Here is a 72,089-nt window from a genome sequence, read left to right as displayed (position 1 = left end):
AGAATCAGGACCTTAGACAGATGAGAAGTCCTATTTTGCAGGTGAATATTAAACAGATACTCTACATCGTGCTGGGCATTGCAAGTGACTATCTGTGATCTGACCCAAGGAATTCATATTCCAGATGAGAAAGTTGAATCCCAGAGCACATATGCCTTCCTGTCCTACGTACTTGTGGTGATTAGAAAACTCTGCTGACTGGTGTCTTGTTACTCAAGCCTGTTTTTTGATATGATGGCCCTCTTAATGTCACCATCACCCTTGCATATGAGACAGGTTTTCCTGAGGTTCCTTCCATGATCCTTCAAACCCAGAGTTCAGAGCTCAGTTTCAACACCCCATTGTTTCATATTATCATCTCAGTCTTTTTCATGTACCGAAGACATCTCCATCCATGATGATTCAGCTGTAATTAGTCTCTTCCCTGCAGAGCTTTTGTAGATTTTTGGGAAATGACATTAATTCCTATTTTTTCTATTAGTTGTTATCTAATCTGTTTGATTAAACTAATTGTAATATCACTTTCTAGTTACATTCTGTTTGTGCCAGTATTGGACAAGGACTTTAAGTCTCATCTAAATTATCCTTAGTCACAAGTGCTGACTACATAGAAAATCCAAACATATTCAGAAAATTGTATTTGGAAAAATTATGCTTTGTGTCAGGATGATAAAGGAGGTATGTGGTGCAGTAACCTTCATGCCTCAATGAGTCATACAGTTACTCTGGTCCAAGAACTCATAGCCACACCATTTGGAAGATAGATAACAATGTTTCTTCACTCAAGATTTATATTCACATAGGTGTGTGTTTATGCAAGCTTTGGGTTTGTATAATATATGTAAAATGTACATGTAATCTATTACACATGTATGTATATATGACAGCTATCCCCTGTGCCTTTATGACAGAGATTGAATTATGTTAGCTCTAGAGTAAAAGGTGACCTCATGTTTTACCACTTTGTGTTTAATCAATGGAAGAAGATAGGCTATTATGTTCTACATGTCAGAATTGCACTGCAGCACTGTGAAGAGATGCACAAGTCTTCACATAGATTGAAGCCCTCTCGCTTTGCCTTGTCTCTCCCTACACTTCTTTCTTTCTTGTTTTTGAGACAATATCTAAATGTAGCCAATGTCAGTCTTGAGCTTATGATTTTCACTCTCAATCACTGAAGGTTTACAGCCATATGTCATTATGTTTGGCTTTACTTCATTTCAACATAGAAAAGACCAGAAAAAAATTTAATATTTTGGTCTCTGATGTGGTTGTACATTTTTTTTTTTAAATCCAGAGTGAAATTCATGGAGTTACCAAGGAGGCACAGAAGGCTCAGAAAGCTCAATAAGTTGACAATACCTCTTACCAAAGATATTTATGTGGAAAACAATTGGTGTGAGTGTGTGTGTGTGTGTCTTCCATGGGTGTAGCTGTCTGAAATTCACACAGGGTCTCCAGAAATGCAGCTTTCATGTGCTGGCTCTATGCTGGGCAGCAGTATGATGATTCAATTGCTCAAGTCATCCAGCTTAGTGTAAATAACCCATTACCCATGATTCTGTAGGTCACTCTCAAGAAATTCACCCATTCACCAAATCAGACTCAAATGACGTAATTTCATTGGTCTATTGTTGTTTCTCTATGTAGGGTAAAAGAAATAGACTCTACCAGGAAAACATTATAGCAGGTCTAAACCCAAATTCCCAACATTACAAATTCTAACCTCCAACTGTAAAAGTGAGGTTAAGTATATAGTTAGTATATTATTAAAATAATTAAAGTTAATTAGTATTACATGAAGTATAGCCATAAAGATAGTCTGATTGAAATAACTTATTGATGACTTTTAAAATTATACTCTTTTATGTGTAGAGTATTTTTATGTGTAGAGTGTATGTGTGTGTGTGTGTGTGTATGAGAGGGGGGGAGGGAGGGAGGGAGGGAGGGACGGAGGGAGGGAGGGAGGGAGGGAGAGAGAGAGAGAGAGAGAGAGAGAGAGAGAGAGAGAGAGAGAGACAGCCATAGGTCAGACTGAGGTGTTGTTCCCTAGGAGAGGTTCATCTTTTAGAACAAGGTCTCCCATTGTGTCCTGGGTTTGCCAATGCTACTAGACCATCTGGCCAGTGAGTTCAGGGATGTGCCTACACTACCCAATCATTGAGATTACAAGTGTGTTCCCTCAAGCCTGGATTTTAACGTGTGAGTTTGGCACCGAACTCAGGTCCTCATATTTTTGTGGCAAGCATTTTACTGACAGCTGCCTTACCAGCCCTTTGATTTCTGTCTCCCTTTCTGTGTGTGTATGAGTATCCATTAGCATCCAATAAGGATGCTAATATAGCTTTATCTGACATGAATAATCTCTTGCATGAAGTACAGAGATAAATATAAACAAACAACTAAAAAAAACAAATTACACCCAAAGGACAGGGGACTGGGTGGAGATTAGTGGCAGAGAACTTGTGTATTGTGTTTGAGGCCCTAAGTTCCATCCCTGAAACAATAAAATAGAATATAATATGCAACTGTAGGTTTATGAAATCATTAAATACTCCTCGACTTGAACCAACCATCAAACCAGAACATGATAAAGGCAAAAGGAATACTCAGAGAAAAAATAATAAATTTCATTCTTAATTTTCATTGTGTTGCTTCTTTTAACTTTACTTTCATGTAAAATGAAATCTAAAGGGTTGTGATTCTTCCCTTTGTAAATTGTATCTGACATTTAGATCAAGTATGTTCTGTGTTTAATATCACATTGGATTTAAATGGACAACTTTAAACACCATTCCTCTGACACTCTTTTTACGAAGCCACAGCTAACAACACATATGTGCATAGGCATTCATTGCTATTATTGAACTATTACTGTTTGATATTGATATAAATGTGTATATATTTTGCTTCATATATTAAATTAGCTAAAACTTTACATATTATGGAAGCTTTTTACAAAAAAATATTAGTAAATAATTCCTATGGGTCATAATTCTTGATTTTTATTATTATTATATGTCCAACATCAATTCTTTTTTTTCTTTTTTACTTAAAATTTCCAACTGCTCCCCGTTTCCCATTTCCCTCCCCCCCACATATTGCCCCCTCCCCCCGCTCCCCTCCCCCTATCCCCACTCCACTTCTCCTCCCCCTAGTCCACTCCCCCTCCCTCTCGATATTGAAGAGCAGTCCAAATTCCCTGCTCTACAGGAAGACCAAGGTCCTCCCACTTCTATCTAGGTCCAGGAAGGTGAGCATCCAAACAGGCTACGTTCCCACAATTCTTTAACAGAAACTTTACGACTTTAAGAGAAAAAAGATCTTCTGTACACTTCTGTTTACTGTGTGATATCAGGTCCGTAATGAGTAACTGGATGCTTCAACTATAAAAATTCTCAGAAAATATTAGAAGCAATACTTGGGAGTCTGATTTTTACTTTATCTGATTATGGCATCTTTTTATTTAGCTTACAAAGCAAAAACACATGACTGATTGCTAAAACATCTATGCTTTTTTCAATAAGGAATCTAAATCTAATTGTCCTGTATTTAATATTTTCTGCCTGTTTGGTTTATCTGAGAAATTTTGTTTGTTTGTTTGTTTTAAAAACATTAAGAGATGCAAAACAAAGTATATAACCTTTAAAGAGAATCATCTCTGAACTTTAGCAATTATACATAAAACTGTCATTGTTGAAGCAGGGACGTGCATGTATGAGCTACAAACTGAGGCAAGAGACACCAAATCTTTACTGCTCAACAGCAAAAGCAGATACATTAACAAAACATGAAGAGAAATTAATATAATGTGCTTCAAGGCTTTATATCTTGACAGAAAAAAATATAATTAAGACATTTTAACAAAACTGGATTTTCTGAAGTCATGTGCAGGAATAACTGAACAAAGTAATGTAAACATATAAGAGGAGAAAATAGTCCAACGTCTTAGAGTTGAAGCGGGACTTTATGTTATAAATGTAAGAGTTTAAATGTAGATTTTTGACTTAATAAAGTTTATGGAGTTGCTTGAAAATATTCTTTTAGTCATAAATAGTCAGTTCATCTACTAAATCCACCAAAATACCAATATTTTCACATAAACTTCATGAACACTAAGCAAATAGCTTAAACTTTATTTTAAAAGAATGATTAGAAAGTGTGATTTTTTTCAGTTATTTATCTCTTCACATGCTTATTTTCCATGCTTATTTGAAAAATTTATTAATGTTCATTTAGTTTTTTTAAATTCCATTTTGCATTTTCTTTAAATCTTCCTTACCTTCAAGTAAACAGAATTTCAGATGACAGGAAGAATTTATGCATTCCTGTTTTCTGACCTGATGAGGACTCATGTTACTTTTCTGCCTGAATAGGGTCAACATACAATGATCTTTAATAGTCAGATATCCGAATCATTTAACTCAGTGGGTATTTACATCTAAAAGTTCCTTACAAAAGCAACAAGCTCATGAGTGACCTTGTGTTCTGTTTTAATCAGTAAAATATGGCAGAGTTTCCGTTTGAAATGATTTTATTTTCTTCCATCATTACTTTAAATTGCATTGTATTGAATTTCTGTTTTAGAACTGGCATTTTAGTCAGAACACAATTTCCCCACGTATGATTCATTCAGCTAATATTTAAACTCTCTGACCTTCCAGAAGTCTTAAGCAAACAGTATGATTAGCTTCAATGGTCAGAAGAGATCTTGACTATAAAATGCCTGCCTTGCCCTCTTTATTTTACCCCTCTTCTTTCTCTTTAAGTAAATAAGAAGAAAAGAGGGGTGGAATGGTAAAAAGACTTTATACATGGCTCTTCTGAAATTCCTCCTTTAGAAGAGATATGTCTTCCTTCTTCTAGGAAGGTCTTCTCTCTCCCTCTCCCTCTCCCTTTCTCTTTGTTTCAGTCTCCCTATTCCCTATCTCTCTTTGGCCAGTTGGGTTTAGCTTTACCCTAGATCTCTGGGTTATCCAGCCTCCAAGTTTTGGCCATTCAGTGGAGTCATAACCTCTCATTCATGACTTGGGCTTCAAGTTACACTAAACATTGGTTGCCCCCTCCTTCAAGTTCTGCTCCACCATTGCCCCAGCACATCTGAACAGCAAATTGTATGTGGGATATTTTCTGGTTGGGATGCTGTCTGTGTTTGTCTTGGCATAGGATGCAGAGTACCTTCATGCCCCAAAGATAATAGAGCATAGAGGGGAGGGTCCAAGCCCAAACCAGCTTGACCTCTCTATGATTCATGTGCTTTTAAAAGTTGTTCCCAGCTATGGGATCCAATTATTAGTTTTTAAAGAGTGAACTAAAGTCCAAGTATCAGTCTGGGTTGTTCAGGAATCTCAATAGGACCTCATTGGTCAACAACTCAACTGAACACAACCCAGTCCCACCACTGGAAGCTTTGCCTGGCTACAAATGGTCAGTTCAGACTTTGTATCCTTCATTGTTAGGAGTCTTTATTAGAGTCACCCTCGTTTATTCCAGGAAATTTCTACTGCACTTGCTTTCTACACTTCTCCCCAAGTTCTTCACAATTCCAGCTGTCTCACCCACACTATCTCCCTCTACCCCCAAACCTGATCTTTCCCACTCCTATTTATACCTATCCCCTGTGTGTAGTTGGAATGTGCAGCTTATCACTACATTGTCTATTCTCTAACATTGCTAATCACCAAAGCCCCTGCCTAACTGCTCAATTTTTGACTATACATAAACACAAACTCAGATTATGGCAGGCAGGTCATCACTGCTCCCCTACAATCTATAAAACCTTTCTTCTCTGCCTCGGGGTTGGAGGTCAGCATCTTTGGTTAGTTCTCTGAGATCAGTGACTCTCCTGGGAGTCACTTTTCTTTTAATAAGTCTGTTACTGCATTTGTAATTTAACGTAATTGGGCTTATTGAGTCAGTGGAAACATTATTTGGAACAAACAGTACACCCAAAGAATCTATTCTATTTCTCCTTCCCAGGGAGTTCTATGTTTCCTCCCTACAGAACTCCTCTTATCCTAACCTCTCTGAGTCTATGCATTATAGCTTGAATAGCATTTACTTAGCAATTATTATCCACTTATAAGTGAGTATATACCATATTTTTCTTTCTAGGACTGAGTACCTTCTTCAAGATTTTTTTTAGATGCTTCCATTTTACTATCTCACGATGTTATTCTTCTTAAGTCACTGACTATTTCTCCATTGTATAAAGAAACAAATTTTTATTTACCATTCTTTGAGGAATATGTAGGTTGCTCCCAGTTTCAGCTTATAATGAATAAAGCTGCTCTGAACTTAGTTGAACAAGTATTTTTGTGATCAAATGATGTTTCCTTTGGGCATATGCCCAAGAGTGATATAGCTGGGTCTTGAGTTATATTGATTCCAAATTTTCTGAGGAAGTGCCATATTGATTTCCATAGTGGCCATTTAGTTTTCACTCCCACAGGAAATGGAGGAGTATTACTGGCTCCACATCCTCACTCATGAGTCATCACTTGTGTTATTGATCTTAGCCATTCTGACAGGTGTAAGACAGAATTTAAAAGTTGTTTTGATTTGCATTTCCCTGATGGCTAAAATTATTGAACATTTCTTAGTGTTTCTCAACTACTTGAGATTACTGTATTGAAAATTACCTGTTTTCAGCTGTACCCCATTTTTAATTGGATTGTTAGATTTTTTGATATCTAGTTTCTTGTGTTGTGCATACACTTTGGATATTAGACCTCTGTCAGAAGTGAAGAAGGTAAAAAATCTTTTCCAATTCTTTAGACTGCCTCTTTATATGATTGATGGTGTCCTTTTGCAACAGAGCTTTTTAGTTTCATGGAGTCCCATTTATTAATTGTTGATCTTAGCGCCTATATTATCTGTCTTCTTTTCAAAAATGTACTCTGTGTCAATGTGTTCATGGCTGTTACAAACCTTCTCTTCTTCATTTACAGTGTCTTATGTTGAGGTCTTTGAAACACTTGGCTTTATTTTGAGGTCTTTGATTCACTTAGACTTGAGTTTTGTGCAGAGTGATAAATATGGTTTTATTTGTTTTATTCTACATGCAGACATCAAGTTTAGCAAGCATCATTTGTTGAAGATGCTTTTTTTTTTCAGTGTATGTTTCTGGCTTCATCAAAAATCAGATGTCCATGGGTGTCTGGATTTTTGCCTGTGACTTAAATTTGATTTCATTGATTTACATGACTGTTTTTATAGTAGTATCATGTGGTTCTATTACTATAGCTCTGTAGTACAACCGGAAATCAGAAATTCTTTTATCATACAGGATTTCTTTAGCTATCCTGAGTTTTTTCTTTTTCCACATGAAATTAAGAACTGTATTTTTAAGTTCAGTAAAGAATTGTGTTGGAAATATGATAGAAATTGTATTGAATCTATAGATTGCTTTTGGTAGGATGACCACTTTTTTTTTTTTTTTTTGGTTTTTCGAGACAGGGTTTCTCTGTGGTTTTGGAGCCTGTCCTGGAACTAGCTCTTGTAGACCAGGCTGGTCTCGAACTCACAGAGATCCGCCTGCCTCTGCCTCCCGAGTGCTGGGATTAAAGGCGTGAGCCACCACCGCCCGGCAGGATGACCACTTTTTCTATGTTAACACTACCCATCCATCAGCATGTGAGATCTTTCCATTTTCTGATATATCTTCTTCAATTTCTTTCTTTAAATACTTGAAGTTATTATGATACACATCTTTCACTTACTTAGTTAGAGTTACCCAAAAACATTTTATAATTCTTGAGGCTATTGTGAAGAGTGTTATTTCCCTGCTCTCTTTTTCATTCCATTTGTCATTTGTTTATATGAAGGATTCTAATTTTTCTTGAGTTAATCTTATATCCAGCTACTTTGTGGAAAGTGGTTTCTAGCCATAGGAGTTCCCTAGAGTAAATTTTATGGTCACTTATGTATGCTATTATATCATATTCAAATAACTCTACTTATTTTTTACTTCCAAATTTTCTTCCCTTGATTTTGTGGTGTCTTTTGCTCAGGATAAAACTCCCAGTAGTGATTGTTTGCAAGGTCTTTTGCTGAGGAACAGCTTCATGCTCCTACACTAAGGCTACCCACCCAGAGCGGTGAGTGCCTGCCTACTGGGCAGGCCTCAAGGTCCCCCACGAGGGAGCCCCTGCTGGGGCTGCAGGGTCTGCTGTGCTCTTCTGGACCTGCCCTGCTTGCCACATTCTTCCCTTTGTCCCTGGCTCATTGGGCTAACAGGCGTCCCTGTGTAGGTGCTGAGAAGTTCCATCTGGACTGGTGAGTGTGTGCTATCCAGGGGCGGACTGTCCCTGAAGAGAGCACAAACCCCCCTTCCCCAGCTCCTGCTGCAGGGCTTTCTTTCATACACACAATCACCCCTCCCAAGCCTGCCTTGTCTGCAAGGTCCTTTGCTGAGGAACAGCTTCCTGATCCTACACTAAGGCTACCCACTCAGAGTGGTGAGTGCCTGCCTACCAGGCAGGCCTCAAGGACCCCCAAAAGGGAGTGCAGGCACCTCCAGCTTGTGCTGCAGGGTTGCCTGTGTTCTACTCAACACTCGTCCTTTTGTCTGCGGGTCATTGGACTACCAGGCGTCAATGTTTTGGTGTTGAGGAGTCCATCTGGAAGGGAATGGTTCCTGCACCTACACTGAGGAGATACACCCAGGGATTTAGTCACAGCTAAGACTGGACCAAGACACCAGGCCTCTCCTGGCTCCATTTGAAGGAAGAGATGCGCAGGCGCCAATACAAGAATTCCTCCAACAACCTGACATGCAACGTGACATCACTAGAATCCAGGAATCCAGAAATAAGAATTGTACACCCTATTCCAGAAGAATTAGAAGAATTCGACTCAAAAGTGAATTATATGAAAATAATAGAGAACCTTAAACAGGAGGTGAGAAACTGCCATAATCAATTAGAGATTACAAACAAAAAGGCAGAGGAAATGAATAAATTTCCCAATGATACCTAAGAAAACCAAGAGAAACAAGAAAAAGTCATCAAACAGGTAAGGGAAACGGTTCAAGACTTGAAGAATGAAATGGAAGTAATGAAGAAAACACAAACCGAGGGAAGGATGGAGATGGAAAATTTGGATAAACGAACAGGAACTACAGAGACAAGTACTACCAACAGAGTACAAGAGATAGAAGAAAGAATCTCAGACACTGAATATACCATAGAGAAAATAAAGACACTTATCAAAGAAAACAGCAAAATTAACAAATTCTCATCACAAAACACTCAGGAAATCTGTGACACAATAAAAAGACCAAACCTAAGAATAATAGGGATAGAAGAAGGAGAAGTATAGCTCAATGGTCCAGAAAATATATTTAATAAAATTATAGAAGAAAACTTTCCCAACCTTAAGAAAGATATTCCTTTGAAGGTCCAAGAAGCATACAGAACACTGAATAGACTGGATCAAAAAAAAAAAAATCTCCTCGTCATATAATAATCAAAACACAAAACATACAGAATAAAGAAAGAGTATTAAGAGCTGCAAAGGAAAAAGGTCAAGTTACCTATAAAGGTAAACCTATCAGACTTATACCTGACTTCTCTATGGAAACCATGAAAGCCAGAAGGTCCTGGATAGATGTATTGCAGAAACTAAGAGACCATGGATGCAAGCCCAGACTACTATACCCAGCCAAGCTTTCGTTCACTATAAATGGAGAAAACAAAATTTTCCAGGATAAAAACAAATTTAAACAATATGTAGCCACAAATCCAGCCTTACAGAAAGTAATTGAAAAAAAATCACAACCCAAGGAGTCCATCAATGCCCACAATAACTCAGACATAATGACCCTTCACCAGCACAACTTGAAGAAGGGAAACACACAAACTCTACTACCTAAAAAAGAAAGAAAGAAAGAAAAAAATGACCGGAGTTAACAACCACTGGTCATTAATATCACTTAATATCAATGGACTCAACTCACCTATAAAGAGGCACAGGCTAAGAGATTGAATACGAAAACAGGATCTAACATTCTGCTGTTTACAAGAAACACACCTCAACCACAAAGACAGACATCTACTCAGAGTAAAGGGCTGGGAAAAGGTTTATCAAGCAAATGGACCTAAGAAACAAGCAGGTGTGGCCATACTAATTTCTAAAAAAGTTGACTTCAAACTAAAATCAATCAGAAGAGATAGAGAGGGACATTTTTTACTCATAACAGGAACAATTCATTAGGACAAATTTTCAATCCTGAATATCTATGCCCCTAATATAAAAGCACCCACTTATGTAAAAGAAACATAACTAAAATTCAAGGCAGTCATCAAACCACACACACTAATAGTAGGAGATTTCAGCACTCCTCTCTCACCAATGGACAAGTCAATCAGACAGAAACCTAACAGAGGAATAAGAGGATTAAGGGAGGTAATGAATCAAATGGACTTAACAGACATCTATAGAACATTCCACCAAAATAGGAAAGAATATACCTTCTTCTCTGCAGCTCATGGAACCTTCTTGAAAATAGACCACATACTCTGTAACAAAGCAAACTTACACAGTTACAAAAAAATATTAGTAACCACCTGTGTCTTATCAGATCACCATGGATTAAAGTTAGAATTCAACAACAGTGCTACGCCCAGAAAGCCTACGAACTCATGGAAACTGGACAGTCAATTACTGAACCACACCTGGATCAAGGAAGAAATAAAGAAATTAAAGTCTTTTTTGAATTCAATGAAAACGAAGACTCAACATACTCAAACCTATGGGACACTATGAAAGCAATGCTAAGAGGAAAGTTCATAGCACTAAGTGCCCACTTAAAGAAAACGGAGAAAGCACACATTGGAGACTTAACAGCCCACCTGAAAGCTCTAGAAAAAAAAGAAGCAGACTCAGCTAGAAGGAGTAGAAGACTGGAAGTAACCAAACTGAGGGCTGAAATCAACAAAATAGAAACACAGAAAACAATCCAAAGAATCAATGAAAGAAAAAGCTGGGTCTTGGTTAAAATCAAGAAGATTGATAAACCCCTATCCAAACTAATCAAATGGTGGAGAGAGAATATGCAAAATAACAAGATTAGAAACGAAAACGGAGACATAACCACAGACACAGAGGAAATTCAGAGAATCATTAGATCTTACTACAAAAGCCTGTATGCCACAAAATTGGAAAATGTAAAAGAAATAGACACATTTTTAGATAAGTACCATATACCAAAGTTAAACCAGGACCAGGTGAACAATCTAAATAGACCTGTTAGTCACGAAGAATTAGAAGTTGTTATAAAAATCCTCCCTACCAAAAAAAAGCCCAGGTCCAGACGGCTTCAATGCAGAATTCTACCAGAACTTCCAAGAAGACCTATTACCTATACTCCTTAATGTATTTCACAATATAGAAACAGAGAAGTCATTGCCAATTCCTTTTATGAAGCTGTAGTTACTCTGATACCAAAACCACACAAAGACCCAAACAAGAAAGAGAACTACAGGCCAATCTCACTCTTGAACATCGATGCGAAAATCCTCAATAAAATACTGGCAAACCGAATCCAAGAACACATTAGAAAAATTATCCATTATGATCAAGTAGGCTTCATCCCAGGGATGCAGGGTTGGTTCAACATATGAAAATCTACCAATATAATCCATCATATAAATAAACTGAAAGATAAAAACTATATGATCATTTCATTAGATGCTGAAAAAGCATTTGACAAATTTCAACATCCCTTTATGATAAAGGTCTTAGAGAGATTAGGGATACAAGGGTCATACCTATCTATAATAAAAGCTATTTAGAGCAAGCCGACAGCTAACATCAAATTAAATGGAAAGAAACTCAAAGCTATTCCACTAAAATCAGGAACACGACAAGGCTGTCCACTCTCTCCATACCTCTTCAATATAGTGCTTGAAATTCTAGTGATAGCAATAAGACAACATAAGGGGATCAATGGGATTCAAATTGGAAAGGAAGAAGTTAAACTTTCATTATTTGCAGATGATATGATAGTGTACATAAACGACCCCAAAAACTCCAGCAAAGAACTCCTCAGCTGATAAACACCTTTAATAGCGCGGCAGGATACAAGATCAATTTCAAAAAATCAGTTGCCCTCCTATACACAAAGGATAAGGAAGCAGAGAGGGAAATCAGAGAAGCATCACCCTTCACGATAGCCACAAATAGCATAAAATATCTTGGGGTAACTCTAAAGAAGGAAGTGAAGGATCTATTTGACAAGAACTTTAAGTCTTTGAAGAAAGAAATTGAGGAGGATACCAGAAAATGGAAGGATCTCCCTTGCTCTTGGCTTGGGAGGATCAACATAGTAAAAATGGCAATTCTACCAAGGGTAATTTATAGATTCAATGCAATCCCCATTAAAATCCCATCAAAATTCTTCACAGATCTTGAGAGGACATTAATCAACTTTATATGGAAAAACAAAAAACCCAGGATAGCCAAAACAATCTTATATAATAAAGGATCATCTGGAGGCATTACCATCCCTGACTTCAAACTCTATTACAGAGCTTCAGTATTGAAAACAGCTTGGTACTGGAATAAAAACAGAGAAGTCGATCAATGGAACCAAGTAGAAGACCCTGATTTTAACCCACAAACATATGAACACCTGATTTTTGATAAAGGAGCTAAGAGTATTCAGTGGATAAAAGAGAGCATCTTCAACAAATGGTGCTGGCAGAACTGGTTGTCAACCTGTAGAAGAATGAAAATAGATCCATATCTATCGCCATGCACAAAACTCAAGTCCAAATGGATTAAAGACCTCAATATCAGTCTGAACACACTGAACCTGATAGAAGAAAAAGTGGGAAGTACTCTACAACATATGGGCACAGGAGATCACTTCCTATGTTTATCCCCAGCAGCACAGACATTAAGGACAACATTGAATAAATGGGACGTCCTGAAACTGAGTAGCTTCTGTAAAGCAAAGGACACTGTCACTAAGACAAAAAGGCAACCCACTGACTGGAAGAAGATCTTCACCAACCCTGCAACAGACAAAGGTCTGATCTCCAAAATATATAAAGAACTCAAGAAACTAGACTTTAAAATGCTAATTAACCCAATTAAAAAATGGGGCACTGAACTGAACAGAGAATTCTCAACAGAAGAAATTCTAATGGCCAAAAGACACTTAAAGTCATGCTCAACCTCCTTAGTGATAAGGGAAATGCAAATTAAAACAACTTTGAGATACCATCTTACACCTGTCAGAATAGCTAAAACCAAAAACACCAATGATAGCCTTTGCTGGAGAGGTTGTGGAGTAACGGGCATACTCATCATTGCTGGTGGGAATGCAAACTTGTTCAACCACTTTGGAAATCAGTGTAGCGATTTCTCAGGAAATTTGGGATCAACCTACCCCAAGATCCAGTAATACCACTCTTGGAAATATACCCAAGAGATGCCCTATCATATGACAAAAGTATCTGTTCAACTAACATAGCAGCATTGTTTGTAATAGCCAGAACCTGGAAACAACCTAGATGCCTTTCAATGGAGGAATGGATGAAGAAAATGTGGAATATATACATATTAGAGTACTACTCAGCAGTAAAAAACAATGACTTCTCAAATTTTGCATGCAAATGGATGGAAATAGAAAACACTATCCTGAGTGAGGTATCCCAGACCCAAAAAGAGGAACATGGGATGTACTCACTCATAATTGGTTTCTAGCCATAAATAAAGGACATTGAGCATATAATTTGTGATTCTAGAGAAGCTAAATAAGAAAGTGAACCCAAAGAAAAACGTATAGTCATCCGCCTGGGTAGGGGAAGTAGACAAGATTGCCAGGCAAAAACTGGGAACTCGCGGGTGAGGTGGCTAAGGGGAAATGGGCTGAGAAACGTGAGAAGGGGAGGATGAGGGGAGCTTGGGGGAATGGGATATTTGGGATATAGGAAGGGTGGATACGGGAGCAAGGAAATATACATCCTAATTAAGGGAGCCATCTTAGGGTTGGCAAGAGACTTGACACTAGAGGGGCTCGCAGGTGTCCAGGGAGATGTCCCCAACTGGTACCTTGGGCAACTGAGGAGAGGGAACCTGAAATGACCCTATCCTATACTGATGAATATCTTGCATATCACCTTAGAACCTTCATCTGGCGATGGATGGAGCTAGAGACAGAGATCCAATTTGGAGCAACGGACTGAGCTCTTAAGGTCCAAATGAGGAACAGAAAGAGGGAGAACATGAGCAGGGAAATCAGGACCACGAGGGGTGCACCCACCCACTGTGACATTGGAACTGATCTATTGGGAGCCCACCAAGGCCAGCTGGACTGGGACTGAATAATCATGGGTTGAAACCGGACTCTCTGAACATGGCGGACAATGAAGGCTGATGAGAAGCCAAGGACAAAGGCATTAGGTTTCGATCCTAATACATGAACTGGCTTTGTGGGAGCTTAGCCTGTTTGGATACTCACCTTCCTGGACCTAGATAAGAAGTGGAGGACCTTGGTTTTCCCATAGGGCAGGGAATCTGGACTGTTCTTCAGTATCTAGAGGGAGGGGGAATGGAGTGGGGGGATGGGGAGAGGAGTGGGGAGAAGGGGAGGGGAGTGGGGGAGGGGGCAATATGTGGGAGGAGGGGGAGGGAAATGGGAAACGGGGAGGAGGCAGAAATTTTAATTAAAAAAGAATAATAATAATAAAAAACCTCCCAGTACTATATTTAATAGATATGGAAAGAGTAGACGACACTGTCATGTTCCTGATTTTTGTGGAGTTGTTTTGAGTTTATCTCCATTTAATTTTATGCTTGCTAAAGCCTTGTTGTAAAAAACCTTTATTGTGTTTACATATGCCCCTTTTATCCCTAATATCTCCAGGACCTTTGTCCTGAACTGATGTTGAATTTTGTCAAAAAAAAATTTGGCATCTAATGAGATGATCTTGTGGGTTTAGATTGTTTGTTTTTCTTTTAGTTTATTTATATGGTAGATTATATTTACTGATTGTTATATGTTGAAATATCCCTGCACCTCTGGGATAAATCCTATTTGATAATGATATATGATCTTTTTGATGTTTTCTTGGGTTTGATTTGCATTATTTTATCGAGTATTTTGTGTCCATGTTTATAAGGGAATCTGGTCTGTAATTCTATGTGTTTGTTGAGTTTTTATGTTATTTGGCTATCAGGGTAACTGTGGCTTTATAAGATGAACTGAATTATATTCCTTCTGATTTTATTTGATGAAATAATTTGAAGAGTATTGGTGTTAACTCTTCTTTGTACATCTGATAGAATTCTGCACTAAAATTTTCTGATTTTAGATTTATATGATTACTAGGAGTTATGGATTTGTGTAAATTGGTTACCTGAACTCGATTTAACTTTTGCATCTATTGAGAAAAATTTCCCTTTCTTTTAGAGTTTACAATTTATAGAGTATAAGTTTATAAAATATTTCCTTATTATATCTGGATTTTATCAGTGTTTGTTGCAGTGCCCGCTTTTGTTTCTGCTTTTGTTTGGATAGTTCTCTGTTTTTATTAGTTTGGATGGGTCTATCTTCTTGGTAGTATTTGTTTCTATTTTATTGATTTCAGCCCTCAATTTGAGGAATTTTTGCTATCTACTTCTCTTGGATATGCAAACTTCTTTTTGTATATTTCCTATTTTAATATATTAATCTGTATCTATCATTGCTACATACACAAACATCTCCTCATTCAAACTTAACTATTCCAGAAATTCCTAATTTGTCTCCTTGCTTCCAAAAAGTATTCAATAGTATCTGGACTCTTTATTTTATTTTATTTTATTTCAGCTATTACTTATTATTAGCATGAGCATATATTTTTTTCTTTTTTTAATTGAAAATTTCTGCCTCCTCCCTGCCTTCCTTTTCCCTTCCTCTCCCCCAATTCCCCACCCCCTCCTCCCCTCCCCCTCCCTCTTCAGTCTTAAGAGCAGTCAGGATTCCCTGCCCTGAGGGATGTCCAAGGTCCTCCCCCCCCTCCATCCAGGTCTAGGAAGGTGAGCATCCAAACAGGCTAGGCTCCCACAAAGCCAGTACATGTAGTAGAATCAAAACCCAGTGCCATTGTCTTTGGCTTCTCAGCAGCCCTCATTGTCCACCATGTTCTGAGAGTCCGGTTTTATCCCATGCTTTTTCAGTCTCAGTCCAGCTGGCCTTGGTGAGCTCCCATTAGATCAGCCCACCATCTCAGTGGGTGGGTGCAAACTTCTTTTAATTCCAGAGTATTCTGGTGTGCTGTTCAGTTGGTAGTATGCAATATTTCCACTTTTTTTATGTTTGGACTTAATGCTATGAACATTCTTCTTAATACTCTTTTCATTGTCCCTTAAGTTTGGTCTTTTCTTACCTTCCCAGATTTCCTGGATGTTTTTTTCCTAGATTTTTTAAATTTAACAATTTCTTTGACCAATGAATCCATTTCTATCTGTCTTTAATACCCGAGACTGTCTCTGCCATTTCTTGTATTCTATTGATAAAGCTTGTCTTGGTTGTTCCAGTTCACATTTCTAATTTATTTATGCCCAAATTCTCTCCATTTATGCTTTATTTATTGCTTCTGCTTCGATTTTCATTTTATTTGAACAGATTTATTTGGTTCATTTAATTTTTTTCTTGTCTTTCTTTAAGGGATTTATTCATTTTCTTTAATTTTTTTGTTTTTGTTTTCCCTGCTTTCTTTGAATAATTTATTTCCTTCAATAATTATCTTGTGTTTCCCTGGATTTCTTTAAGATTTAATTCACCACAGGGCAGGGAACACTGACTGCTCTTCAGACTGGAGAGGGAGGGGGAGGGGTGTGGGTTGTGGGGAGTAGGGGGGAGGGGGAGGGAAAAGGAACGCAGGGAGGAGGTGGAAATTTTTAATAAAAAAAGAATTCATTTCATCTTTAAGGACTTCTGTTATCCTCATTTAATTATTTTTCAGGTCCCTTTCTTGTGTTTCAGCTCTAAAGGAATATTTAGGACCTGTTGTGATATGATAACTGGATTCTGGTGAAGATTTACTACCTTGGCTATTTTTGATTGTTTTCTTATGCTGCTGTCTAAACATCTCGATTTGAGGTGATTATCTATTGAGGTCCTTCAGGAACCAGTCCCTTAGACTTCTTTAGGGTCCAGTTAAGATGCTGGTGAGGGACCTAACTGAAAAAGATGTGAGGGCAAAATAAATTCTTCACTGTATACTTTTCTGCATCAGTTTCTGTATTGTTCTGCTTCTACACTAATAATCTTGACCTACTTCTAATTGCTACTAGCTTCTTTCTATAGCTTCTTCTTCTATTCTGAAAACTTTACTTCTACAATAGCCTCTAAGCAATAAAGAAATTACAAGAGCCACCTTTTCACTCATCAAGAGCACATTGCTAGGATACGTGTTTAGGGAGCTGAGCCATTGCCATGGCAACATAAGGTCCAAAAGCCATAGGAGCAAAACTGTGACCAGATAGAGGAGGACAAAGTGCCCAGTGACACAGATCCATTGTTATTGGACTAGCAAGTGAAGAATTGGCATGCTTTTCTAAAAAGTAACCTTGGCTGGACATCTGTGGCTCTGACCTTGTTTATAGCTGTAAGGTTTCAAACTTATGATCTATTTACAAAAGGGCTTTTAGTCTGATTTGAACTTACTCTGGGGTGAAAGTGAGCTAATTGTGCCGTTAGTTTGAGCAAAAGAGCAAGGCGCACTGTTAAGTGTCAGTCCTTGTGGGACAAAAATATCCAGTTATGAAGCATGTCCTAGTATATAGCCTATATCAAAACTATATATCTAATGAAAAGTCATTATTTTGAATATATATGTATATATATATATGCCTAGCAGATGGAATATTTTCGTAAGATAAACACACAAGCTGTGGAAAAAACACCCAAAGTGACTCTAGGGAAGAAATGAAGTGGTACATGAGAATATTACAGATACAGGCAACTGACTTTTAGAGACACTGGACCTGTATGTCTTGCTATACAGGATTATTTCCACCAGGCTTTTGTGAGTCGACACCTGATTTATCAATTGCCATATGCTGTATATTTTCCTGACCTCTGAAAATGATTGGTCTAGGTGCTGATTTCTGAATTTGTCTTGGTTGGGTGGGAGTTTTGGTACTTGGTCTCTGTTTCCTCTCTGGATATTCTGAGAGTATGTTGGTTGAAAGTTGCCTGTTGCACTAGACTGGTTTGCTGGTGGGCTCAAGGGGAATGCTTGCTGCTGCTGCTGGTTTAGGAAAGAGTGAATGTAATGGGGAGATTGTTTGAGAGATCTCCTGGAGGCATGAACAGGGAAAATAAAAACTACCCATGGTATTCTCTTCCAGGAGTGTCCCTGAGAATTTGATTTGGGGTATCAGAGAGTCAGCAAGACACACAGGGAGACTACCTGCTATTTTGGAAGGAATGACCTGTGATTGAGCATGAGGTGTCCAACTGAGTGGGTCTAGGACAGAAGAATGAAGTAGGAAGGGAAAAATGGGGTGGGATGTTTTGTGGGATCCAAAGGACATATAGAGAAGGTATATAGGGAAGCTGTAGTTGATATTCTCTTTCAGTAATAAGGGCTGACCTGAGAACTGGGTCTGGTGAAACAGAGAATAGGGAAGGTCTGCAGGCAGCCTACCTGTCTTCTGTAAATGATCTTTCTCCTAGGCCTTTCTTTGGGAATTATTAAAATACCTTATAAGGTCTCCCATTTTACAGGTTGACACAGGAGTCATCAAATTAAAACACTTTCCCACAGTATTTCCACATCAAAAAAAAAAAAAGAATATCACCCCTCATTAATATCCTCTTGGATCTCTCATGTTCACCATACATACAGGAGGCTGAATAGCTTTTTAAAAAATAAAACAGGTAGGGCTTAGGGCTCAATTATCCTTGGATTAGCTGTATGAAATATAATCACCCTTTTCTCCTCATAGACCATGCACTCTTTTGTGTGTATGTATGTACGTGTGTGTGTGTGTGTGTGTCTCTGTCTGTCTCCTGTCTGCCTTTATGTCACAAGACCTGATCCGTAGACCTATGATCAAAGAACATGTCCAATGTAGTGGGGAGCTGCGGTGGGTTGCGTTCCGGCCTCCCCGGCTCCCACATGGCTTCCCGCCACCCAGTTAGCTTTCCCCGAAATAATTACACGGAAACTGTATTCATTTAAAACACTGCTTGGCCCATTTCTATTCATGTGTGTAGCACCCCAAGGTGCGCTTACCGGGAAGATTCTAGCCTACGTCCATCCTGGGTCGGAGCTTCATCGCATCTGCCCCAGAGAGCAGAGCTATCGAGTCTGAGCTCACTTCCTCTTCCTCCCAGCATTCTGTTCTGTTTACTCCACCCACCTATGTTCTAACTTATGAGGGCCAAGCAGTTTCTCTATTTTTTAACCAATGACCTTCCTCCATCAGTCCAAAAATTATATTACTAATATTTGTCACATAGTCTACTTGTATAAAAATGATGGATGATTTACCGTCTTTTAAAACATAAGAATGCACACAGCCATGACTACCTGAGAAGACTCTATGCAGTGCACACTTGCTGTCTCTGCCTGCTGTAGTTAAGGAAGGCTGTTTGTGAGCTACAGCACTGAACAAACTGCCCAGGCACACGGGTCTGCAAAATTCTGACATTTATTTACCCTTAGAATTCACCTTTGTTTCCTACACAAATTGAAATTAATAGTGTAGCAATTCGCTAAATCACTTAGAGTGAGGTAATTTGTTCAGAGTCACTGACATTACATTTTTACTCTCTCATCACCTTTAATCAAATTCGCTTTATACAATTCAGCACCCTGGTGGCTTGCAAGCCTTTTGCCTTATTGAGAGAATAGATTCTTTCATGATACATATTCATTTAATTATCCTTATCCTGATATAAAAAATACTTGTACTGAGAGTTTGTCTTCTTAACTATCTCATGAAATTATTGCTTGGTTTGTAGAGTTTAGACTAGTGGGACAGGTAAAGATGCCTCATCCATGCTCATGTCTGATTCTAATATTCATTTGTAGTAGAATAGGATTTATTTCTCCATTTCATATTGTACTACAAAAGTCATCTGCTGCTTCTATCCATGAAGTAATTTATCTCTTAGTTTTTACTTCTTAAAGACCCACAACTCTTTTCCCCAAATGGACGAGGAAAACTATTCCCCAAAATGGAGATGTCTTGAATAAAATACTAAGTTGGAAAAGATAGAGTTAATTAAATAGGGAGACATAGCATTTGGAGTCAAAAGAATGCAATGCAATGAAGAATCCAATTCTCTGGGAACATCAGTATCTGCTGCTAGGATGATCATCATGTTTTTAAATGTATTTACGCTTTTCATTTAGGTTTTCATATGGGTTATCATGGCCTTAAACTCACTTGAGTTTAAGTTCATCATGGAGCTGAAAGTTTGTCCTTGAACTTTTGATTCTTCCTGCTTCTGATGTCCTAGTGCTATAATTACAGATATGTGCTACTATACAAGCATTGACTATTAATATTCTAATTAGTATCATAAGTATGAACAAATAAATGATTTGCAGAAACAGTATGTTAATTGGTGATATACTCTACAAATAAATATACAAAACCTGAAAATTAGACAATTATGTTTGTTTTGATGTTTGACAAATAGTATGAAATTCTATTTATGCTTTAACACCATGCTTGGCAGTAGTTATTATACATATACCTGCTTGGATATCAGATTGATTAGTTCACATGATTTAAAGTGTATATTATACATACACATAAGCTTATTGATGCTGCAGATACCGCTTTAGGTCAATGACCTATTTCTGGAGGACTAAGTTAGTGTTGTCAGTTTATGTTCAAATCCAAAATTATGGTATATTTGAAGTCAATCCATTTCCATAGTATATAACATGATGTTCTCTAACATTGCATTGATGTTAGAGTAAAAGAGACATGTATTACAATTTGTACTTTGTTTTATTTCTACTGTTTCTAAAAAGTATAGTAAAATTAATCATTCAATTCTACAATCAAATCTCTGTTCATAATAATTCAAAATATATGCATTTTTGAAATACTAAGAACTCTTTCCATGTAAATTTTATTTCTCTCTGTTACTAAAATCAAGCCAAATTGACAAATTTCTAATCTTTGCTGGCTCTTCTTTTTGATAATTCTTGTTAGTATATATTCATTCTGTAAAATTATGTATTTCATTTGAAACTGTCACACACACAGTCACAATCTTTTTTGCCCATGTTGATTGTCGAATTTTCTCTTCTCTCCCCTCTCACAGACTCTCTTCTCAAAAAAGAAAATGAGAAATATTTATTATTTTATTTTGTTCAGTCTCATGATACAGCTGTGTCTAATTTAAACCTTTGCCTTGCACATGACAAAACTTGTTATTTTTTTCTAATATGAAAGAATATATTATGTTACAACATAGTCAAATATTTACTAGAAGTCTCGGGAACAAAACACAGAAAACCATATAAATGACTGGACAAGTTCTCAATTACTTTCGTCAAAAATAGCAGTCTTAACATGGAGTGATTTCACACTTTTTGTGGACTCAAACGTGATACGAATGATTTCCTTGCTCAGCTTTTAATCAGCATGTTATCCAAGTGTTTATGTCTGCTATGGATTCTGAATTGCATGTCTAAATTTTCTATTTATTGATTAGATTGGGGTCTTTCTTTTGATACTTTTTGACCAGTTGCTGTTATTTCTGAGATCCCACAGAGATGGGACCTTACAATGTGACACCTAAAAACATCGAAAAAGCTTTCTATTTAAAGTCACTTTAGCCATGTGAAGTGAAAGTAATTAAGAGGATTAATACCTAGTTCCCATAAGTGACCACATGGGAGCCATGTTAGAATTCTCACATATACAATATATTAGATGTCTTCGTACTAGGTAAATACGACAATTTCTAAAACTCTCTTCCTACATCTTTTCACAAGGTAATCTATTCAGGCTTATCCCTTATATTTTGTTGTTTGATTCTTATCCTGATAAATTTTTTTCTGGAAGTTTTTAAAAATGAAGCAACAACAACAAAAAGGAAGGTACCATTTTTCTGGTAGCGTTCAAAATAGAGTAGCTGGCTTGACTGACAAATGCCATAGTCTTGTTAGTTTTACAAGCTTTGAGTCTTGATAATTAATGTGTGAATGAGCTGTCTTTATAGACCGTAAGTAACATTTATTAGTTGAGAGCAGCAAAAGTACTGCATTCAGCAATGTCAATACGTGTTTAAATTGGCTTTATATTGGGGTAATGAGTGTCAAGCTCACTCTGCTCTCTCTTCTCACATGTACATATTGCTTGATTTTATTTACAGGTCCTTTTAAGGCATACAAACAGATGGTTTGATTTAGAATGCTTTGCCTTATCCAGAAAAATTAGCATTAGTCCAGATGGACTTTCAGGCTTCAGTGCCAATATTGTACCTCCACCATATGGACAGGAAAATGTATGGCAGGAGACACAATGTTCCACTTTATGCTTTAACACAGTAATGTTTGATTACTTGTTCATGCTCATTAATTCCTGTTATTACGGAAGCAGGGAATGGAAATGCTCAGAAATAAACACTTTAAAAATAGTAATTTTGAGATGACTATCAGTTTCATAATTACCAAATTACATATTAGCATTTTTAAATTTTTCAAGTTGGTGAAACTTGAAAAAACTTCAAAATTATTTTAAAAGATAAAAATACAACTGTAGTTAGAGCTCTGATGTTAACCTATTTATAGACCAGGTGTATTCATGAGCATGATCTATATCTGATGACAACTTAGTGTCAAATCACTGTTCTTCTAGCATTCATAAGTAAGTGCCTGCAGTGATTAAATTATGAATTTGCTCTTACAGTGAGACTGGAGCAAATTTCTTGATGAGAAAGGTCACTTTCCAAAATAAGTAGATATAAAGATTGTTTTCCACAGAGCAAAATTTCTTCAATTATTTTATATTCCAAGAAACCAATAAAAAACTGATTGTCATCAGGAAATAAAAGTTATTAAGGAGCTTTATATCAAAAATGTCATTTCGGTTTTTATTGAGGATCATCTATATTGCTGTTTTAATGAATGCTATCTTTACTGCAAATGTTTCCCTCTGGTAAAAAAACAACAAAGGTAATGGTACTCATTAGATCCTATTCTCACGTGAGAGTAAACATTAATATTTAAGTTTTTACCCTCTGATATTTGAGTAATTTTAAGGTAAGTAATAAAACCTTAAATTTTAATGTGGAATAAAATTATCATAAATGCAGAATGTTTCTATAAATTAATTCATTTTTATATTGAAATAGTTAAAATATTCCTAAAGAATTTTGAGATTCCAATATAAAAATAGTATTTTCCAATAATTGAATAGTCTCATAACACTGGATAAATGATGTTTGAAATACTCTGAAGGAACTTTGAGATATTCATTTCCTAAATACATATCTTCTGATACAAATGTATATTTATTGGCTTTTAAATAAATGTCCTAGTTTTCTGAAATTGTTTTCTTTATGAGTTAAATACCAAAACACAGCTTTTTAAACTAAAATTTATGATTGACAGTCTTTGAAGAATAATTAGAAAAGTATTGATGGAGACATTGAACAAACAGAAATAAAGACACATCAATACAATATCTTAGATTTAGCTTTTATCTCTCTTGACTGCATTCCATTGGGTTATATTGATATGGAGAACTTGAGACACATCCAGCACCATTCTTAGTCTTTAGATAATACATTATTTTTAATACTTTATTAATGCTCATGATTATATCAGATGGCAGCATTTCCTTTCCAACCTAGAAGTCAACATCTGTGATTCCATAGTTTTATCAGTTATGATCTTCTTAATACATTTCTCAAAAAGCAATTAAAGAGTTAACAAGGACTTGCTTCTATCAGTAATACCTCCTGATAACCACTGAATAGCAGGCTTTCTTATGATAAAGTAAAGGACCAGAATAAACGAAATGAACTTTTCAGCAACCCCTCCCTTTGTACGCTGAGTGGTGATGTCTTATATAGAGGTTATGATCCTCCAAGACTTGGCAGCCATAAATCATATGGAGATAGAGATGCAACAATAGTAGGCAAAGCAAAGGGGAATAGTGAAATAAGCTTTATTTATTTAGAGTATTGATAGCTAGTGCTTGGCATCTGCATCTAAGCTATGAGTTAAAACACTGTGAATGTTCTCATTGATTGAATACAAAGTAAAGATTTCAACTGGCATAATGATATTTTATAGGATCTCTGTACTTTGAAAAGGAGTTAATTATTCATTTGAGTACTTGACTAATCACAGTATTTTATTCTCTTGAATTCATATAAAAAGTGAAACAATGAAATAATCATTTTTGATTTCCACTTCTTTTTTTTGATACATGAATGCATTTCATTCATTTTGTGTCTTTCTGGTTCCAAATTGATTTGACATTCTGCTGAGAAGTTCAGGAAATAACCCAGATGACATAGGCGAGATTCTAATTCATTAAGTGCAAGATGGTGTGCACAGATCTGCATTTCTATGAGGACTGGAAAGAAAAGCATTCCGAGTTGCACAGTAGACATGGGGCTTCATTCTCTCTTGGAACAGCACCTTTTATGAACAGGCCTCTATTTGAGATTTATCATCGTGAACTGGATGCAAATAAATGACTTATTACCATACTAAAATACCACTAAATGAAAAGAAAAGAAAAGTAAGTTCAGGTCAAATTGAGGCACAATTTTCTTTCAAAAAATTTGGGAAAGTAAGGATACAGCTTCAGATTTTGAAGTTTGGGGTAAAGGTTATTGACAATGTTGGCTTACATTTTAAAGTTTACCATTAATTCAGTACTTGGCTGAATTATATTTTATATAACAAGAAAGGAGACATCATGTATCTTATAAAATATATTCTATTCTGAGTGATGTTTTATCAATTATAATGTTATGTATCAATAATCATAAACATTGAGCTAATTCTACATTGTTTAGTGATCTTTTCAAAATCCACCTTGTAAGGGCCATGTCTGTTAAGCTGAAAGTTAGTGGCTATCAGGTTAGACCTTGTATCTGAATTTGTATGGGTCCTCAGGTGATTATGGTGATGGTTGTTTAGGGACCACATGGAGCTCCTGTAACGGGTTTTAGTGGGTGACATAATAAGCATTGTAGACTTGTCCAGTATGTATTCTCAGTCATAACTTCTCAAATCTGTCACTGTAGCTCAAAGGCATGGAAGTAGTACACAAGCAAAACAGGGGCTACTACCAAAGAAAATATATTTTTATTATCAAGACATGTGATTAGATTTGGCCACTGGTGAACTTCAGATTACCAGTCAATCTCTGGTCTAGAGCAGTTTTTCTTCACTTCACAACGCTGGGATTCTTGGAAGGAAGAAGACTACTGTTGTCAGAGATGGCGCTGCCTTGTAGGGTGTGGAAGGATGCACTTTACTCTCGTGCACACGATTTCTGCGGCACCTTTGCAAATGTTAACACTAAGGTGAGCAACCATAGCAAACATTTCTCACTTTCTCTTTATCTTCTGATTCCTTCAAAAACCAAGCAGTAATGGAGGAATCTATTTTGGAACCCATCAGATAATTAAATAAAGTTGTTATTTTGAAAGCTGTTAAAGATGGTGGCTTGGGTATAACATGTGGTTCTGACTTCCAATTAAAACCTGGCAGCTAGGTAACTGACAAGAGACAAATGTCACCAATAATCTGTTTTCAAGGTGTGCATACCAATTAGTGGATGAACTGATAGACTTAATATCTAGAACAGGGATGAAAATAAATCCTGGCCTTTTAGCCAATGCAGTTCCCAGAGAATCTAGGGACTCCTACTGGCAAGAATCAAAAATAATTTACAGAATGACACCAAGTTGCAGTTTCACATGTTCTCAAGATTATAGCAGCCACCCACCTCTGAGAATTTGATAAAAATATTTACTTGAGGAATTCTATCTCTTGAATAGAGAAGCAGAAAGTTTGGGTTGAAAATATCTGGGTTTTATTTATTTATTTTATTTTCAAATGTGTGCATGTTTGTATGTCTGCTGTGGGTGTGTTCCCAATATTTGAGGTTGCTTACAGAAGCCTGAGGCCCAAGTTCAGGCAGCTGTGAACTACTCGATACCGGTGCTGGGAACAAAACTCGCATCCTCTGGAAGAACAGACCTGACACTGAACTGCTGAGCCATCTCTCCAGAATATTTGGGTTTTATTTTTAAGTTGCTTCCCATGTGAGAGGGTGCACAATAAAGTCTAAAACTCACTATTCCCACTTGTATTTGAAAACAGAAGATTTCCAAATTTTTCTTTCATTCATTCAAAAGTCAATCAAAAAGAACAACAGCTGGGCTACAGTTTCTTCTTGGTGCACTTGAGCTAAAAAACAAAACAAAACAAAAAACAAAGCAAAAACAAAGTAAAACAACAACAACAACAAAAATATTCTCAAAAGCTGAAGTTTCTGGTATTGAGATCCATGTACTAATGACAACCACAAACCGTTTAATGAGGTAATTACAAAGGAGTTCAAATAACTAATGGGAAGAGTAGCATGAAAAGTCAGTTTTGGCAAAATAAGAGCACTTAAGGTCAAAAGAATTCCCAGTCTTACAAAGAAGTCAGATATACTTTGTAAAGAGTATCAATGCAAACATGTCTTAAATTGTTGTATACTTGGGACTGAATTAATTGTTAACTGAATACTTTTTTCAAAAATTGTGCTGTGCTTAAATATAGCTAAATTAAAATGATCTGGGCCAGACTCTAGATGTCCTCGTCCAGCACTGGTTACAATAAAATCCAGCTGAACAGAGTTCATTTGCTTGTGGAGCATGTCTTTAATCCCAGCACCTGGGAGGCAGAGGCAGGAGGATCTCTGTGAGTTCAAGGCCAGCCTGGTCTAAAAGAGCTAATGACAGGACAGGCTCAGAGCTACATAAAACCTTGTCTTGAAAAACAAAACAAAACAAAAAGAACCCCCCCAGAAAATTCATTCTAAGAATAATGATGGTAACACAGCATATAATTCCTAAGTATAAGAACTAAATGAAGAAGTTGAAGATGAGACTTATTAAATTATTGCTTGATTCAGCATGTGATTATATCTTATTAATATACAACACATCACTATTTAAACAGGCATATTATTCATTGCTTTCCATGATCAGTGGTTGATTCACTAGTTCATACTATAAGTCATATGTATCAAGTCTGCCCATATACAGAAACTTGCCAATAAAACTGTCGTTGTAAATTTTATTTATTATGAACTTGGAATGAATCCACTCACTGTGTTTATTACTCTAAAAGTCCAAAAACATCTGTCATTCAAAATTTCAAATTTTATGTTGGGTGTTTTAAAATTAGATGCTATTTTTAACTATAATATATTCATTAGATAAATGTTGGGTTTCAGAATGACATTTTATTCAAATATCTCATATAGTTTGAGTGGATTCACCCTCAGCCCTTATCTTCTTTCCTCCTCTTAGTCTTCTTTGTTTCTTCAGATGGTTACACTTCCAGTTTTAAGACGTATAGGGGAGTTCAGTTCCCAGAATCTATCTTCTATCTATCATCTATCTATCTATCTATCTATCTATCTATCTATCTATCTATCTATCTATCTATCTATCTATCTATCTATTTATCTATCATCATCTATCAGCTATCTATCTATCTTCATATTCATGTCTCTATGTGTGTCTATTGGTGTGTGGTCTTTTTCTGCACTTTAGAGGACACATTTGCTGTAGAAAACTGACTTCAGATATTTCTAAAATTTTAATTGAAATAAATTCTGATTTCATTTTTTGTAAGACATAAACTTTAAAAGGCAGAGTCAAGGAAAATTCTAACAGACAACATTTTAAATGTAGATGTAGGTCAATTACCAATCCTCAGTTACAAGCATTTTTATTTTATTTTTTTCTTTTCTGTTTTACACTAAGAAAAAATCATTGAAAGTAATTAAGTTGTGAAAAACAAAACAAACAATAAAACTACAGAACTGTAGTATTTAATTAGCAGTTTAATAGCAATGTTTTTTATAAATGAACAAATTTTCTTTATTGTTGTTTTTTGTCAGTCCTGAGCTTAAAACCATGGTCTTTACATGTAAGACAACTACTCTACCTCTGAGCTACAACCCCAGGCCATTTTGTTTTATAATTTTGATTCTGATAGAGAGTTTTAGTAAGCTGACTGTCCAGATACTCCCCTTGTGATCACGTCTGTGCCATCATGCACAGCTAAAAATTTCCCTCTGTTAAATATTTTTCTTTTATTACTCTAATTCTATCAACAGTGCTCAATTTCACAATCCAATTTGAACAGAGCAGTATAAAATCCCAAAAGACATTGTTTTTAAAATTACACATAGAAATCTATCTCAGAGCTTGCACACACACAAATATATATAATTTTGTGCAGTTTTTTGCTAGACTGCGAAATGATGTTATATCTTCACTAAATAGTCTATTAAAATGTCTTCAAAAACAATATAGTAAACAAGATATTTTTCATGGTGCTAAATTGAGTCAATAATACATCAATCTTATTTTTTACTCAGTTTTACACCATTTCTGGTACACTCTTTTATTCGGAGTATAATTTCCCACTCCTATTGAATGCTCCTGGAGAAAATATTTGGAGAATAGTTGAGAAAATCGGCATCTGTTATGTACTGATTATAGCATCTGTAATAGTGTCAATAGTTAATGTGATGAGCTAGAGTACCTACAGGGCAAAAGATAGCTTTGTGGGCATGTCTGTGTAGGACTATTTTAATTAGGTTAATTGAGGTGGAACAATCTGAGATTTGCCCACTGTGTGAGGTGCTATTTCCTTGGCTAGGGTGCTGGGTTATGTCAAAAGAAAGGAGAGCTAAGAATGAGCATTCATCACAGGCAGTGACCAGCTAGCAGCCTCAGAGTCCTGCTTCTGTGGCTTCTTCGTTATGATGGACTAAAACCTCAAATCATCGATCAAAATCAATTTCTTTACCTTAAGTTGGTTTTGTCAAAGTATGCTCTTAAGATGAGATACTTATTATTTACACCTGTTTCAACTGAGTTCCATGTGATGACTGAAGAAGGAGAGACATGACAAACTGGGTTATTATTTCAAAGCTGGTTTGGGTCTTTATGGTTTTAAGTGTGGGAAAACTAGCTAGTTTCAAGTTAGGTTTAGGCGTAGACTCAGGCAGATGAGACAAAAGCATAAGACAAAGGCATAAGACAGCTGTTTCCAAAGTCACAAGATGCCACTGGTAGATTTACTTTTCTACACCTTTCCTTTTCTTTTTTTTCCATTTTTAGAGGTTTTGGAAAACACCTCAATAATCAATATCAAGTAGCATTTTCTTCAGGAGTAAATTAGTATAGAGGGAAGAGAACTTCTTTAAGCACTTTGTTATGACCTCCAAAAAATACAAAATTAAATTTACAAAGCATTGGAAGACCACAGCTGGCATTGGCTTCAGTGTCCAGCACAATCATGGTAACGCCTAGCAGAGAAACAAAGGCCCATGGGTCTCAAGGACCTTAAGCTGTGAGTGTAGTTGGTATCTGCTCTCCTCACTTCTTTGAGAGGTGCCTTTCCCAGTACTTGTAATTCAACTACAAAAAGTCATAGGACTTGGACTATCTGCCTGAGATACTGAATGAGCTTTACCAGTTCTCTGTATTTATTTCAATTTAGATGCACTATCATGAAAGGCTTTATCGTCATTCAATTCTATGGATTCATTAGAAATTTTTTTCTATGTCATCAAATACACACACATACACGCACACACACACACACACACACACACACTGCTATAGAACTCAGTTTTTCCCAAATGACACCAAGAGACTTCACAGCTTCACATCAGTGACTCCTCTCTCTTTAGAATGTATAAGGTTATAGTAGCCCCAACCAGCATGACAGTAACCTTATAATTGGCATTTATGGTCACTCCCAGTTCTTTTAATTTGGCTAAAATCCTCTTCATAATTCTTTCATATCAAATAACAATGTCATAATCTTCACATGCAGATGTTAGAAATTCTTGGAAATATGGTTTCATTAACTCTACCCCAGTCTCTGCACAAGATCTATTGTCAAATAATGTATAATTGATATCCAGCATCAGAAGCTTTTTCCTTTCCCTGAGAAGTTCAGTATTTCCGCTTGGCACTCCTTGACTCTGTAAGATGCTCAGTAAGTTTTCTTCCCTATTTTCTATTTTAACTACTTCACTATCCAATTTCAAAGTTGTTGATGACATCATTGTCAGGGGAAGAACATACAATATCTACCAATCTCTTCTCATAACTTCCCATCATGATTTCAATATGTGGTTTCAGAGTGAGAGCTCCTAGCTTAACATCATTACTTCTGTGTTTGCCTTTAAGTTTAACTTAATTTCTAGTGTTCAAGGAGCACTCTTATGAGAGTCTTGAGAAATGGCTTTCAGTCTAGCACAGTATCATCTTCAGAAGTGTGGTCACCACCGGATCCTCCTGCTCACCTCATTTCACAATGATGGGAAGTACCATCTTTAAGCTTATGAAATGGCAGCTTCTATCAGAACAAACCACATGGAGAGGTGCAGAACCAGTCACAGAGAATGCAAAAGCTGACCACAGTAGAATCTAAGGAGGCCAGAAGTCTTGTTAAAGTGTTTTTAACATAGAAATGGGATAAGTATTGAAGAACATCTCCTGGATATTTTATAAATAAAGTTAACAGTTATTTTATATGAAAAATGCCCTCATTGGGTTGAGGGCTTTGTACAGTACCTGTCAAACAAATATTAGGATTTGGATTTGGATCTCCAGTACTCAAAATTTAACAAAGTGGTGTGCTCGTGTATTGTAGTGCTGTAGGCAGGAGCAGAGAGTAAATTAATGAAACTTTCTGGCCAGTCAACCTAGACTATTAATGAACCCAAGTCCTTTGAGAGACCTTTTTGCAAAAGGCCAAAGTGGATAGCTGTTACAACAAGCCCTGGTATGTATATGGATGCCTGTACATGTCTGCATGTGTGTGTGTGCATGCGTGCACTCGTGTATGCGTGCATACACATACTTTAAATTTGGTTTTAATATAATTAATTGTGGTAATACCCTTTAAAAGTACAAAATAAATGTTAATTGATATGGAACTCTATGAAATCAACTGCACAAAGAACTACAGTTTTAATAAATGATAATCAAATGAGGAAAAAACATTATGTGGTCAATTATTTAGAATATTTGCTTTCAGGGACTTTTCAATAACTGTAATTTGCCAGATTGTGGGTCTTTATTGGAAATACATGACACTATCAATTTTAAATGAAAAATAAACACAAAAACAAACCACCAGTGGAAAATGAAAACTTCCAAACAATCACAACATCTATATTCTTTGCCAGTTGTTTCCTGCTTTGAAGACGGCTGTGATCTTCTTCTTAGAGTTGCTAATATTTAACAACACAAATAAACTTTTCATTAACTGAGAAGTATTGACTCTGACAAAAATGCTATTAAGTAGCAATTTTGATGTTGATTTAAAACTTTTCTGGATTAAAGGTTTAGACTCCTTTCCAAACAATCCTTCAATTCAAAATATTCTGAAGTAGTAGATGTTCAAGTGAGATCTTTGCATGAATACCAGGTTCAAATTAGCCTATGAGAAGTTATACCCTTTAACAACATAATGTTATTACTGCCATATCTTTTCTAGCTTCTCTTTGTGTGACCCAGGGCTTATTTATGGGGATAGAGCGCGCGTGTGTGTGTGTGTGTGTGTGTGTGTGTGGTGTGCGTGTGTGCATGTGTACATGAGTGTGTGTGTGTCCTTCCCTCACTTTCTCTAAGGTAATCCAGCTAGTATTTCTCTATACCTATGATTGACAATTTTAATGGAAAAAGGGAGTGATGAAAATAGTTGTAGTTGTTAAGGAATGTGGAAACTTAAGATCTCTCTATATAAAACCAAGCAGAAAAACAAATGATAGGACATAATTGAGAACATTTTTTTTTCTTGGCTCTTTGTCTCTATTAAATAATCGTTTTTTTTTTTTTTCCCTCCTCCCAATCACCTCTCAGTCCTCCACGCTCACTCCTCCCTCTCCCATCCTGCTTGAGAGAGGGAAGGGAACCATGCCCTGTGGGAAGTCCAAGGCCCTCCCCCCCTACATCCAGGCCTAGGGAGCTGTGCTTCCATATAGACTAGAGTCCCAAAAAGCCTGAACATGCCATAAAAACAAGTCCCGGTGCCTTTATCAATGGCTTGTCAGTCAACCCCTATTGTCAGCCACAATCAGAGAGTCCGGTTTGATCACACGCTCATTCAGACCCGGTCCAGCTGGATTTGGTGAGCTCCCATTAGAACAGGCACACTGCCTCAGTGGGTGGACCAACCACTCACGGTCCTGACTTCTTTGCTCATCTTCTCCCTCCTCCTGCTCTTCAACTGGACCTTGGGAGCTCAGTCCGCTCCTCTGATGAGGGTCTCTGTCTCTATCTTCATCCGTCGCCGGACGAAGATCCTATGATGATAGTCTAGATAATCATCAGCGTGATAGTGGGACAAGGACCGTTCAGGTACCCTCTCCTCTGCTGTCCAAGGACCTAGCTGGGGACATCCCCATGGACACCTGGGATCCCCTCTAGAGCCAAGTCTTTTGCCAACCCTAAAATGGATCCCTTAATGTAGGTATCTTCTTCCCTGCTCCTACATCCGCCCTTCCCCCATCTCCACCTTCCCACTCCCCCAAGCTGTTGCCAGTTCTTTCCTTCTCCCTTCCCTCTCCCTCTCAACGTATCTCAGGATCCTGCAATACCACTATTGGGAATATACCCAAGAGATGCCCAATCATACCACGAAAGCATTTGTTCAACTATGTTACTAGCAGCATTATTTCTAATAGCCAGAACCTGGAAACAACCTAGATGCCCCTCAGTGGAAGAATGGATAAAGAAAATTTGGAATATATATGCATTAGAGTACTACTCAGCGATAAAAAACAATGACATTTTGATTTTGAATGCAAATGGATGGAAATAGAAAACACTACCCCGAGTGAGATAACACAGACTCAAAAGATGAATAGGGTACGTATTCACTCATTTGTGGACTCTATCCAAAAACCAAGGTCATTAAGTCTATAGTTCACAAGCCCAGCAAAGTCAAATAACAAGGTGAAGCCAAAGAAAAACATTTATAGATCCTTCTGGAAATTGAAAGCAAACAAAATTGCAGGGCAAAAGTTGTGAGCATGGGGGTGGGGGCAGAGGTGGGGGTGAGGTTGAGGGAAAGGGGACAAGGAGAGAGGGAAGGGAGAAGGAAAGGACTAAATAATCATTTTTACTAATTGTTAAAACTTGTAAACATTGAGTTTTGTTTATTGCATTCTCTGCTATTTTGTGGGAGAACAAATTTAGTATAAAAAAGCATATAGCAGAGAATTATAAAAGTTCAATGGGAACCCATAAAAACAATATCAACTCATTCGCCCTCTTCAGAACACGTGGTTCATGTTTGTGTAGGCACTTTGTCCAGACTCCGGATGAAGTAATTCACCAAAATCAACTTTGTTTTGTTTTAAAATATAAGAAAATGCAATTCACATCTTCTGGAAGTATTACTGTTTTTTTTTTCATTTATAATGTTGTCACATTTAATACATGAATAAAAAAAGATACAGAAAAATGTATGACAAAGAAAATTCCTAGATCCTCAATTTGGCAAAGACAAAAAGGCACTTAATCTTTCTTTTCTCTATTCTTTCTTTTGTTACTGAAAAATAAAATTGGTTCCTTAGGATAAATGAATAATACTCAAAGGCTTGACAATTCTTTTTAATATAATAAAAAAAGAACTTATTAAAACAGTTGTTTACTCTCAAAAGAACTTAAAGACTTAAATTTTATGAGTGGTTTAAAAAACGTAAAGGAAGACTAAGTGGACACACAGAGTGGGACCTAGTTCTTAGCAAAGCTATAAATTAAGTAAATTATGAATATCTTGTGGTCAAGGGCTATCTACAAGGCCTATGGGAGGAAATGTAGACATCTGCCTGTGGAGATCAAAACTTTAAAGTTCTAGAACATGTGGCCAATGAAATATTGCATTCAGATGTCCATTTAACCAGAAGGCCTAATGATCAAGTTCATAAATGGCACAAGTGCTTTCAAAAACACAAGAAATGGCAGTTAGAAAGAAAAAATGTTAAAGTTTGAATTTTCTTTAAAGACAAAGTGATGTTCTTTTTTAATATGGCATATGCATTGTGCAAAGAAACTTGGAGAAGTGCAAAGATATTAAATAAAGGATTCTTTGCTTTTGTGTTATGACTGTTCCTACAATGTGTGCAGATCCATAATGCACATCAGTCAGAGTACACCTCAAGAGTATAAATTTATTTTGTTTCCTGTTTGAATGTATAAAGGTGTGAAAATGCACAAACCTATAATATTCTGGGTATCTTTTGGATGCTAGGTGATTCATGCACTGAACAACAATCTCTTTACTTCTCCATAACCATTTGTTGAATTCTTAAACCTGAAAGTAAAATATTTTGGGAAATTATGAAGTGTTCTATTTCTGAACTGAAAATTCAGAAATTAAATTTTAATTTTAGGACTGAAAAATTTATGCTAATAAACCTCGAAAAATATAAATGGCATTGCGATATTTAGAGAAAGAGGTTTGCCATTCAAGCTAAATAAAATATTTCTCTGAGTTTAGTATCCTAAATATAAAGAATGCAAGTGTAAAAAATTGAACACTGAGGTAACTCTTGCAATGTTGTCATTTTCATACTGCTTCTTGAGTCTTTTCCTCAGAAGTGCTTGGTTACAGAAGCTCACTGGATCATTCCTAGAAATCTCTACTCAGTTCCAATTCTACTAGTGTGTTTTGGTGCGGGTCAATTCTGTATTCTGTCTATTATGTTTTAAATAAACGCTGATTGGCCAATAGCCAGGCAGGGGGTATAGGTGGGACAACCAGACAGGACGTAGAGGTGGGGCAATGAGAACAGGAGTATTCTGGGAAAAAGGAAACTCTTTCTGCAGACCTGTCCAGACACTGAAGAAGGAAGATTTGACCTGCTCCACTGAAAAAGGTACCAAGCTATGTGGCTAACATATACTAGAACAATGGGCTAATATAAGTTATAAGAGTTAATAAGAAGCCTGAGCTAATGGATCAATCAGTTTATCATTAATACAGACCTCTGTAATTTCTTTGGGGCTTACCAGCTGTGGGAACTGGGCAGGAAAGAAACCTCAACAAGTAGGCCTTCATGTTACAGTGTTTAGTTTTCTTAGCTCTATTTTTTTTCTACAGCTATAATAAGAGAATGACTACATGACCTTTCTTAGCTTAAGTTTAACCAGTAATATGTATCATAAACCATTAACTTTTTACTAAATGATATATAATTGATATATGAAATGGTTCTTGGCAGTACTATTAAGTAGCAAATTTAGACATAGATTTTAAAAACTGAAAGTCCTGCCTGAAGACCTTTGAGACACTTTATTTTGCTATGGTTGTTTGTATAACAGTATTTGAACAGAATTACTTGACTTTGTATGAAATCCCTTTTAGGGGTAATGCAGAAGGGTTATTTTGGCGGTTCATTAAAGAATGTTTAGAAGTGATGGATAAGTTTAGTAATCAGAGATACAGTGATACTTGATCATGTATAATTCTTCTCTAAAATAGTTAAGATATAGAACCTTCAAATTTATGAAGCTTTACTGAAATGAGAAAGATCACGAAAAACCTGTGAAGTTTTCCTATTGTACTTCTACTGAGTGATCCAACACAAATTACAACAGGTGATGGGGAATACACAATCTATCTGATATGACAAAATTCACATTAAATACTATTTGTAAAAATAAAGGAAGAACATGGAGAGATGGCTCTGTAATTAAGAGCACTGCCTAGCCAGGTCATGGTAGCCAATGCCTTTAATCCAAGTACTCAGGAGGCAAAAGCAGGCAGATCTCTGTGAGTTCGAGGAAAGCCTGGGCTACAGAGTGAGTTCTAGGACAAGCAGGATATACAGAGAAATCTTATTTCAAATATCAAAAGAAAAAAAACCAAACCAAAAGAATACTGCCTGCTCTTCTGTAGTAATAAGAGCGGCGGGGCTGTGTCCCCGGCACCCAGCCTCCCACATGGCTAGCTTATGCCCTGAAATAATTACACGGAAACTGTATTCTTTTAAATACTGCCTGGCCCATTAGTTCCAGCCTCTTATTGGCTAGCTCTTACATTTTGATCTAACCCATTTCTAATATTCTGTGTAGTACCACGAGCTGGCTTACCAGGAAAGATCTTAACTTTCATCTGTCTGGAGTGAGAGAATCATGGTGACTCACTGACTTGGCTTCTTTCTCCCAGCATTCTGTTCTGTCTATTCCACCCACCTAAGGGTTGGCCTATCAAATGGGCCTAGGCAATTTCTTTATTAATTAACCAATGAAAGCAACAGATTATAAAGAAATCACTCCCACATCATTTCCCCTTTTTCTGTTTAAACAAAAAAGAAAGGCTTTAACTTTAACATAGTAAAATTACATATAACAAAACAGTAATCAAGCAAGAATTACAGTTACAATATTTACATCTACTTTTCTTTATCATAATAATGGAAAACTATAACTATAACTAACCATTCTTCAACTCCATCAAAGACTCCAGAAGGATATAATATTACCTAAGTAAACAAGAAATCCAAAACTCTAGAAATGACAGAGACATCTCGCTGCCTGTAGTCACCCAAAGTTCCTCTGTACCATTGGGGCATCCATCTTTGGCCTTCAAGCCCATAGTATCCAGCAGACATTTCCATGAAGCAGGAAATTCTAAAGCAGTTCACTCACTTTCTGCTGTGTCCTGCAGAATGTCTCACAGACTCTTTCATAGGTCAGGAACCCTGAAAGACCACCTCACCTTTAGGCAAGTTCAGCAGTCCTCTCTGCGGGTTCTTTCTGTCCAGTTTATGCATCAGTCCAGGCAAGAGCAGTTTCTTGCCCAAATGGCTATCAAACTCCATAAGGAGCCTCTTCGATGCCCATCTTCCTCTTGAAGTAGATTGGTGCTGCCAGGAGCAGACGTGTCTCATTGTCATGAAAAGCCCTAAGTTATTAAAATATTTTAAATGCCATATTCTGCAGTCTTTGAAAGATATGAAGAATGCCTATCTAAAATATATCTATGCACATCTAGAAAATCTAAATAACATGACTACTAGCTTGACTATTATTGATGATTATCCATTAACAACCTATATACGTTACATTTTTAAATGAACTACATAATACCTTAATTAATATCAGAAATACATATACATATAACAAAATTGACCTTAAAATCCACACCAATGCAAATTATTTATATCTATATCATATCCCCCTTTAAATGTAAAAGAACATTTATAAACCATATTTGGGAACATGGGCGCAGTTTTTTTCTCTCCAAACTGCTACTTGCTGAATGGGGGCATCGATAATTAGGTCTTTCATGGTATAACCTATGTGCCAGGGTCATCTCAGTTGGCAGTTGAGTGAAGTAATTTTTTGAGGGTGTTCACAGTAACCTTTCAGGAGGGCGTGGTCTATCATACCATATTGGGATAGACGCAATCCACAGAGTCTCATCCTCTGTGAAAACAAAAGAAGACTCTCTCCAAAGCATCATATCCTTAGACCCATATTCTGAAATCATAATACCCTTATATCCATTCTGGTTTAGCTTGGCAGCCCATATAATGAAATGTCTCTATGCACTTAGCTACTTTACACTCAAAAATTTTAAAGAAAACACAATAATACAAAGAATCCAGACTCTCTGTGAATTTTCCATTTTTATGTGGCTTATTTTTCTTTATTTCTTTTAATCTATAACTATCCGTATTCTGTCTCTTCAAAGGCTTTACCCTTTTTTTAAGACATTAACTTTATTCTTTATATATATATATATATATATATATATATATATATATATTTTCTCTCTCTCAAGCCTATGTACATTCATCCAACAGTGTCTGAATCAGTTCTATTCTGAATCTGTAATTTTTTTACTATCCAGGAGCATTTCTTAAAATGTTAAGCACTTCTTAAAAACTTAAGTTGCACCATGTACAGATAATACGGTACCGCCTGTTTCCTGCTCAGTCCAAACCTTAACTGCGCTGTTATTACGGTAATTATGGTAGTTCCTGCCTGAGACCAGCACAGTTCAGCATGGTGGAGCTGAGCCCTCCTGCCTCAGAGCCATTTGGTGCCCCTGAGCCACAGACAGTTCCAGGCACACAGCAGTCCACATTGCCATCAAGCAAGCCATAGCACTTTACTCCAAATGCTCCATTTAAAAGCTCTGTCCCCCGCAGGAGGCAGACAGAGATCGCAATGGCGGCACAGCCCAGAAAGCCGGCATTTTAAAACAGCCAGTTTTTTCCTGTTGCTGAGTCAGTACAATTTCTTTGCAGCACGCAACCCACAAACAGCAAAAAACTGTCTTAAATTCTCTCTCTCTCCTTTTTAAGCCCTCTCAGGTTTTACGTGGAGTTCATTAGCACATTGGGTGCCACTCTGTTGTAATAAGAGCAGCGGCAGGGCTGCGTCCCGCAACCCGGATAGCTTTACCCAAAAATAATTGCACAGAAACTGTATTCTTTTAAATACTGCCTGGCCCATTAGTTCCAGCCTCTTATTGGCTAGCTCTTACATTTTGATCTAACCCATTTCTAATATTCTGTGTAGTACCACGAGCTGGCTTACCAGGAAAGATCTTAACTTTCATCTGTCTGGAGTGAGAGAATCATGGTGACTCACTGAATCGCCTTCTTTCTCCCAGCATTCTGTTCTGTTTACTCCACCCACCTAAGGGTTGGCCTATCAAATGGGCCTAGGCAGTTTCTTTATTAATTAACCAATGAAAGCAACAGATTATAAAGAAATCACTCCCACATCACTCTTCTAGGAACATTTGTGCAATTTTTCAGCATCCTTGATGGTCCGTAACTCCAGTTTCAGTGGATCCAACATTCACTTCTGTCCTCTGCAGGCACTGATCAAATATGCTGGACAGATATACATGCAGGTAAAACATACAATGCATTAAATGCAACATGGTAAATAAGGAGAAATGAGGAAAGGATGAAATAAGCAGAAAATTTCAAAGTGTAGCCTAAGAATGTTAGTGACTGCCGTGTTGTGATCCTTGGGTAATAGGAACACTTCACTTTAGAGATTTCCATTGGACATATCTAGTGAATTATTTATTCCTATGTGCATAAGCATCAAACATCTTCTCACGAAACATTCACTCCCCAAACTATACAAGACATAAAACCTGAAAAAGTCCATTCCACAGGAAGTTTTCGAGAACTCAAATTTTCCAGATTACATCCCATACATTTAGTTTGAGCACAAAGGAAACAGGTTTTGATATTCATTCATTGTCTATAAATCAAATGCACCAATATTCTCCTTCAGTCAACTAGCTCTTTCCTTGAGATAATACATGGTCTCTTCTCTCTTGGAAGGTTGATTTTATCCTTTCTTGAAAAACTTGCAATAGTGAGCAAGAGTAAGGGGAGCAGGAAAGAGGTAGATAAACAAAATGTAGAAAACCATTATCATAAAGAAAACAGACAAATTGGATGAAATAAAAGATTAAGTAATATGACTAAATTCTGATGAAAATGATTTTCAATGTATGCATTTCTCAGAGAAGAATTTGCTATTGTTGCAGATGTGTTTGACACTTATATTTACACCTAGGATTTTAAAACCTGAAGACAGCTGTAGAGATGGTTTCCTTGTTTGTCGGTCTTAGGGCAGAACCTTTTTGAAATTAAAAACAAAGAAGTAATGTTTTGGATTAGGTAATTAATCATGTCAGCTACCTGTAGTTATTAGACAAAGGTGTCCCCCAAAATGTTCTTATCGCGACTGCCAGGATACATTAATATGATTTGTTAAATGGATAAGGAAAATGAAAATAAGGAATGTGGATTTTTATTTTTATTTTCAATTTTTATTTATTTATTTATTTGGTTTTTCGAGACAGGGTTTCTCTGTGGTTTTGGAGCCTGTCCTGGAAATAGCTCTTGTAGACCAGGCTGGTCTCAAACTCACAGAGATCCGCCTGCCTCTGCCTCCCAAGTGCTGGGATTAAAGGCATGCTCCACCACCGCCCGGTGAATGTGGATTTTTAATATCATGACATAAATATATTATCCTTGATATCTGATGTGACTGTAACTTCAAAATCCTTATATTTGGAAGAGGGTAGAAGTGTCAGATCCAAGAACTTATTTATGATCATGGAAAGAGTCAGTTGGCCTTGGTTGGCTTTGAAGATAGAGAAATCATGAGACAAAGGGTGTAGTTAACTAAAAAAAGTTATTAATGGAAGAAAAGAAATTTTATCTTGATGTATTCAGAAAGGAAAATAGGCAGTCCACAACAGGATTGTAGCCCAGAAGATCAGGTTTGACTTTGGCCTCTGTGGTTATAAAATAAAAACAGGTTTCTTGTTTGAAAGAATAAAACATGTAACAATTTGTAATAAAAGGAAATCTAACACATCAAGAGGTGGGGTGTAAATGAAAACATGATGAAGATTAGATGAAGAAAAAGAGCGTGTGCTGAGAACCTTGCTCTTAATGGGTTCAATGTCCTAGGTAGGATATGTGAAGTTAGCGAAACAAAGAAAAGTCTGACCATCTGTTTCAAACAAGTGGCCCCAGAAAGCCTGAGCCATTTTTATTCATACAGTTTCAATAGTTTGCATGAAGAGGTTTTACAATCATGTTTGTTTCCTTCAGTTTCTAATAACACAATAGCTGCCAGTTTGTTCTCTTATCTCCTTCCCATTCCCTACCTTAGCTTCCCCACTGGTAATCATTCCCTACTTGATTTGTAGCCTTGATATTAGAAGCATAAGCAGTATAGCAAGCAAAAAGGAAAGTTTTCTAACCAGGCACACCTACTGGTGGAACATTGTGCCCATTGGCAGTATTTGTGCTTACAGCATCATGCAAAGTGAATGTTTGCTTCCAATGCTTCATGTTGACCTCTGGTTAAATCTAAACTCTGGCAATCCACTCATCAGCCAAGGCTGAATCAATTCATTTTTCAGTCTATACTACTTTATCTTTTATAGGGGATATATCCAATTTTCTCCTATCATTCTATAAACTACATAACTTAAAAGCTTACTCTTAATATTTAGCACCATTTATCTCTTAAATCATGTCCCCTTCCTTTCAGCATCCCACAGTATTCACACCTACAGTATTGGCACAGCTATAGAAATGAGGGTATTTGGGGTTTCTATGGTTCTGCTTCATTCCCTGTTCATAGACTATTTCATTATCAATTGATATTATCTACCTTTTAACATTTCTCCTAAACTCTTGTGGTTAAAATCATTCTTTCCAGAATAATTATGCAAATTTATAATATCGTCACGATCTTCTGTGACTCTTTCTGGCCAGGCACAAGGTGCATTAAAAAGGTAACATCGTGTTCTTGAGAATCCTGAATTCATGGTCACACCTTAAACATTAAAGATTTTAGAGGCTAAGTTAGATACACTGTATATTTTTAATAACATCCACTCTGGTTCACCCAGAGAAGAAACATCAGGGGAAAATTTTCCTAATAGAATAGTCATTTCCTATATGGCTCTAAAACTTAAAACTAAAGGCAACCAGCAATAACTTGTGTCAAGAAAGCAAGGAGAGTGGGTAGCACACATGCTCATTGCGTCATGCCCAGAATTATATAGCAAACTACCCATTGGCCTTGCCAAAAATGGGTTAAACTGTCTCAGGCCTTGCCAAAAGGAGAACTTGTTCTTGCTATTTTTAGGCCTTTTTCTCGAAGTACTTACATATTTATACTTGTATGTATGTATGTATATCCAGATTTTCAACCTACAATAAGGATATAACATTAGTCAATGAAACAAGAAAACAAAACTGGTGATGGGAACAGGAAGAGTCATCCAAAGCAGATAGCACTTTAATCTAAACCTCAAATATCCCCAAAGCCCATTTATTGAAATCTTACTTCCCAGAGTGTCGTTTTAGGGAGGTGGATCTTTAAGAAATTGAACCTGATAGAATGTTTCAGGTCATTGAGTTCATGCCTTTAAGGGGATTGCGAGTTTTGATTTTTCTCCTAATATCCTACGAAATAACTGAGTTGGCAACTTACTCTGCCATACACTCTTATTATGACTTATTTTGAGCCCAAAAGCAACAGGAGTTTGTAGCCTTGAACTGAAACTTTCAAAACTGTGACCTAAAATAATAATTCCTTATTAAATGTTGATTTTGTCATGTTTTATTATGGTGATGGAAGTCTGACTAATACAAAGAAAACTAGGCATGGACTTTTCCTCTTTAGTTGTTCAAACAACAGAAAATATTTTCATTCTCTGCTCTACCATTATGAGATTCCAAAAGTCCACATAAAATTGAGCATTCATTCAGAATGTCTAGTAAGAATGCAGGTGGTTTGGGTTCAAAGGAAAGGCCTTAGAGAGCATCTCAGAATTTACCAAAAGTAATATTTTCAATTTTGGGGTCTATAAGTAATACATTTCAAACATTATTTTGCTTCATATGATAATATTATTCATCATGCTTTTTGCCAAAATACTCAAATTTCTATTCCTTTTCACATATTAGTATAGTGTTGTAAGTGGAGACATCTTCTATAAAGCAACAGTCAGATGCCACTTTAAATCCTCCTGTGTTTACAAGAAACTGTACAAACTCACTTTGTGGATACATCCTTTTTTGCTTAGAACTACAATTGAAATTTCTGAGCTACTTACAAATACTCCATTAAATGGAACTTATCTTGTATTAGAAAGAATATTAAATGGACCATTCAGTTATTTCCAGTCTGTACACAACAACAAAGAATAATTATCTATTATTAATTGGAGATTTTTTGAGAATAGAATTGCAGACCATCTATTGTGCCAAAACACTTGTGAGAACTACTATGAGTATAATAAGTGAATGAAAATAATCAAAATAACTGGCCATCAAGCATGTAAAATTAAGTAGCTCTACACACACACATATGTATTTATATATATATATATATATATATAATATATATATGTGTATATATATACATATATATATATACACCTTCATAGCTATAACACTGAAATTATTAAAGATGAAATGCTGATACTCTATCCTAAACTATTTAAAAGTGTTCTGTGAAGTGTTTACTTTTTATGTGGTAGATATATGATCTTCAAAAGATGAAATAAATTTGGCTTAAATACATGTTGTACTTCTAGAAAAACTCCACATTGGCATTCTTATTGTATTTTTACAGACAGTGAAGTTCAGATCAAACTTGTCACAAAATGTGTGACTCGGTAACAGGTGTGCCATCATCCCAAAATTCCCCTTGGTGTGAAACAAAGCCCTGTGAATAAACTCATCACAAAAGGTTGGTAAAACTGGTCCATGGTGGCTCATACATACTCTTCCCAATAGCCGTTGCTCTGTAAATACTGGTGTAGTAAATGATAACTACTTCAAAATATGAATTATAAATGAAAAACTGGAGCATAAAATCCTATACATCAAATTTAGTTGACTTTATTTCAATCTTAGAACAACTTAATTTCATTTTCACAGGTTTCCTTCATAGAAGGATGACTGAACATACTGGGGTAAGTGATTTAAATATTTTCTTATGTCAAGTATTTAAATATGTGTGTGATTAACATGTAAGAATTAATCCTAAATTCTAAATTTAGTTCAATTTATACCAAATGAAGTGATCTTGGGGAACAATATTTTCTGAGAATATAATTACATTTTAAGTGACTGATGAAATAAGATAGCTCATGTAATGTTCTACAATTAAATAGTACCTCAAAATTAAATCCTGTTAAATATATTTTAAAATGTAAGCTTGAACTTAAAAGGTTAAATCTTATATAAGAAATAAAAATTGTGGGTTTGGTGATAGTTGAATAAAGTACTTGCATTGAAAACAAGAGGGCCTGGGTTCAATTACCAGAACACACACACACACACACACACACACACACATCCACATACCCCCACACAAGCATGGTAAACACAAACTCAGAAACACATGCACACATATAATAAATAGAAAGTAAATATATTTCATCCAAAGTGTACTTTTTCTTGAGCTCCTTTACCTAAAGATCTTCTTCCTGCCTTGTGTCTGCTGGTTGGTTATGTTTTTTATCTTCATGCCAGCAGACATGGAATAATAGAATTCTTACTTCCTTCTTTCCTTTTTTCCTTTCCTCCTTCCTTCCTTCCTTCCTTCCTTCCTTCCTTCCTTCCTTTCTTCCTTTCTGTCTGTCTTTTTCCTTCTTCCTTCATTTTATTTTTAATCATATTTTCATTATTTAAAACAGTTTTTAAATTTAAATATATTCTGATCATATTCTTCCCCTTTGCCAAGTTCTTCCAGATCCTCTCCCCCTCTCTACCCACCCAACTTTAAGCTCTTTCTCAAAAAAAAAAACTCAGTATAGTAATAAACCCCCTAAAATAAGAAAACAAAGACACACATACACACACAAACTAAATGAAACAAAACTAAAAACCCAAGAAACAGGCAAATCTATGCAGTCTATTGCATGTTGGTCAATTACTAGTGTACATGAGGTCTGACCTATCATGTTTGATATAACCAGTATCACTCCTTTGGAGTAAACTAATTTTGCCTCTCCCAGTAGAAATAAAGGACAGTTCATTTGTTAATCTTTACTCTAGTGAGTAGGTTTTTTTATTCATGTTTTAAAACCTGAACAAAATAAAATATACTAAGATAAAGCAAAACTATCACATCAAAGTTGGACAAGAGAAACCAACAGAAGGAAAAGCCTCCAAGAGAAGACAGAGTAGTGAGACAGTCACTCATTCACACACTCAGGAATTTCATAAAAACACTAAACTGGAAGACATAATATACACACAGAGCACATGGCATGTATGTTTGGTTGGTGGTTGGTTTTAGACTAACTTTCATGTATCCTTGGCCAGTCATGTTATGTAGACTCTTCCTGCCTCCCAGGGATGGTTCCTGGCCATGGGCTAGCTTTACCCAAAGTATTTACACAGAAACTGTATTCTTTTAAACACTGCTTGACCCATTAGCTCTAGCCTCTTACTGGCTAATCCTCACATCTTGATTAACCCATTTCTAATAATCTGTGTAGCACCACGAGGTGGTGGCTTACCAGGAAGGATCTTAACCTGCGTCCATCTTGGAGAGAGAGCTATAGCGTCTGCCTCACTTCCCTTCTTCCGAGAATTCTGTTCTGTCTACTCCACCTATCTAAGCTGCTGTGATATCAAAGCCAAGGCAGTTTCTTTATTAACCCATGAAAGTAACACATAGACAAATGACCCTCCTCCATCAATGTTACTAACGCTTATTGACTGAACACGGGATTTGAACACATGACTTTCCTATCTGGGATTTCCTAGTGTATAGGTATTAGCTTCTCTCTTCATACTTTGCTCATGGCAAGGATCTTGAGCTGAGTAGTCAAGCACCACCTAAGGACATCTTAGATGCATTACAGTCATAATATGGAGAAAATAGATATTTCACTATTAAAAAATAAAAGGTAAAAGAAATGAGGAGAGGACACTCCCATAAAAATCATAAGAAGAATCTTACCCATTGCACTCTCAAGCCATGAAAGGTAAATTTACACATCTGGATGTTGAGCTATGAGATGAGAAACTTCTTCTGTATTCAGTCATCAGAACTCTGATAATTATTCCAGGAACCACAGCAAATTAATATGTATATAAACACACTATGTGCACAACAGCAGTGTATAAATTACTGATGTATTTAAGATACTAGATTCTGAGAACAGTATAAAACTTATTTATAATCAATCCATACAAGTGATTTTAAATTATCATTTTAATTATAAAGGAAAAAGACATCAAAATGGATTGATTTAAAATAAACGAGTTTCCTGGCTTTATTTCTGATCCTTCTGCTTAGAACACTGATTTCTAAGACTACATGAATTGTTATGCTCTCATTGTTTTCTTGTCTGAGAGATGGTGACATAAAATCAATGAAGTGTTTGTTTTAGTTGCCAAAAGCCTAATGTGAAGAAATAAAATCTACTTAGCATGAAGTTGGCCCTTTTTATGACAGGGCACATTTATTTATTTTTAAGACGTGTTACGTGCCTAAGAAAAGCAAACATGGTTTAGAAAGAAAACAACAGGATTTCCTTCTAAATTCTTGTTAATATTAAAATTATCAACACAGGCTCAAGAAAAATGCTTTTTAAAAAAATAAAAAAGTGCGTGAAGCAAAGGACACCAGCGATCATCAAGAAAAGACAGACACTTTATGAGAAATAAATCCACACTGCTATTTACAGCTGAAGCCTCATAGTTCTAATTCAGGTGATTTGAAGAACATGTTCTCTTTTAACTTTCCTTCATAAGGGAAAATCAGAGAGAAACAAAAGAGCTGCACTGTCTTGATGTTTGAATTTCTACAAATCTTTCTGAATAGAATTTTCTGTGACAAAGACCGTACAAAATGTCTACAGCTATAGTTGTATTTAAATTATCTTTTTTATATTTTTATTAAATTTTCTTTTTATTACTTTATAAATATTATCAATCTAAATTTCCACTTGCTCCCCTCCTCCCACTTCCCACCTGCTCCCCACCACACCCTCCTCCCAACCTCCCTCCAGTCTTAAGAAAAGGCAAAGTACCCTGCTCTGTGGGAAGTCCAAGGCCCTCCCACCTACATCCAGGCTTAGGAAGGTATGTATCCAAAGAGAATAGAATCCCAAACAGCCAGTACATGCAGTAGAGACAAATCCCAGTGCCATTATCATTGGCCCATCAATCTACCCAAATTGTCAGCAACATTCAGAGGGTCCAGTTTGATCCCGTGCTTGTTCAGTCTCAGTCCAGCTGTAGTTGGTGAGCTCTCATTAGCTCAAGTACATTGTCTCAGTGAGTGAACCAACCCCTGGTGGTCCTGACTTCCTTGCTGATATTCTCTTTCCTTTTGCTTTTCAACTGGACCTTGGGATCTCAGTCCAATGGTCTGATATGGGTCTCTGTCTCTATCTCCATCTATCACCGAACGAACGAAGATTCTATGATAATTTTCAAGATAGTCATCAGTGTGACTATGGGACAAAGCCAGTTCATGCACCCTATCCTCCACTGCCCAGGATCCTAGCTGGGATCATTCCCGTGGACTCCTGGGAACACCTCCAGAGCCAAGCCTCTTGCCAATCCCAAAATGGCTCCTTCAGTTAAGATATCTCCTTCCCTGCTTCCATATTCATCTTTCCTCCATCTCAACCATCCCACTACCCCAAGGTCTCCCCAACCCTCCCCTTCTCTCATCTCTCTCTCCCTCACTTCTTCCAGTCCCACCCGCATACTCCCAATTGGAGGCAGAGAAGATCACCAGGCAAAAGTTAAATTATCTTTTTGAACTTGACTGATGATCTGAAGATTTTCAGCAGTAAAATTGCACATATAAGTATAAAAAAACCATTGGGAAGATTACAGAGTGGCCTCCAAAATTGCCCTCAGTTGTTTTAATACTAATTCTAAGTCAAAACATCTTTATAAAGAAGCTTTTATGCATGCTTTAATTATATAAATTCAAGCTTCCAATGTTAAGTAATTATGGAGTTTTCTATAGTGAAAAGTTAGGGATAGAAGAAAGACACTCAGCAGAGTCCAGGAAATTTCCACTGGAAAAGTTTTCCACAAGTCTTTCCCAACTTTGATGGAGGAGGGTCTATGTGTTAATTTCATTGGTTAGTAAAGATACTGCCTTGGCCTTTGATAGGACAGCAGCTTAGATAGGTGGAGTAGACAGAACAGAATGCTGGGAGGAAGAAGGCAGGGAGCCAGCTGCCAGGTCAGACATGCTTAATCCTTCCTAGTTAGCCACCACCTCATAGTGCTACACAGATTATTAGAAATGAGTTAATCAAGATGTGAGAATTAGCCAATAAGAGGCTAGGAAATAATGGGCCAGGGGGTGTTTAAAAGAACACAATTTGTGTGCTAGCCAGGCAGCCTGGGCGGCCCGCAGCTCCTTCTACACAACTTGTCCTGGGCAGAGCTGATTCCTTAACATTGATATGATGATGAACATAGAATGATTCTAACCAGGAAATCTCACTGTCAAAAATTTTAGTGACAATTGACCAAAATAGAGTTAATCTTACATTTTTGTACCATCTCTAAATCATACTGTTACACTACCTGAACAAAAGAAATCAGGTAATCACAAGTAAGCCAAATTACTCCTCTCTGGCTTAATATTCCAAGTATGTAAGGATTACATTCTAGGAGCCAAATATACAGACAAAGTGTCTTTTAGTCAAATTTAATACTTCATACAATTAAAGGGAGTGAAAGAAGCCTTGAGTGTATAAAGCACTAAGTTAAAATACAGTATTGATGTAGTCATGCTGAGGGACTCAAGACCATAAACCCATAAGAAATTGGTAAAACAATTTTCTCTATGGGTCTGATTCAGAAAGACAAAGCCTGACTCTGCCCAGATACTTGTATACATGCATTGGTCAGTTTATGTACATGTGTGCAAAATCTAGTAACTGCTAGTAACTGCAGATTCCTAATGTCCCTGGATACTTACAATCAGAGGTTGAATGATGAAAGAGATCTCCTTACTGAACTTAGTCCAGCCTTTCCCCTACGCCAGAGCTAACAAAAGCTCAGAGGATCTAAGTTCTAGAAGCAATACGTCCTGCTTCATTGGAGAGCAAAGCCCACCTGACCTCAATTTTTCTCTTTGTATATGTACATGTATCTGTCCTTTCTTCATTACCTCACCATGCCTAGGCATGATTCTAAAGTCCAAGACCTGGGGTTTTAGAAATACATCTTTTAAAATGTTCTGATAATGAACCATTTCTTGGTGCATTGTCTGCTGTGGTAAAACTCACACTTTAACCCTTTTGTTAAACTCTATCAACTCATATACTTGATAAGTGCAAGTAGAATTGGAATATGTGCTTTTAAATGATAATCTTGAAATAGAAAAATCATGTCTATTTTAAGACATATATGTTTGGTATGTATACAAGTTTGAACAAAGTATACTAGACACTCACATACATAAAGATGAATAGGGTGTCAGAAGTTTAATTTTAGTTTAAATTTCCTGACTTAAACATAATTCCTCAAATTTATACTTTTCAGTTATGTGTATGGTATATGGATGTAATGAGTTCTTTTCCATTTTAAATAAATACATTTGGAAATCCAATGTTCTCACTTATATTTTGAACATAGCACATCCTAGAGAAAATAAGATGGGCTGAGATACAAACACACACACACACACACACACACACACATTACACACATGCACACACACACACTTGTATGCATATATGTAACAAAATGAGAAAATATGATTGTATCAACCTACAAACTGTCTATATATAAACCTCTCTGAATGAATTCATAGGAAAGCACAGTCAAAACAGAGTAAGAATATTATGTTTAAATAATTAAATTTTTTTGTGATGGTTTATTAAGTGAAAGTACCAAAGACTTGGGGGAAAATATATAACTACTGGGAATTTATAGTCCTTCATTTTTCAATGATAAATTCACACACTTTGTCAGAAGTTCTGGAAATATTAGTAAAACATGCCATTCTTTTCATAGTGATATATTTTTTTTTACATAAAAGACCATAAAGACCCCATCATTAAATTTCTAGGGGTGATAAGCATAGTCAGCAAAATAGCAGGATGCAAAATTAATACACAAAATGGTAGCTTTTTGCAATATAAATGGAAGACATACAGAAAAAATGAATCTGAGAAACAATACCATTTGCTATAGCTTAAGAAATATCTTAGAATTATTTTAATTGAGGAAGTGAAAGACTTTTGTAATAAAAACTTTGTTGTTAAAATAATAAATTGAAGAAGACACAAGGTGGTGGAAAGACATCCTGTGCTATAAATTGGTAGGTATAATATTGTGAAAAGAGCCATACTACTAAAAGCATCCTGCAGATTCAATGTAATCCCTCTTAAAAAGGGGGGAAATTGTCAGTATAATGATGACTAATAATATTCTGCTGTACTCATAAATTGGTGCCCCACCCAGTTGTCATCAGAGAGGCTTCATCCCTCATCTATTGGAAACAGATACAGCAACACATAGCCAAACATTAGTATGAACTTGGGGAATCTTGCTGAAGAGATGGAGGAAGGATTGTGGTGCCAGAGGGTTCAAGGACATTAGAAGAAAACCCACAGAAGCAATTAACCTGGGCTCTTAAAAGCTCACAGAGACTGAATCAACAACCAGGGAGGCTGCATGGGACCTTCCTGGGCCCTCTGCAGATAAGGGACAGTTACATAGCTTGGTCTTTTTGTGGGACTTCTAAAATGGAGCAGGGACTGTCTCGGAGCCTTTTGTGAGCTTTTGGGATCCTATTCTTCACATTGGGTTGCCTTGCTCAGCGTCAATACAAGGGAGGTGCTCTATGCTACTGCAGCCTGATATGCAATGTTTTGTTGATGTCTATGAGAGGCCTGCCCTTATTTTAAATAGAGAAGAGGTGAGAATAGGAGCATGTTTTAGGGAGAAGGCCAGCTTGTTCATCCCAGCCACCTGGCTAGCTTACACCCAAAATGACCACATAGAAACTGTACTAATTAAAACACTGCTTGGCCCATTATCTCTAAATTCTTATTGGCTAACACTTACATCTCATTTTAAGCCGTTTCTATTAATCTGTGTATCACCATGTGGCAGTGGCTTACCGGGAAAGATTCAGCATGTCTGTCTCTGGTGGCTCCATGGTGTCTCTCTCCTACTCCACCTTTCTTCCACCAAGCATTCCGTTTAGTCTTCTCTGCCTACATAAGTTCTGCCCTATAAACTAGGCCAAGGCAGTTTTTTATTTATTATCCAATGAAAACAACATACAAACAGAAGGAACAACTACACCATTTCCCCTTTTCTGTTTAAACAAATTAGAAAGCTTTAATTTTCACATAATAAAATTACATATAACAAAATAAGTATCAAGCAAAAACTATAGCTACAATATTTATATCTATTTTATATTTTATCATAACTGAGGAAAACTATAATAATAGCTATCTATTCTTCAACTCCATCAAAGACTCCAGAAGGATATAATATTACCTAAGTAAACAGGAAGTGCATTGCAAGCAACTTCCAAAATTCAATAATTGACAGAGACATCTTGCTGCCTGGACAGTCACCCAAAGTTTTTCTGTAGCACTGGGGAATCCACCTTCAGCCTACAGGCTCATAGTATCCAGCAGAAATTTCAAAGACACTTCAGTCACTTTCTTCTGTATCTTGCAGAATGTCTTGCAGACTCTTTCATGAAGTAGGAACCCTGAAGGATCATCTCACCGCTAAGCAAGTTTAGCAGTCATTTCTCTGTGAGTTCTGCATGTCCAGTGAAGCAGTCCAGGCAAGAGCAGTTTCTTATCCAAATCGCTAACTAACTCCATAAAGAGCCTCTTCAATGCCCATTATCCTTTTGAAGTAGCTTGGTGCTGCCACGGGCAGATGTGTCTCACTGTCATGAAAAGTCTTAAGTTTTTAAAACATTTTAAATGCCATATTCTGGTCTCTGAAAGATTTGAAGAATACCTAACTGAAATATATCTCTATATATCTAGAAAATCTAACTAACATGACTACAAGCTTGACTATTATAGATCAGTGTCTATTAATTTAAATTTTTAATTATACATTACATTTTTAACTGAACTACACAATCACAATACCTTAATCAAGAGCAGAAATAGGCATATAACAAAATTGACTTTAAATTTGTATCAATGAACCAAGATCCATACCAATGCAAATTATTTATATCTATATCATTCCCCCTTTAAATGTAAAAGAATATTTACAAACAATATTTGGGAATATGGGCATGGCTGTAGTTGCTTTCCTTTCATGACTTCATCAATTTATTTATTATACAAGACTTAAACTAGTTAGGAAAGAATAATTATTAAATATTTGTTTCGCTGTATATAATTTTGTATTAGGTTTAAAAATCTCTCATATAAACAAAAGGGGGAAATCCTGTAGGTAGTCTTACAGTTAGTGTTTACCTGCCTCCTGGGACATTGCCTCTTATACTATATACCCTGATGCAGAGCATGTGCCTGCTCTCTTTTCCTTCCTCTCTATTCCGGTTGTGGATTTCAGTTTCTGATCTCTGTTCCAGCAGAGGATTCTGATTTTTGAGTTTACCCCTAAACACTGATTTCTTAATTCTGAGTTATTGTGGGGTTTCTTTTAATCATCTTTCTTCAGGAGGAGGCAGAGAGGAGCTGGAGAGCTATTGGGAGGAGAATAGGGAGGTTAACCTGTGGTCGGGATGTAGATAAATCCATTTTTAAGAAATTAAAAAAAAATTTAAACATAGTTGAGCATATACTTTTGTTGTATGTTTGGGCATCTCTTGGGTATATTCCCAATAGTGGTATTGCTGGGTCGAGAGGTAGGTTGAACCCGACTTTCCTGAGAAACCGCCACACTGCTTTCCAAAGTGGTTGCACAAGTTTGCATTCCCACCAGCAATGGATGAGAGTGCCCCTTTCTCCACAACCTCTCCAGCAGAGGCTATCATTGGTGTTTTTGATTTTAGCCATTCTGACCGGTGTAAGATGGTATCTTAATGTTGTCTTGATTTGCATTTCCCTGATTGCTAAGGAAGTTGAGCACGATCTTAAGTGTCTTTTGGCCATTTGAACTTCTTCTGTTGAAAAGTCTCTGTTCAGCTCAGTGCCCCATTTTATAATTGGATTGATTAACCTTTTACGGTCTAATTTCTTGAGTTCTTTGTATATTTTGGATATCAGACCTTTGTCAGTTGCGGGGTTGGTGAAGATCTTCTCCCAGTCAGTGGGTTGCCTTTCTGTCTTAGTGACAGTGTCCTTTGCTTTACAGAAGCTTCTCAGTCTCAGGAGGTCCCATTTATTCAATGATGTCCTTAGTGTTTGTGCTGCTGGGGTTATACGTAGGAAGTGTTCTCCTGTGCCCATGTGTTGTAGAGTACTTCCCACTTTCTCTTCTATCAGGTTCAGTGTGTTTGGACTGATATTGAGGTCTTTAATCCATTTGGACTTGAGTTTTGTGCATGGTGATAGATATGGATCTATTTTCATTCTTCTACAGATTGACTTCCAGTTTTGCCAGCACAATTTGTTGAAGATGCTCTCTTTTTTCCATTGTATACTTTCAGCTCCTTTATCGAAAATCAGGTGTTCATAGGTTTGTGGGCTAAAGTCAGGGTCTTCTATTCTATTCCATTGGTCGACTTCTCTGTTTTTATGCCAGTACCAAGCCGTTTTCAGTACTGTAGCTCTATAGCAGCATTGTTTGTAATAGCCAGAACCTGGAAACAACCTAGATGTCCTTCAATGGAAGAATGGACGAAGAAAGTATGGAATATATACATATTAGAGTACTACTCAGCAGTAAAAAACAATGACTTCTTGAATTTTGCATACAAATGGACGGAAATTGAAAACACTATCCTGAGTGAGGTAAGCCAGACCCAAAAAGAGGAACATGGGATGTACTCACTCATATTTGGTTTCTAGCCATAAATAAAGGACATTGAGACTATAATTCGTGATTCTAGAGAAGCTAAATAAGAAGGTGAACCCAAAGAAAAACATATAAGCATCCCCCTGAATATTAACCTTCATCAGGGGATGAAAGAAGACAGAGACAGAGACCAACATTGGAGCACTGGACTGAAGTCTCACGATCCAAAGGAGGAACAGAAGGAGAGTGAGCACGAGCAAGGAACTCAGGACCGTGAGGGGTGCACCCACACACTGAGGCAATGGGGATGTTTTATCGGGAACTCACCAAGGCCAGCTGGCCGGGGACTGAAAAAGCATGGGACAAAACTGGTCTCACTGAACATAATGGACAATGAGGACTACTGAGAACTGAAGAACAATGGCAATGGGTTCTTGATCCTATTGCACGTAATGGCTTTGTGGGAGCCCAGGTAGTTTGGATGCTCACCTTAATAGACCTGGATGGAGGTGGGTGGTCCTTGGACCTCCCACAGGGCAGAGAAACCTGCTTGCTCTTTGGGCTGAGGAGGAAGGAAGACTTGATTGGGGGAGGGGGAGGGAATGGGAGGTGGTGGCGGGGAAGAGGCAGAAATCTTTAATAATTAAATAAATTAATTAATAAAAAAAAGAAATAAAAAAAAGAAAAAAAATTTAAAACAGTTTTTCATCAAAATTATCAAAATAATCTTAAACTTCATAGGTAAACTCAAAAACCTTAAGATAGTTAAAACAATACTGAAATATAAAAGAACTGCTGGAGGTATCACCTTTATTCTTGAATCTCAGTTATACCACAGCACAGAGCAATAGTAATAAAAGCAATCATACCTTCAGACCCTTGATTTTCAGAAGCTTATTTATAGCAAAGAAAAGAAACTGAATAATATAAAGATACAGATTAAAGGATGGGAAAACACTTATGTATTATTTATTTTGTGAAGGATTAATATCCAAAATATATGAGAAATACAAATAACTTCTCAGGCAAACAAAAGCAAAGAATTTAATAAAATCACCCAATGGTCCTTATAGACCTTTATCAAAGAAGACACATAAATGCTAGTAAGTATATAGATAAAGTATCAAAATGCATAGAATCTTGTCAGGAAACTCTAGTGATGTCTTACTAATTTATAACTGTGCCAAATGTATATGTGTTCTCCTTCCCTCAGTCCTTACTGATATTTCTTACATTTTGGATCTTTTTGTTGAACTCAAGTGAGAGAGTATATCATTTGATTTGTATTTGTATTTACATAATGATTTGTGATGTTACTTTCTGATAATGTGAAATGCATGTTTATCTCGATTAGAAACCAATAATTTGGAGCAATTAAATAAGTGAACCACACAAACTTGCCATACTGGTACATATCCAGTTCAGTCTTTCAGAAAATACTGTGAATTTAAAAAAGGAGTGAGGGATTTTTCGTGCAACTGATGCACAGGTCAAAGGTCACATCACATCTTTTCATAAGTTAAAATACTCCCTGGATCACGCCAGAGGACTCTTTTATGTTTAAAAATAGTATCCATTGACAATAAGTTGATATAGTAATGTGACAAAATAGATTCACCTAAACAAATAATTAGTGAATTTGAGGAATAAGCACCCTTGACTAAGATATAGATATCCTTCTAACAGGTTTTAGGTAGAGGAACCAAACTAAACCTTCTAACCATGTTAAACAAATAAACTAAAATAGATGGTGTCATTATTAGAATTGTTACCACCATGTAAGAATGAAGAAATGGAGGTAGATAGAGAGAGCTGAACAGATGCAAACAGCTCATCCAGTATAAACTGGATTCCATCTATCATTCGAATTCTACCCCAGCCTCTGATTTTAGTTCTCGTGCTGGTAACTCAGCATCTCCTCATTTCTTGGAATTACCCTTATTACGCCAAAAACACATTTCATTTTTCTTTTTTTATGGAATTTTTTTCTTATTTATTTACTTATTTATTAAAGATTTCTGCCTTCTCCCTGCCACCGCCTCTCATTTTCCTCCCCCTCCCCCAATCAAGTCCCCCTCCCTCATCATCCCAAAGAGCATTCAGGGTTCCCTGCCCTGTGGGAAGTCCGAGGACCTCCCACCTCCTTCCAGGTCTAGTAAGGTGAGCATCCAAACTGCCTAGGCTCCCACAAAGCCAATACGTGCAATAGGATCAAAACTCAGTGTCATTGTTCTTGATTTCTCAGCAGTCCTCATTGTCTGCTATGTTCAGTGAGTCCGGTTTTATTCCATGCTTTTTCAGATCCAGTCCAGCTGGCCTTGGTGAGTTCCCGATAGATCATCCCCATTGTCTCAGTATGTGGTTTCTAACCATAAATAAAGGACATTGAGCCTATAATTCGTGATCTTAGAGAAGCTAAATAAGAAGGTGAACCCAAAGAAACACATTTCATATTTCAATTGATACGTTTTTAACTTAAGTTTTGCAACTTCAATAAACCGCTAAATCAATCGATAAACACACAATTTTTCTTCTTACTCTATCAAAACTTTGAAGTTAAAGGCAAGCAACTGCTGTAGACAAAAACACACCTTTTTGAAAAGAAAAAAGAAAAAGAAGAAAGAAAGAAAGAAAGAAAAGAAAAGAAAGAAAGAAAAGAAAAGAAAGAAAGAAAAGAAAAGAAATAAAGAGACAAGACAAAGCACTCCACAAGCCTGCAAACATGTCACTGCTCAGGTGCAGTGGCTTGCTTTACGTGGCCAGCGAGTCTCAGTACTTTAACATGGTGCCAAAGGAACTATTAGCTTTGCTTAAAAGTGTTCATTTGCTACCCAGTGATGACAATTACCTGTCTCCTCCTCTTTCATAGACTCCTAATTTGTAAACTGGAGATGTTTTCAGCCAAATTTACAGACATTGTCATTTGAGGCCAGGACATCAAATTCAGGCCTTATGCTGAGCAGCAAGGATGCCAGCAAACCAAGCCCACAACAGGGACAATAAATAATACAGGAAGGCACCCAACAGGCAACCACGTCAGGTACAACTGCCAAGTGGCAGTTGCTTGATCTACGGCAAGGATCCAGGTATTCAGGATCAGGTTTAGATTAAATGATTACGAAGCTCAGTTGGAAGTGTTCAGTGTTCTTCAAAGCCCTGTCCCCTAGGGGGATCCCCGCAGACTGAAGCAGCTGCTGCTTCTGCTACAAACCTCTTTGTCAACAAAACACGGGATGAATTCCTTTCCACTTCCTCAACTTCCTAATTATCACTATGAACATTTTAGACCGGGTTCCAGTACAATATGTTACCCTGTATTATTTTTTCTTTTTTAGGGTCAGGTCATTTTATATATTATTAAGGGATTTTCAATGTGAAACTCTCACTATCTACAGTCTCCCACCATATCTGAATACAGTAGAGAGTTACAGGACTTTGTGCCCCAAGGTCTCAGGCATATCCCTGCCACTCGCAAGTGCATGGAGACAGTACCCGCCTTCTGTCTTCACCAGCCCCTCAGCCTTCTGAAGGAAAAGGGGCATGGCAACCTATATATGTTCCCTTTCCTAAGTTCCACTCTGTGTGAGTTCTACCTTCTGGTGCCTTTCCCTGTGAATCAGAAGCATTCTAGTGACTGTTACGGTGTATGAGTGGACTGTGGTGGCAGTTTCCAAATAAGTATGATCTATATTATTTTCTTTCTGCTTTATAATCTGCTTGTAGTTTTATATAGCTGTAAATCGGTTGTCCTCACTGTAGGGAAGAGAAAGAAGATTTATTTGAGTGTCCAAAGTGACCATAACCAAGGAGTTATCTTCTGGTCCTTGGGTGCTGTTGCTTGATTAGACTGGTACCCACTTCCTCTCTCCCACTAACCTTACTCTGTCTGTCTGTCTGTCTGTCTGTCTGTCTGTCTGTCTGTCTCTCTCTCTCTCTTTCTCTCTCTTCTAGATCACAGTCCATCTCTCCTGAACAAACAGTAGGGTTGAAGTTGTTCATGATCAATACTCGTCTGTAGAACACTTATCTTGAAATATTGTTGTTGTTGAAGAATTTGCTCAGGAATGAGCAAATTTGCTCTGAGAAGTCACTTTACCCTGAATCTCCATTAATCTCAAGGCAACTGGGAGAACTGATCACTTAATGACTGGTAAGAGCCAAAACTACATATAAGGAAGCAAATTAAAAGCAAAAGTTTTAAAAAATGTGTTTTATTGAACACTATGGTGTCTCCTGGCTTATCTAACTGATCTATCACTTTGGTTTTTCCCTAATGTTTACCTTGTCAGTAAGTTAAAAAAAAAAGGAACAGTGAAGCTATGAAATTATCACTTACTGGTGGTTGTTTTATCACTGCATTTGTGGTTAAGTTTTAAGAAAAAAGAAAACTTATCTGTAATATTGGACATACTTAAAGTAGCATAACATAGTCCTTCTATAAACTGTGTGTGGTTGAGGGTAAGATCCTTTCAGTGTTAGGAAAGCACAGCACTGGAAAGACGCCCTGCAGATGAGTCATGGCCTCCACACAGAGCTTCACAACAGAGCATCACAACACAGTAGCTTTTGTGCTTTAAGCAGTCATAATGGTGTACTTGCCATACTGGAACCACCATAAATATAGCTGTTCTACATTAATCAGCATGAACATCTGCAGCAATTACTCATGCAAAGGATAATGATTTAGCAGCTGTGCATGCTAGACTAAAGCTTGTGTAAGATTTAAGAAGATAGGAATAATACACATATCATCCTGCCAAAAGCTCCAGCACATATGATTTATGGATTTTCCCTTTATGAACAAATAGAAATTATTGCTACTGAAGACATAAAACAAAAGTGTACTGCCTTGAGGCCTGTTCATGTTTGTTAATATTTATTGGTTTACATTTAATTAATGCATGTAACAAGCATAAAACAAATTGTGTGTGGGTGTGTATGTGGGTGGGTGTAATGAGGGTTTCTCTGAAGATTTCTTATTTATTTATAAACTCACTAATATTTAACGGGCACTATGCTAGTTCATATTGACTGTAAAATCGACAGGATCTACAATCACCTAGAAGACAACCTCTGTGCTTGTCTGTTATAGAGTTTAAAAACTTGGAAGGTGGGAGCTCAGTCCACTGCTCCAATGTGGGTCTCTATCTCTTGCTTCATCCATCGCCAGATGAAGATTCTATGGTGATATACAAATTATTCATCAGTATGGCTATAGGATAGGGCCATTTCAGGCTCCCTCTCCTTAGCCGCCCAAGGATCTAGCTGGGGACATCTCCATGGACACCTGGGTACACCTCTAAAGTCAAGTCTCTTGCCAACCCTAAAATGGCTCCCTTAATTAAGATATATACTTCCCTGCTCCCATATCCACCCTTCTTCCATCCCAACCATCCCATTCCCCCAAGCTCTTCCCATCCCCCCTTTCTCACTTTTTTCTCCCCAACTCCCCTTACCCCCATCCCACCCCCACTCCCATGTTTCCAATTTTTGCCCAGCAATCTTGTCTTCTTCTAATATCCAGGAGGATAACTGTATGTTTTTCTTTGGGTTCACCTTCTTATTTAGCTTCTCTAGAATCATGAATTATAGGTTCAATAGGAGCAGAAGGAGGAAGGACATGAGCAAGGAAGTCAGGACTGCGAGAGGTGCACCCACCCACTGAGACGGTGGGGCTGATCTAATGGGAGCTCATCAAAGTAAGCTGGACTGGGACTGATGGAGCATGTGATCAAACCAGACTCTCTGAAGGTATTGGACAAGGAGGGCTGACTGAGAAGTCAAGGACAATGGCATTGGGTTTTGATCCTACTGCATTTACTGGCTTTATGGGAGTCTAGTCTTTCTGGGATGCTCACCTTCCTAGACCTGTATGGAAGGGGGAGGACCTTGGACTTCCCACAGGGCAGGGAAACCTGACTGCTCTTAGGACTGGACAGAGAGGGGGAGAGGAGTGGGGGGAGGGAGAGGGAAATGGGAGGCGGGAAGGAGGTGGAAATTTTTAAGTAAAAATAATAATAATAAAAAACCTGGAAGGTGGGGAAACCACTCTTATCATTGTCATCACTGTCCTATAGCCTGGTCTGGACTCTGGAAAGCAGAGAGCAATTGAGTACCAAGATGCATCTGAACTCTCTTAAACTTTAAGTCATCTCTTTCGTACTCTATTTCACAATTTAAATTGTTAAGTTTTACCTATAGCCTCTTCTTGCCTCAGTTCATCCAACTTTCTTGCCATCAGTCCTGTTGTGGAACAGTTTCATTTTATTTTGGAGGGAAACTTCATAAGAAATGAGCTACAAATGGGAAGTTAAAACAACAGGATATTTAAAGACAGCATGTTTATAGAAAGATAAAATGCTCCATCCTGCAGAGATCTCTTTAAGACACGAAGTAACTAAAAATAGTTTCAGAAAGTCCATGAGAATGATCTGATTCACTAGACAACTCCTTTCTCATCAATCATATATCAATAGGAAGAACTGCTCAGAGTCATTCTCAGGTAGACACACTACCAAGAAGATCTAGAAGAAACAGACCAGCCATGCTGAGCCACCTGGAAGAGAGTCAACAAATTGAGCTATCTACTAAGGACACTCTCCACCCATTGGACTGCTTAGAGGATACACATTGTGTTCCAGGTTTCAAACTTTTGCATATTGTCACTCTTGCTGTGGTTGGTTTTGGTGGTACAACTATCACTGAGTTATTTCTGTTCCTTTAAGTGACCCCTCATGCGTAATTCTGAAAATAACCCAAATGAAATGCATTGCTGTATCGAGCTGGACTTTGGAAGTATCTGTACTTTGGTTTGTTGTCAATTTTCTTTCTGAATGAATAGACATTTCCTCACACCTCCTGAGAAATAGTGCTTGAAGACAACTTCACTCAACTTTTCATACAATAACTCCTAGAAATATTAACATATTGTCTCTTCTTGTCTGTTTTCCTACTCTCCAGTTACCTTTAAATATGTTAATCTCCACTCATTTAAATGCCTTTCCAAAACTTGTGTGTATCCTTGTCTTACAGAAAATCTTTGTCCTTATTTGGTGTATAAGGGGGCTTAGCAAGATTTGGTTCCTATGCAAATGTTCCATGTTCTTCATAGACCCAAGTGTAACCCAGGTTTCTCAGTCCTTCTCTCCTAAGGCAGTGTCAGGAAAAGGGAGTTCTTTTTTTTGTATACTATTTAAAATTGAAAACAGATTCTTCTCTTATACAGTACATTTCTCTCAGCCACATTTTCCCATCCATTCACTCCTCCTAACTTTGCCCCCCATCTCCCCTCTCCCCCAGATCCACTCTCCTTCTGTTTCCCTTCAGAAAGAATCAGGCCTCTAAGAGACATCAACAAAACAGGATAAAACAAGATAAAATAAGACAAAGTAAAAGCCCTCATATCGAGGCCAAACAAGGCAACCAATAGAAAAAATGAGTACCAAGAGCAGTCAAAAGAATCATAGACATACCCACTCCCAAAGTTAGGAGTCCCAGAAAAACACCAAGCTAACAGTCACAACATATATACAGAGGACATGGTGCAGACCTATGCAGGGCTTGTGCTTGCCACTTCAAGCATTGTAAGCCCATGAAAATCCTGCTTATATGATTGAGTGAACTATATTCTTTGAAATTGTACTCCTAAAATACTTGTCTCACATTGCTGACTGTGCACACGCTGCCCTTGCTTCTTTGTGTCAAAACCTCAATCTAATGAATTAGAATAAAAGTTTCCAAGACTATCACAAGGTAGTTATTTGTATAGGTCCACCATTCAAGTTTCTATCAACTGAAACATACACCTCAAGTGTTGATATTTATAACATTTTCGCTCCAGAAATTGTTTGGTCGCTGAAAGTTCCAATTTCTTACTATGCTTCCTGTAGTGCACATAGCTTTTCTCTCATATCACTAATTATCTTAAAAATTGATAATTGTGGTCAGTCCAACACACACACACACACACATGCTTGACTATATCTCATTCAATCTACATTGTGTCTAAGCCAAGGCAGATGAATATGCCTTTGAAGAAGAACCAAACCATGAATATTTTATATTTTATATTTACAGCTAGTAACTTTTGTAGGTCTACAAATATACTCATTGCATACACTTTCCATTTTACTAGGAAAGTATTTTCATATTTTCTGTCTAATAAAACCTTTATAAACTCCTAACTCATTTTACTCAGCTCATGACTTTCAATAGCTTTTCTTCTACTGAGAAAATAAAATTATTGCAAAACAACTTCCATGGATTTCAAAACCATGTATGTGCTGTTTCCTAAAAATACATAAATTCAGTCTTCTTTATGGTACTGTTGACCACATGCCCATCTTTGTTTCTGAAGGCTACAGTTTCAATTTTATTGAGAATTCATCGCATCTTCAGTGCTCAAGGATCACAGTTTTCCCCTTACTTACTTTCTTTAGACCATGTTTTACATATCAATTAATATCAGAATCTTCTGTTATCTATTGAGGACCTTATCTGTCTCTGTGATCCCCATTTCCTTTACTGCTCTTTAAAACAAACTTTCTTTCATATTTAAATCATATTTATTACTTCTTATCTTTTTCTCTGATTCACAAACATATATCCAAAAACAGTGGTCAAGAAATAAATATGAGTTTATTAACAGTAGGCAGAATTTTATATAAAATGCTAACTTTGACTTGAAATGCAATGCCCATTTAATGTTAGTGTCAATGAGGCATTTTTTCTCTATGACAAGACAGCTACATTGAATTCATAAAGAAAATTTCTTGGGCATGTATAGCCTTGGATAAAGACTTATGACTCATTCAGTAAGATACATATTAGACATCAGTCTCAACTTGCCTTCCAAGGAAACATTCTTTTATTAGACTCAGTCTGTCCAACTATATCAGGCATCACTTTCAGTTATTCCTGCTTTTCTGTTGCCATCTCTCTTTCTTAGTCTGAATGTCAAAATATCCAGGGTCAAAACTTGAATGATTTCTTTCTCTGTATTGAACACTTAGATGATTGAAACCAGTTTCTCAAGTTCTGTCAGCTAGAGGTTGAATATTTAATGTACACTAAAAGGCTTGTCACATAGGTTGAAGGTTTTGTCATTTGCTGATAGTATACTGGGAAGTTATGGAGCAGATAAAAAGTAGCCCAGTAGGAGAGAGGTTATTTGGGGCATGCCCTTGAATTGTTAATGCAATCATTTCCATTTTTCTTCCTCTATTTTCTTCCAGGACATCATGAGTTGAATAAGTCTTCTGTGTCATAAATACTCATTATGTACTGATCTGTAAGACAGGAGTAAACAACCTTAATCTGAAATTTTTAACCAAAATAAACCTTTTTATCCTTGTAATCATTTTTGTCAGGTATATTTTCACAATGATGTAAAATGATATATAGTCTATATGTTGGTAGCTATGAAGTGTCTCACACTTAGTTTAAATTTTCCAGGAAGTCTCAGATTATATCACAATCTGTCTAGTTGAAATATTGATTACTATGTCAAATAATATGTGACAAACATCTTCTGCAAACCCGGTTGCCTCTATTATGGCCCAGTACCACCAATTAGATCATAGCTCACCTATAAATTCTCCAGTAGATTAATCCATTGATGCCTTTATAATTAGTCATATCTACCATATCTACTAGAACATAATTAGCATATGCCCTTCCCTGATAATTTTTTACACTTAGTGTATACAACTACTTTATCAGGCTACACCAAGAACCATACCAATGCAAATCTCTATAGCATATTCCTCTTTAAATGTAAACAAACATTAATAAACATTTTTTTTTTTTTTGGAATTTAGGCATAGCTCTCTTCAAATTGCTTCCTGCTTTTTATTGGGTAAAGTAATTTGGGGGTTTCGTCCATAAAACCTCAGTAGTCGGAAAGGATTTCATAGGTTCTCATCTTTTGAGGAAACAAAAGAAGAACAACTTTTCCAAACCAACACACATATCCTTAGACCCAAATTTCTAAATCAAGATACCTCTAAAGTATGTCTGTTGGTTTAGTTTGGCAGACTATACAATGAAATATCTCTCTGTATTTAGTGCCTTCCCAGTCAAAAAATTCAAAGAAAACACAATAATATACACAATCCAGATTCTCTGTGTATATTTCATCTTTATTTTTCTTATTCTATTAATTTTTCTACAAGCTTACTCTGTCTCTTTAAAGATTTTGTTTTATTTTTAAAAACCATTTACTTCATAACTCTCTATACTCTTCTTCCTGTCTCCCAAGTTTACAAACATTTATCCATCACTGTGACCCATTTTGAGGGCTTTTCCATCTGAAACTGTCTTTATTGTATATCTGTAATTATTTTCTGTCCAGAAGTGGATTTTTTTATTACTAAGTGCACGTGGCTAGCATCAACATGGTCCTGCCTGCTTGCTCTAGCAATTCCACGATGGCAGAGCTGTTAGCTCCCTTTGAAAGCCATGTACATTGCCCTATTTTTAGGCACATAATGGGTCTATGTTGTCATTAAGCAAGTTGTAGCACTCTGCTCACAGAACGCATTTAAATGCTCAGTCTCCTGAAAGAGCCAGAGTTAGTGCTGGCAGCATGGCCCAGGAATTCACCATTTCAAAACTTCAACTTTTTTTTTCTGCTACCACTCAATCAGGAAAACCTCTCTGATGGAGGAAGGTCATTGATTGATTAATAAAGAAACTGCTTGGCCCTGATTGGTTAGAACATAGGTGGGTGGAGTAAACAGAACAGAATGCTTGGAGGAAGAGGAAGTGAGCTCAGATGCAGGGCAGCTCCTCTCAGAGCCAGACGCCATTTCCTCTCCTCTCTGGAGCAGACGCAATGAAGCTCTGACCCAAGATGGACATAGGCTAGAATCTTCCTGGTAAGCGTACCTCAAGGTGCTACACACATTAATAGAAATGGGCCAGGCAGTGTTTAAAAGAATGCAGTTTGTGTGTTGTTATTTTGGGGCATAAGCTAGCCAGGCAGCCGGGAGCTGGGTGGCAGAAATGCAGCCCGCAGCTCCCACAACACCTCTCTTAAAGGAGGTGCAGCATGCTGCCAGCAAGCAGAGCTCATCTGAACAAAGAACGTGGCTAAATTTTGTTTTTTAGTGTCTAGAATTTCTTTCCAAGCCACTATCCTATCAGGTTTTGTCAATTTAGCTAGCACAAATTAGAATGCCAGTTTGTAGTAATAGTCCCACACCAACTTTCCCCAATTTTTAAAAAGATTTTTAACTCTTAATAATAAATTGAACAATTCCTGCTACATGTATTTTGAGGATGAAATGTAATTTGAGTACAGATAAGCTATACTATTTGAATAAAATGTTAATTAAACATATAAATTATATATTTCAGCCATAATATTTAGGTGTTTAGTTATAAATATTTAAAATTTATTCAGTGATTTTTCAAAAGTACAGTACATTATTATACTTGCCACATTGTACAGTGTACTTGCCATAAAGTAGTTTTTTTTCTTATTCAATCATGACTCTGTATTTTATTTTTATGTTCTTAATTATGGTAAAGTAGCAGGACATAAAAATTAGCACTTCAATTATTCAGTATAGAATTCATTAGTGTTAAGAATATTTATATTGTTATGGCAACGCTGAGACAATATTATTCATCTTGCAAAACTAAAATTCTGTTAACATTATGCTACTTATTCTGCTTCCAGCACCTGGAAACCACTTTTCTACCATGAATGAGAATTCTTGGAATGATGCTCTGTTTGCCAAAAATGATTTGCTTGTTAAAACCATGATGATGTGGTGAGGTTGGGATTTTGCAAGTCAGAGGCTAATAACCTCATCTTGGTCTAATGTTATTTCCTGAATAGTTATTCCTATCTTCCTCTGTGTTGGAGCAAACATCTTGTGACCAAAAGGTAAAACCCTTTTGAAAACTATTTTCTTAGGCAACCAGGGGCTTCTATCAACCCAGAAGCAATAAATATCATGAGATAGCATCAGGGACGTATGGTAAAGCTGCCCTCATCTTTGCTGTAACTGTATCTCTGATGTGCCCTTCAAAACATTTTAAAATTGTCTTGATTTATGACTTTTTTGTATGTTAAACTTTAAAAGTTCATGAAACTTCTTTTATGTTTAAATGTAGATTTCAAAATGTTCCCAGACCTTGGTTACTCAAAATGGTTCCCAAATAAATCTCATACTTCTTTTAGGGTGAGAGTTTGAATTTTATGTAGACACTGCTTTCTATATTGGTTACTTCGATGACTCTCATTAATCCCATTGTGATCTTCCTGTTTCAATTAGTATAATGTACAGTATTGTAATGTGCATGCATGTGGGTGTGTGTGGGTGTGGTTTTGCTATTATGACTAATACTGCTGTGATTGTGAACAACTATTTCTTAAAAACAGGTTTTTTTTTCAGTGTTGACATGTGTTTGTGTGATTCTAATGCTGAGGAAACAGATGCAGGAGAATACCAGGGGTTAATGACATGTTGTCCTGTTGTTCTTGGTGAGTGAAAAGACAGTGAGTGAGCCTGCTTCACAGTAAATAAATAAATAAATTCAAATAAATAATGTGGATGATACCTAAAAAAATAGCACCCAAGGTTGTTCTCCAGCCCCTACATCTCTGCACCTACACATGCATATATACCAGCACATACATACCTACATATAAGTAAACATGCAGACACATGAACATGGTCTTGTGAGAGCATTGAAACCTCTGGGTTATATATATGGTCATACAGTCTCAGCTTTTTAATAACTTCCCATATTTGTTATGTATACTTTCTTTAGTTTCCTTTCTCCAAAGTGTTGCACAGGGATTATGCATTCTCCCAATGCGACATGTTCCAGGTTTCCAGACAGTAACAATAGTTCTAAAGGGTATGAAGAGCTGTCTCACTTTAGTTCTTCTTTAATTAATAGTTTATCATTTTCATATTAACAGACATTTTAAATATAGTCTAATTGAAGTAACAAGATAAAAGAAATTTCATTTGACAAACGATCATGGTGGTTGAGAATGGGAGAGGGTGCTCCAAGAAGCCTGAAGTCAGTTAAAGTCTGCCTAGTCTATCAGATGAACAGAGTACAGAACAGGAGTACAGAGCTTGGAGGATATCACACCTCAGAGTAAGCACGGAAAAATACCAGCAGTACATATTTCTGGAGAAGACAAATCCTAAAAACAATACAGACTACAAAAAAATAATTAGTTTGTGAAATAATAGGTTTCCATATGTACTTCTATTTTGGTTGATTTCCCACCTTCTGTTTCCCATTCATCTTCTTGACTATCTCCTCCCTTCCATATTGTTCTATCGTCTTCCCTAACCACTTTAATTGAAGCTTTCTTTTCCAATTAGCATGGCCCCTTGCTACTTTCCTAATATTGATGCATGTTTACTCCCACTGGGGATTGCATATTCATAAGTTTCACATATGTAGAGGAGTGCATGGTACCTGTCTTTCTGAATCTGGGTTATCTTTCTTAGTATCATTTCCTGTGATTTCTTTCTCTTCTATTCTGTATCCATGGCTCTAGACCCCAGGTATAGGATCAGTTACATCCCTGCTTTTTCTCTGCCAATCAACCCTGTACTATCCGGTTCCCTGACTCTGAAGCTAACTTGATTTTCAAACTACACCACTCCCTTTGGAGCAGACATCTCCTGTGAGGCTCTAAAGCAAGGACTTTCAGTCTGTGGATTGCCACCACTTTGGAAAACCTCTACCTCCAAAACTACTTACATTACGATTCATAACAGTAGCAAAATTACAGTTATGAAGTAGCAACACTAATATAGTTATGTTTGGGTGTCACCACAACACAAGGAACTGTACTAATAAGTATTAATGAGGAACTTCATTAGGAAGGTGGAGAACCACTGTTCTAAAGCATGGGCATACTATTACCTCTAGATTCACTCCTGAGACAGTCTCCAAAAGCAGCAGTTTTGGTAAGATAAATACATTTCTCAGTCTACTTTATGGTATAAGATAAGAAATCCCCTTTATTAAGAACCATACAAAAATCAAGCATGACTTCAAAAATTCATACAGGAAAGTATATAACACAGTATCTTCTCAACACTATTTCAGTAAAAAAATGAAAAAAAAAAGTCATGAAATTTTCTTGGAATAAACTCTAAATAAACATTTAAAAGTTGAGGTATGAGTGTGCATCCTTTGCATATTATGCCCAAGAATGTTATTGCTGGGTACTGAGGGAGATTGATTCCCAGTTTTCTGAGAAATTGCCATACTGATTTCCAAAGTTGCTGTACAAGTTTATACTCCCAGAAGCAATGAAGGAGTGTTCCCCTTACTCAACATCTCCCTAGCATAAAGTATCCTAAGTGGTTTTTATTTTAGCCTTTCTGGCCAGGGTAAGATGGTACTGGGTTGAGCTACCTGAGAGCAGTCCAAGGGAGGTAGGAGTGATAACATGAGCAAATGGGTCAAGTTATGCTAGTGATACCCACAAAAACAGATGACCTGAGCTAGTGCAAGCTCACTGACTTTGAACTGATAGTGCAAAACCTGCATAGGACCAAATTATATCCTCTGAGTGTAGGGACAGTTGTGAGGCTTGGGCAGCCCGTGGGGCCATTGGAGTGGGACCAGGATTTATCCCTAGTGCTTGAACTGACATCTAGGAGCACATTCTCTTTGGAGGGATACCTTGCTCAGCCTAGGTATAAGGGAGAGGGCCTTGGTCTTGCCTCAAAGTGAAGTGTCAGACTTTGTTGACTTCTCATGGGAAGCCTTACCCTTTCTAAGGAGTGAATGGGGGGTGTAGGGGGAAGTGTGGGGTAGGAGGAGGAGAGGGGGCAGTAGCAGGGATAGCTATGTAAAAAGAGAAAAGACTGTATTAAAAATTTTTTCTTAATAAAAAGTTACAAATCCAGGTAAATTATTTGTAGGAAAAAACACTAAATAAAATGAAATTCAGTAGTGTAATTTGCAATAAACTTTTATCTAAAGTTTCAGAGTTCAATAGAAATAGTAAAGTTTTTGATAGTTTAATTTGAGTCATATTTTCTTAAAAATGATTAAAATGATCAGCCTCCATGCTTTACACTATGTAAAATGCAGCATTGAGTGACATCAGCTTGGGTATTAAAATGTCCTATAAAATATTTAATTTACTGTGGTTCAGTAATTCTTTCAGCCAACATTTTTATAACACTTCAGAGTGATGCTCCAAATACTAAGCATTTGTGTGTATATATAATATATACTATATATGTATAATATGTATGCATTTATACTACACACATATATATTTTATAGATATTATATGTGTTAATTAATATTATTTTCTTGCTGGTGATACTTGTTCATTTTTGTGTTGGGATTGAATCCAGGATATAGGACTCTACCACTGAGTTACAACTGCAGTTTAAAAATGTGTCTTGAAGCAAGATCTAGCTAAATTGCCCTTGGTAGCCTCGAATTTGCCAATGACTACATCTGAGGAGGTTAACTTCCAGAGCACTCTAGTTAAGTGCCTCCAGTGATCACTTACTGTTCGATAAAGCCCTTCTTTCATCTTTTTTGCCACAATTCTCCTCTGTTTTTGCTCTTTTGTAATATGTCCACCCGCTAAAAATAGCAGCCGTATTTTATCCTTCAGGTTTCTTCAAAAGAGTAGCAAATTTTTACTTGAGATATGAAAGGAGCACAGACACTTCCTCTGAATATAACTTTACTTGCTATGATCTCCTGAATGATATCATTAAACAAGCAGTAGTTAAAAGATTTAGCAGAAGTTCTAGTGGTCAAATGAGTGGCACCTTTACATATGTTGTGGTGGCAAATCTCAACTGTTGTAACCACTTTATTTTTAAAGTAGTTTTTCTGGATATATATTATCATATCAGAACTCAATGAATTAGCAATGTCAAGCATGATCATTCTGCAAAATACATATTTTTTATCTGAAACATTTGAACTTCGCATTATTTCTGTCTTTTAGGAAAAGAGCTTGGCCCAAGCCATACTGAAGAAGGAAACTGACAGAGTATGTAAGATTAATGACATAGCAGGAAAAAGTGAAGGACACTTGAAATTCTAGTACTTGGAAAGCTGGGGCAGGAGGGAGGTCATGAGTTCAATGTCAACCTGGGCAATGCAATGAGTACAGAGTAAGTCCCAGCTACATCACAAGTCTCTGTTTTAAATCAGGAAATAAAACAAGATAAATCAAAACAAAATGAAACTGTATAAGCCAAGCAAACAGTAGTATACTGAGGATAAACATGAAGACTTTATAGTTTTCTGAATATAGGAAACAACACAGTTGTAAATTTTCATTGAAGCTGAGTATCATATTTTCTAGTAATAATCATGATTTACAGCGGAGTCCAAAGAGCATGACAATAGAAAGGAACTTGAACAGATTAGCAAATAAAAGCAAGATTGGCCTATTTATTTTAGTCCCTGAGGTTTCTTTCTCTGTATATTAACTATGAAGTTGCCCAAGAAACAATTGAGTCATCTTCAAAGAATACCTGAAAACTTTTGAAACCAACTAGACTAAGATTAATGCTTGTTGGGAAGTGAAAACACTACAAATAATTCCATTTTAAATAAGGGTTATTGGAACTAAGTTGTAAAATGTTCTTTTATGCTGTTTTGGATAATTTTTATGTAAATTATATTAATGAAAATCTTATTATATATTGTAATTAACCTTTTCAGTTTTAAATTTTGTCAAAATAATCTACTCATGCCTTCTTGCATATTACAATTAAACAGAACTTCAATCATTTAAATTATTTACAAACATTTATTATATAACTATAAATTAATATAATGTCAACTCTGAGTAAGACATTAGTTCATGGATCCTATAATCCAGTGAATGAATATGAAAAAAATTGTGGATAAATACTAGTTTCAAACATACTTACTAATTAAAAAAAAATCAAACACAAACAACAATACTGAAATAGAGTAGTAGAGAACATAATTGACAAAGTATGACTATGGAAAGTGTCCATAAAAAAAATGGGTTTTTAAGAATATGTATCATAATGAACACTTTTGCAATTGAGATATGTTAGTGGCAGCAAATGGCCAAGCGTAGGTGCTCTTGGGGAAACATAATTTTCCATATTGAAGATAGCCTACATGGAAATGCTTAAGTAGTATGATGGTGAAATTTGTCAATTTAACACATTGTAAAGTCCTCTGGGAAGAATATCTCATTGTGGTTTTGTCTAGATCATACTGACTCAGGACATGTGTGTGAAGGAGTATTTTGAGAAATTAATTAGTGTGGGAAGACCTTTCCAGTTGCGGGGTACTATTTCTCAGGTTTTGGCCCACTCAAGTCAGCAGGTCAGTAAGTATGCATGCGTTCATGTAACTTTTCTCTTGAGTATGGACATGATATGACCAGTTGGTCTGAATTCCTGACACCTTTGTTGTCCTGAAGTTTCTGTCCTTCCCGCTTTCCAAAGTCATTGAGTCCCAAAGAAATAACACAGAGGTTTACATTAGTTATAAATGGATTGGGCCATTAGCTCAGGCTTCTTATTAACTCTTATAACTTATCCCATTATTCTTGTCTGCGTTAGCCATATGGCTTGGTACCTTATTTAGCAAGGCAGTCTTGTCTTGCTTTTTCTGTGGCTGGGACAGGACTGCAGACCAAGCTATCCTCTTCCCAGAATTCTACTGTTTTCATTGACCCTACTCCTTTCTGGTTGTCCTGCCTATACTCCCTGCCTGACTACTGGCCAATCAGTGTTTATTTAAAAAATAATTGATAGAATACAGACCATTGTCCCACACCACACCTTGACTCCCCTGTTATGATATATTGTATCTAGGAATTTTGAGCTAAAATTATTCCTTCTTTGAGGTTGCTTATATCTGGAGAATTGTATCATAGCAACAGAATGAAAATTAAGGCCAATAGGAAAGCATGCAACACTTTCAAAGAAAATAAGAAAAATTACTGAGGTTCAGAGATGGCTAGAAGAATATAAAATAAGCTTAAAAAGAAAACTAGAGTTCACATGGAAATTTAATATGCCAAAATATAAATACTAATTTAACAATGGTGGTTTGACTGCTTTTAACATAAGAAATATAGAGTTTATATTTAGACTATAAACTTTTGTTGCTTGCAGCATGAGCTGAAGGTGGGATTCTAGAGATTAAGTACTGGTTAAGATATTTTTGTAAGAATTATGGTTAGAAACAATGGTGCTGAATATGGACAGACGAATGCAGTAGAGAGGATGACAAAAAGCTAGTTAAGATATACTGTTTAATTTGTTAAATAGGATGATTGTTATAATATGGAACTAAAAGGGGTAGAATAATGCAGGTAGGGTCTCTGGTTCACAGTTGAAAGCATTTGTTGATTAGTGGTACCATTTTCTATGAACAGCAAATATTTATTG

The 72,089-nt window shown here is 36.7% G+C and overlaps 1 pseudogene; it reads right to left on the bottom strand.

Moving 5' to 3' along the window:
• Window positions 1-29,575: 29,575 nt before the first annotated feature.
• LOC130863215 (ubiquitin-like domain-containing CTD phosphatase 1) lies at window positions 29,576-30,574 on the bottom strand (annotated as a pseudogene).
• Between the last annotated feature and the right edge of the window lie 41,515 nt (window positions 30,575-72,089).

Source organism: Chionomys nivalis, chromosome 1 (genome assembly GCF_950005125.1).
Source record: "Chionomys nivalis chromosome 1, mChiNiv1.1, whole genome shotgun sequence".
NCBI lineage: Eukaryota > Metazoa > Chordata > Mammalia > Rodentia > Cricetidae > Chionomys > Chionomys nivalis.
Note: the sequence above shows the minus strand (reverse complement) of the source record. Positions and strands in the feature narration are given on the sequence as shown.